This window comes from Lactuca saligna, chromosome 4 (genome assembly GCF_052625555.1).
Source record: "Lactuca saligna cultivar CGN05327 chromosome 4, ASM5262555v1, whole genome shotgun sequence".
NCBI classification, from domain to species: Eukaryota; Viridiplantae; Streptophyta; class Magnoliopsida; order Asterales; family Asteraceae; genus Lactuca; species Lactuca saligna.
The window spans coordinates 243687345-243759433 of record NC_136420.1 but is presented as its reverse complement, the minus strand read 5'-3'; the positions used below and the strand labels follow the sequence as shown (position 1 = coordinate 243759433).

General features: G+C 36.2%; 2 protein-coding genes across 3 annotated transcripts; both read right to left on the bottom strand.

Moving 5' to 3' along the window:
- Nucleotides 1–21966: 21966 nt before the first annotated feature.
- LOC145040562 (uncharacterized) lies at nt 21967–22356 on the bottom strand. Its single transcript, XM_078988476.1, has one exon. It carries the CDS (start codon nt 22354–22356, stop codon nt 21967–21969), a length of 390 nt encoding a protein of 129 aa, XP_078844602.1.
- Nucleotides 22357–25732: 3376 nt separating this feature from the next.
- Nucleotides 25733–40735, bottom strand: AGL12 (AGAMOUS-like 12). 2 transcript variants are annotated; one of them, XM_078987211.1, is made up of 7 exons: nt 40396–40718; nt 37787–37865; nt 36325–36386; nt 36043–36142; nt 29541–29582; nt 26328–26369; nt 25733–25956 (listed from the first exon to the last, which is right to left on the bottom strand). In XM_078987211.1, the coding sequence occupies exons 1-7, from the start codon at nt 40575–40577 to the stop codon at nt 25864–25866; spliced, it is 600 nt and encodes a 199-aa protein (XP_078843337.1). In that variant the 5' UTR covers nt 40578–40718; the 3' UTR covers nt 25733–25863. The 2 variants fall into 2 exon arrangements, with proteins under 2 accessions (XP_078843337.1, XP_078843336.1); XM_078987210.1 differs by having other exon boundaries at nt 25734–25956; nt 37787–37868; nt 40396–40735.
- Between the last annotated feature and the right edge of the window lie 31354 nt (nt 40736–72089).

The following is a 72089-nucleotide window of genomic DNA, read 5'->3' as shown; positions in this document are numbered from 1 at the left end:
GTATAGTTAAGGCCACTACTACTCGTTACTGCTACTATTATACATACTATAATTCATACTATTACAAAACGATACACGAATAAGAGAACACACTATGAACTACATAAAAGACTACTACACTATATTACAAGAGAAAGCACTAATTCGGAAGATAACACACTAACTCTCTACAAGATTCTCTACGCGCTACATAGTGTGACCAGAGCTTTCCGGAAGTGTCACACCCCCAAACCAAGGATGGCGGAAACGTCCGGGGGTGGAGGACTTCATGTAGAGTATCACAACAATGAGTATAATAGTGCTCAAAGTAAATACAACCAACACAAATATAATTGAAAATGTTACATCAAAGCACATGTTTACATGATTCACATCAATTACATTATGATACAAAATGAACTGTTTGACGATTTATCGTCCCATCCTCAAAACGTTGTTGATTTCCTGTTTTCACTGAATTCTTGAGAATACAAGTAGTTTTGAAAAGTGTCAACATAAAGGTTGATGAGTTCATAAGAGATTTCGTTAAAAAAGTAAATCGTTTTCCTTGTAAAAGCGTTAGAATATGTATCCAGAAAATCCGATATTTTCTTTAAAATTTGTGTAATGTAGTCTTATGACTGAAGACCAAAATGTATAAGTAACCTTTCTTATTAATAGAAAATGTTATGTACTTAAATGGACATGGACGCGTTTGAATTAAATGAAATTTCTGTATGTTCTCATGTTTGCTAATACTTTATATATATGTAGTCCTAAATTAGAGGACGGAATAATAACAAGTATTGACCATACTTAAAGGTATAAATGTGGTTTCAAATGATGTGTAGTCGTAACTACCAAAACCAAAACTGTACAGTAATATCTGTACTCATAGAGATAAAAAGTGATTTTAAATCGACATAAAACTCATTTAGGTTTTAAAAATAAAATCCCGTAAACTTATGGATTGTTATATCCCTATCTGAGTCGCTATAATCATACTATGACTATGTGAACCTGCCACGACGTTCTCAGGCGTCGCGAAAACTGAAATGACATTTGTCACCCGTAGACCTGCAGGTCCCACTGTAGCTAGCAGCAAGGTGTGGGGTGTCAAACCCAATATAGATCTATATACAAGTATCACGTTCTCCCTCAAGGAGATTCTGATTATAACTACCAGGAATTATATCCCACACTTGGACGTACGGGGAAAGAGAGAGTCTCACAATATAGGTTAACAAATTTACGTGAAATGTGTGTGAATATAAATCTTTCTTGTATGAATGTACCCTTTTTGTACGAGTGTGTTGAGTGATGTATCATAAACTATACCTATTATAGTTTATCTAAAATGTATGTAATATGTATAAACTCTTTTATGAAAATGTATTAGTGTTATGAATTTATCAAACTATACCTTTATAGTTTAATATACGTGTTCTAAAATGAATGATTAATATTTATTATGAATTACTTAGTTTCAGTTTATGATGACAAACTAACAAGGAAACACATTCAATAATTAGAACTTATGATTATACACTTTGCTCAACATAATACAAAGTGTTATGATATTTACATGTTGTTGGCTAACTTTAGCCATTCTGCACTGTTTTGGAAAAATCATAGAAAAATCATACGAAGTCAAAAACTAGATCCGTAAATTCTGAGAGTTCAAAAAATGTGTCTAGTTTACTCATAATTTTTATCAAGATTTTTAATGACCTCCAACTTGGGTGAAAAAGTCCAAAATCACAGACTGGTCCGGATCGTTGTTTGAAATGATAGGCAGTTTTGTAAAAATCACCATAAATTGTAGAAAAATCGTATGGAGATGTGCAAGTAGTCATTTTAAAGCTAAAAACTTGAGCTATTTGCACCTTGTACATTTTTGAAAACAAAAATGCTTAAGATGCCCAAAACAGTCCGTGAATGGAGTTGAACTTTTCTGATGAAGGCTGTTAGAAAATTTTGGTTATGTTCTTGGTGTTTTAACTTGTATTCCCCCCCTGAAAACTTGAGAAAACATGAAAATGTAGGGGTATGAACTCACCTTGAGTGATTTCAGTAGATAAGTGTTGAAGAAGAGAAGTGTTCAACCCAAGAACACTTGAAGAATCACTTGGAGATTCGAAGCTCTAACACAAATATGATGGAGTTTGTATAAGATATCCATGATTTGAGTGGAAATAAGTGAGATAATCATAAGGAGATTGGATTATGCTTACCAAATGTGGAAGAAAACTTCATAATCAGCCTTGAATCTCGAGTTTGGTGGAGAAAAAGTTTGAGAGAAAAGTGGTGTTTGATACTTAGTGAAATGAGAGCAAATGAGAGAAATGAGGAGAGAGGATGTTTGTTCCAGCTCTAAAAACGTGGGAATGAGTGTAAATTGAGTGTAAGGGAAATTGAAGTGACCTAGGTAAGGTGGGGAGGTATGGCTGGTCATAGAGTGGGTGTGGGGTGGTTGCTTGTGACATTGGATAAGGCAATGTCAACACTCCACCTTTAATAATTCACCCATTTGATTTTTATTATTTAGATAATGATTTTCATCAAAATATGTTTAAATTATGAATATTTAGAGTTTATTATGTTAAAATATAATTTCTGGAGAAAATCCCGCTTTAAAATCACGAAAAACGGGCTTAAAATGTTAAAAATATCAAAAATGGGCTAAAAGTGACAAAATCCCGAAATTTGGCCGAGGTTCGGTCTTCTGATGCTGAACCGAGAGGAGAGAGGGCAGAAACCGAGAGGGGAGAAAGGAGAGAGAGGGAACCGAGAGGGGAGAAGAGAGACCGAGAGAAGAGAAGAGACAGAGATGAGAGAAGAGAGAACAGAGACCGAGAGGGGAAGAGAGGCGGAAGGAATAGAGAGTGAAGAAGCGACAGAGAGGAGAGAAGCGAAGCAGAGAGCGAGAAGCGAAGTAGAGAGCCGAGAGGAGGGAAGGAGAACAGAGAGGCGAGTAGAGAGACAGAGACCGAGAGGCGAGGAGCAGAGACCGAGAGGCTTCTCTCCTTACTTTCGGTCTGAGAGGCTTCTCTTCCTAAGAAGGGTTTCGGTTCCTAAGAAGGGTTTCGGTTCCTAAAGCCTATTTCACTCGTTTTCACTCCGTTTTAAGCCGTTTTTGACCCGGTTAAGGGTCAGAATGACCCGAATGATTCTAAAAAGTTACGGGAAACTTTTGAGAGAGATTTGGGAGAGATTTCTCACACTTGGAGAGATTTGGGAGAGATGTGACATTCTTGGAGAGATTTCTCATACAAAGAGATATTTGCGAGAGTTTTCACATACTTGGAGAGATTTGGGAGAGATTTGACAATCTTGGAGAGATTTCTCATACAGAGAGATACTTGAGAGAGATTTCACATACTTGGAGAGATTTGGGAGAGATTTGACATTCTTGGAGAGATTTCTCATACACAGAGATATTTGAGAGAGATTTCACATACTTGGAGGGATTTGGGAGAGATTTGACATTCTTGGAGAGATTTCTAATACAGAGAGATATTGGAGAGAGATTTCACATACTTGGAGAGATTTGGGAGAGATTTAACATTCTTGGAGAGATTTCTCATACGGAGAGATATTTGAGAGAGATTTCACATACTTGGAGAGATTTGGGAGAGATTTGACATAGAGAGAGATAGAGTGAAAACGATTGAGAGAGGTTCCATGTGTGACAATTGTGAGTGTCCGGCATCGCAATGCATGGTTCGTAAACCCTGTTAAGCCTTGTTTAAGGATCTTACGCACTCCCGATGAGTATGCAACATTGTTTTATCGGTTTGGGCTCGCCACGTACCACAGTTTATGGTTAAGGATATCTAGATGTTCGCACTTTTGATTTATGATCTCTCATTAGAATAGAGAGTTATGTAGAAATTTCATAATGTAATTTCTAGTACCCACGGGCAAATTGAGTCAAACGGTTTGACTTGTTGACTTCGGTTGACTTTGTCTTGACCGGAAGTTGATGGTTGTCACAGGAAGGAAGGCGACGCTACATGTATAGATTTATACGGGGCTGACACTATTATATCCCGACTGTTAACCTCAGTTTGAGCCGAACAGGCCCAGGGATGGCACTACTTCACTACACTATGTATGACCGGGAAGGTCATGGGATCCTCTATTGTTCACACTATTGGTCACATAGAAGGACTACACGGTATCCACACTAAAATACTAAGACTAAAGTCTAAGTTAATATCCCGAAGTAAATAAGTATCTATTATTAGTGGGAGTTTGCACCATTAATACTGACAAAAGGCATAACTTTTCCTCTATCTGCACTACATACTGGAGATTTTAGTACCACACTTTTACAACAAACGGTTTTCAATGATAAAAATTACATACAACTTAGAGTTTTTCTCTTGCAAAGTATTTTCTGGAAAATATAGGATTTTCTAGGGTTCTCTACTACTTATAAATGCAAATTGCAGTTTTTCACATTATAAGTTTTAATGCATTTTATACAAAATTTACAATAAATTCTTATGAACTCACCAGCTTCATGCTGATACTCGTTTTCAAAATAACCATTATCCTCAAGTCAAAGATAGACAGGTACAGGTGCAACATTTTGGAGGAGATGGAGCATACAAGATCCATCTTTTGTTTTTGTATTACTTTTGGTGTCTATTGAAACTTTACAGAACACACTTGTAATTAAATTCATTATGTAATGAAGCGGTTGTATGTTTCTTGTTTTTACTATTATGCAATTGTGATGATACTGTACATGACATCCTCCACCCCGAAACGTATTCCGCCATTATCGGTTTTGGGGTGTGACAGTGTGTTCAAGTCTTCACTTGGTACTTAGCATCCTATACAACACTTTCATCTAAACCACTCACTGCAGGTGAGTTCATACCCCTTAATCAACCTTTGAAATGATTTTAAATGCTTTTATGGTGGGGGATACAAGTTGAAACACTCTAGTTATTATATCAATCACATGTGATTAAGTACTAGAACAAACTGATAGATTCTCTATTACTTTCAAACTGTTATCAAACTTATGGAATTCAAACACTTCAAAATGTTTATCAAACTCTTTTATATACCAAAACTCTTTACCAAACTTGTTATTTTATGCCAAACCTTCATTTCTTAACTCCTTTCAAACTTATATATTGTCAAAACCATGTATGATGCATATATAGTTATATAAGTAAGGTTTAAAGGACTTAGGACTGATAACTCACTTTATTTCATGTTCCTTGTTTGGTTGTGGACTTAGAGTAACATGTTGTTTGTCCAAGCGTCGTTTGATCCGTACTTATATATTATGTATATATGTATAGATATAAAGGCTTTTATCGCAGTTCAATACACACAGATATACAAACAACTCTTCTACTAAACTGTAATATGTATAGTTTAGGAAGTCACTATTCACTATTTCTATTACAATGAAACATATAAAGAGTCAGTTCATACATGAGTCAATGCTTACCATAAGAGAAACAGATAGAGAATACTATAACAAGAAACAATACATACTATACACTATACAATAGAGCATACTATGAAGTGAAACTAAGGGAACTTACATGATACTATACATGAGAATATACTATACAAACATTAGAATACGATAACTAGAATGTGACATACTATTCCGGATACGACAAGGCATTGTTGTATCATATTATAACCAGAGTCTCTTGTAGGGAGAGCAGGCATCATGTGTATAGATCTATACGGGACAGACACCCCACACCCCAACTGCTAGCTACATTCCTTGCCGGTAAGGCCAAGGGGTGACAAAATGTCACCTCACTATTGTATGACACCGAAAGGTCATCACGCATTCATCCGTCAATCAGCATGGTTACAACCAGTTCACATTTAAACCTTTAATTAACCGACTAAGAATTAAAGGCAATAAGACTCCACGAGGGGTATAACACATTTAATACTACCTGGAGTCTTTATTTTATCAACTTATAGTCAGTAGTGTCACTACTGAGATAAAACATTGTTTTCTCTATTGCATTTACTTTGTGATCTTCTCACATAAACGATAATGTAAACTATATTTTGATAATGATATCTATACTTGGGAAAACTCACACATTTACAAAAGAACAAACATATGAATAGTCGGGTCTTGGTAGAAGACTACATTTCAGTAGAAAATATAGGATTTTCTAAGAAGTGCAAACATTTACAAACATTTAAAAAACAATTACAAACACTTACATTACACTATTACAAACATTTTTATACAAATAATGACACTAAAATGCTTATGAACTCACCAGCATTAAAGCTGATAAACTCTTTGAAAATAACTTGTATTATCAGGTCATCAGTAGACAGGTACCGATGCCAGCTTTTGAGAAGATGGAGCATGTCACACCCCCGAACCGGACGGCGGAAACGTCCGAGGGCTATCGTGACTCATTGAATACCATCACAATGCATATACATGAAACATAACATTATACATCTCCAACATTTGGAATGATACAACTGGTAGCGTTTACATTCATTACATTGTTCAAAACATTACATTCTCAAAAAAAAAAAAAATAACTGTTTGATACTACTTAAACCACAGCAAAACGTCATAGAGTACAAATCATCCTTCACCTTATCTGTTACCTGAGAATACAAGTATTTTGAAAAACGTCAACATATGAAATGTTGGTGAGTTCATAAGTAGTGTTTGATATCCAATGTATTGTTTGAAAACCATCAGAAAATCCGATATTTTCTAAAAATAGAATAGTGTAAAAATATGCGAAGATCCATGAGTATGCTTGTTTGAATTCTATAGATGTAAGCGTAAGAGTTGTGAAATTCGACCGGTAATTCATAATTGTACTTGTTGAAAACCCTAGGAAAACCCGACGTTTTCCTATCACTTTGCTTTACTTAGTTTGTATACTGTTGTTTCGTTGCGTTAGAGGTAATCGTTGAGCTCCGGAGGCATTGCGAGTACAGTGGGTGGTGAAGTGTTGTGACGTGCGTTAATGAAAACGTCCCATCGACAACCTTACAAGCGATCCCTTAGGCGTCACTCGTAATTATTCACACAACTCAATCCTCCCGGACTTGTGTAGTCCCACGACCGGAAGGAAGGAGAAAAGGTGCGAAACCCTCGGTATTTCCCCGCGTCGTTCAAAACTATTGCAATTGCGAAGGGCCTGAAGCCCAATCCCGCAATCGTGAGTTCCCGACTTTACTAGCAGCACTGAAGGACCCTTGGGGACCAGCAGCTTGTTTGCCATTGAAAGTCCTTTTATGTTATGTCGGATCGGTAAAACCCAACACTTCGTAAGAGAGAGAGGTCTTCGGGCCTTAAGATCAGGTCATTGGGCTAGCTAGGCTCAACAAACAAGATTTTACACTTTTGGGGCCCAAAGGTGGTGCGTAGACGTCTGTGCACACTCGCATGTATAGTGACTTCCCAATCGTTATTAGTTATGAATCGTAATGTCGTAATGTCATAGTGTCGTCGTGTTAGTAGTTTCGGATTTTTATTGGTTCGAGACCGAACCAATTCGTTTGACAACGACTTTTGGTGTTGTAATGTATTGTATTTCGTCGATAGTCGTGGTACCATCATTTGATCAAATTGCATGTATTGAACTAGTCTTGAGAATTTTTCTGTTTTCAGCCCCGCATTATTTGTAAAAATTTACTTTTTCAATCCTTTATTTAAAACTTTCCGGTTTGGTCCTTAAATCGATTTTCTTGACATTTTAATATCAAAAATTATTGAAATTAATATTTTTTAGCATATTTTTCATTGAAGACAGTTTAAGTCCTTGAAATTTCAGTTTTCTCGGTTATAACCCATCTTTTCGCAAGTTTGACAATTTTGGCCCAAATTGAAATTTTTTTGCAACTTTAGTCCCCTTTAAATTTAAAAAGCATTCTAAACCTTTGAAAAGGACTTGGATCACTTATAGTCCACTGTTTTACAGAAAAATGCAGTTTTGGCCCTCCAAAACAGAAAATTTCGCATATTGGGCCTCATTGGGCCGAAAATGTCATCTTTAGCCCATTAAGCTTTGAATTTATGTTTTTAACCCTCCAAATAGTATATTTTCAGAAAATACATAATGTAAACTGTTTTGACTCATCTCACCCATCAGATTTCGAAATAATTCATTTTAGGCCCTTTAACTTTGTATTTTCAACATTTTATGTCAAAAAAAAATGAGTTTTTAGCCCAAATTAAGTGTTGTCAAGCCATTTGGCTATTTTTCTTAGTATACTTTGCATGTAGTGGTATATTTTATGCTATAATAAAATACATATCTCATTTTTTAGCATTTCATAACTAGATCTAGCATCAAAATCATACAAAACATACATATAAGCATAGAAATCAACCACAACATACACATAATGATGGATCTACACCTTTGCTTGTATTCTCCCCCACAAAAACTTATGAAAACTGAAAATAAGGGGGTATGAAACTCACCTTGGGTGTTGATTCGGTTTTTTGAAGAAAGAATGGAAGAAATGAAGTGATTTTTGGCCTTTGCACTCCTTGATGAAGTTTTCGAGTTTATGGAGTTTTCTAGAGTGCAAGATCACGATTTTTGCATGGATTAGGAAGGGATTTTGATAAAACAAGGAATACAAGTCATAGATCCAAGCAAAACCTTACCTTAGATGATGATTTTTGTGGAAGAACTTCCTTGAATGCTCCCTAAATCTCGAGATTTTGGATGGAGAAGAAGAAAGAAGCCTTGAGTGATCTAGAGAGTGTTTGTGAGAGAGGTGTGTGTGTGTGGGTGTTGCTCGGCCGAGAGTGAGAGAGAGAGGAAGAAGAAATGATGTTTGAGGTGAGGTTTGCATGGAGACATGAGTCTCTTGCATGGAAGTCCAAAAGATAAAAGTGATGTGGCATGAGAAAGTCAAACCCTTCTCTTGGGCTTGCTTTGGGCCGAGAACATGGAAGGAGGAAGGAAAAATTTGGGCTTTTTGCTCCTAAGCCCAATATTAGAGTTAGTCTTAGGTATTTATTGGCCTTATAAAATAAAATTGTGATTTTTATGTTTTAATAAGCTAGATTGGGTTAATCATGGATCAAAGCTTTCAATTTATTTCATTCTAGGCCCAATATGGCCCATAATATTGAAATAAATGAATGTGGGTCCAATTAGAGCCCAATTAGGGTTCTAAACCCATGATAGTCCAATTGGAAGCTTATTGGTCCATTTGGATCCAATAAGGAAGTTCTAGTCCAAAATGGACTTAACAAGAACTTCTAGGGTTTTCCAATTGCTTGATGTAGTGAATTGGGGTTTAGTTTTCCATTGAGTAAGCATCATACATGCTTTTGAGTTTTTGATTTCAACATTTACTTGAGTATAGTGATTACAAGACATTAAAATTTCTAGTTGTGACATCATCCCCCCGTTAGAGGGAATTTCGTCCCGAAATTCTGTTTGAAAGCTAGATTTGAGAAAGCTAGAATAGGTGAGGGTACTTTTGCTTCATTTGGTCTTCGCGTTCCCAAGTGAATTCTGGCCCACGCTTTGCGTTCCACCGTACTTTCACGATCGGGATGCGACTCTGCTTAGTACGCTTCACCTCCCTATCCATGATTTCGATTGGTTCTTCAACGAACAGGAGATTCTCATTGATTTTGATTTCGTCAAGGGGAATGACGAGTGTTTCATCTGAGAGACACTTCTTTAGATTGGAGACGTGAAACACGGGGTGTACACCGTTTAGCTCTACGGGTAGTTGCAGTCTGTATGCTACTGGACCAATCCGAGCGACGATTTCGAAAGGTCCAATGTATCGCGGGTTCAGCTTTCCCCATTTTCCGAAACGTATAACCCCTTTCCAGGGCGAGACTTTTAATAGTACTCGGTCACCGACCTGAAATTCTAAGGGCTTTCGCCGTTTGTCAGCGTAGCTCTTTTGTCGGTCACGCGATGCTTGCAATCGAGCTCTGATTTGAACGATCTTTTCCGTGGTTTCACGGATGATCTCCGGTCCCGTTAGTGTTTTGTCCGACGCATGTGTTCTTGCCAGCTGGGTGTCACCCACTTCAGCCCAACATAATGGTGATCTACATTTACGCCCGTACAGTGCTTCGAAAGGAGCCACCTTAATGCTCGAATGGTAACTATTGTTGTATGCGAACTCGATTAAGGGTAGGTGGGTATCCCAAGACTTTCCAAAGTCTATCACGCATGCGCGGAGCATATCTTCGAGCGTTTGGATGGTTCGCTCGCTTTGACCATCCGTTTGTGGATGATAAGCGGTGCTCATATCGAGGTTTGTTCCCATCGCCTTATGGAGTGATTGCCAAAATCGGGACGTGAACCTACTGTCCCTATCCGAGATGATAGATGTTGGTATTCCGTGGAGTCTCACGATCTCTCGAATGTATAAACGCGTCAATCTCTCCATCTTGTACGATTCTTTAATTGGCAGGAAATGGGCAGATTTCGTTAGTCGGTCGATTATTACCCATATGGTGTCTAATCCATCCGACGTTTTGGGTAGCTTGGTCACGAAATCCATAGAAATCCCCTCCCATTTCCACTCAGGGATTGCCGGTTGCTGTAACAATCCTGAGGGTTTTTGGTATTCCACTTTTACTTTGGCGCACGTAAGGCACTTACTGACGTAGGTCGCGATTTCCGCCTTCATGTTAGGCCACCAATAGTGTTGTTTAATATCCAAATACATCTTATCAGAACCGGGATGAATGGAGTATCGCGTCTTGTGGGCTTCCTTCATGACAACATCTCTAAACCCTCCAAATTTAGGGACCCAAATACGGTTCATGAAATAGTATACTCCATTCTCCTTTGCCTCCAGGTTCTTTTCCATTCTGCGCAATACTTCGCTTGCTCTATTTTCCGTCTTCATGGCCTCTGACTGGGCTACTGCAATTTGAGTGGCCAGGTGTGATTGAATGGTTATCGAGAGGGTTTTCGTACAACGATTAGAGTACTCCTTCCGACTTAATGCATCAGCTACCACGTTGGCCTTGCCTGGGTGGTACTTAATCTCACACTCATAATCGTTTAGCAACTCAACCCATCTTCGTTGCCTCATGTTTAACTCCTTTTGGTTTAAGATGTGTTGGAGACTCTTGTGATCCGTGAAGATGGTGCACTTTGTACCGTAAAGGTAATGCCTCCAAATTTTTAGGGCAAAGACTACAGCTCCCAACTCTAGGTCATGGGTCGTGTAGTTTACTTCGTGCGTCTTTAGCTGGCGGGATGCATAGGCTATCACTCTCCCACGTTGCATGAGAACGCAACCTAAACCCTGATTTGACGCGTCGCAGTAGACTACAAAGTCTTCCGTTCCTTTAGGCAGAGATAGTACATGTGCGCTACAGAGATCTTGTTTCAAGGTTCGAAACGCGATCTCTTGTTTGTCTGTCCATTTGAATGGTACGCCCTTTTGCGTAAGCGAGGTAAGTGGCTTGGCGATCTTAGAGAAGTTTTGAATGAACCTCCTATAGTAGCCTGCTAATCCCAAGAATTGACGGATTTCCGTGGGCGTTGTCGGGATTGCCCATCCTTCTACAGCTTTGACCTTAGAGGGATCCACATGGATTCCATCTTGGCTGACTACATGACCTAGGAAGTTCACGCTCCGCAGCCAGAACTCACACTTGGAGAGTTTGGCGTAAAGTTTTTCTGATCGTAGAGTTTCTAAGACTTGTCGGAGATGTTGGCCATGCTCTTCCTTGCTTCTAGAATAGACGAGGATGTCATTGATAAAAACAATGACAAAGTTGTCGAGGAACGGTCGGCAGATTCGATTCATTAGGTCCATAAATGCGGCAGGGGCATTCGTTAGACCGAAGGGCATTACGACAAATTCATAATGTCTGTAGCGAGTTCGGAAAGCGGTTTTTGGGATATCCTCTTCCAGGACTTTGAGTTGGTGGTATCCGGACCGTAAATCTATTTTAGAAAAACAACTAGCCCCTTGGAGCTGGTCAAATAGGTCATCGATTCGTGGGAGTCGGTAGCGGTTCTTGATTGTGAGTTTGTTTAACTCTCTGTAATCGATACACATTCTAAAAGATCCGTCTTTCTTTTTGACAAAGAGCACCGGAGCTCCCCATGGCGAGTAACTAGGTCGAATAAATCCCTTATCCAAAAGTTCGCTGAGTTGGCTGGATAATTCCTGCATCTCGGCAGGAGCCAACCGGTAGGGTGATTTAGCAAGAGGGGTTGCTCCTGGAATAAGGTCGATTCGAAATTCAACCTGTCTCTCTGGGGGTACTCCCAGGAGATCTTCAGGAAACACGTCCGGAAATTCACATACTACGGGAATGTCTCGAACGTTAATCTCCTCCTTGGTTTTGTCCACCACGTGAGCCAGGAACGCCAGATTGTTCCTTCGTAGATATTTTTGTGCCTTGACACACGAAACGAGGCGAAGGTTCATGCTAGATTTGTCTCCGTAAATTACTAGGGTTTCGTGATTTGGAAGGCGAAAACGGACGGCCTTCTCATGACACATAATTTCGGCATGGTGGGGGCTTAACCAGTCCATGCCGATGATCACATCGAAGCTCCTAATTGACACTGGCATTAGGTCTATTCGAAAAACGTGTTGATTAAGAGTTAGGGTACATCCGGTGTAGATTTCCCCAGTGGATTCGGTTTTCCCATTGGCCATTTCCACCGTATAGGCTTCATTTAGCTTTTGGGGAAGTTGTTTTAATAAGTGCTTAAACTTATTGCTTACGAAACTTCGCTCCGCTCCGGTGTCAAATAAGATGCATGCATATGCGTGGTTTAAGAGAAACGTACCGGTAACAACAGAGGGGTCTTGAATAGCCTCACTCTGACCCATGGTCAACATCCTTCCTGTTCCTCCATTTCTTAAATTGTTGTTGTTGGGACAGTCTCGGCGGATGTGTCCAGTCTTCCCGCATCCGAAGCAGGTGTAGCTAGGCCCTGCGCTATTGTCGCTGGCATGGGCGTTGTTGTTGTTGCGAGGGTTGTTGTTGTTGATTCCCTGATTTTGGTTATGGGGAGGGTAAGCCTTGCAGTACTTTGCGGTGTGACCCCTTCGGTTGCAACTGGTGCACTGAAAATCCTTGCATTCTCCATAGTGATGGAAACCGCACTTGTTGCATTTGGGAAGATTACCGGAATAAGGTTTGGAAGCATTTGAAGTGGCTGAGGTTGGAGCATGTGGTGCGGCTGGAACCGATGTGGTAACAGCATTAACCGTCACTGTCTGCTGCTTCTTGGAGGTGTCGGGGCCCTGGCGCCCCTTCCTCTTATTGTTCTTTCCCCTCTTGCCATCTCATTCCTTCGTCTTCTCAGCCTCCACTGGCTTCTCTCCCTTTTTGTTGTTATGGTCGTACAACCTTTTTGCCAATCTCTTTGCACTGTCAAATGTTTCGGGGTTTGCAGCTATCACATTCCCTTGAATTGGTGATGTGAGTCCCCAGATGAATCGCTCAATCTTCTTTCCTTCCGAGGCGATCATACCCGGGCACAGCAGAGATAGTTCGCTAAATCTCGATATGTAGGCATCGATATTCGCGTTCTGCACAGTGAGGTTCCATAGCTCTTGTTCCATCTTCTGTATTTCGCCTCGTGGGCAGTACTCTGCCATTAACATTTCTTTCATCTCTGTCCACGGCATAGAGTTGGCTACAGGGAGTGTCATGGATTCTACATGTCCGTTCCACCAGGTGAGTGCTTGATCCACAAAAGTGCAGGCTGCGAACTTCACCTTCATGTGCTCAGGGCAGTCGCATATCTCGAATACCGACTCCACCTTTTCGATCCATCGCTTAAGAGTGATCACCCCTCCAGTGCCATTAAAAGTTCGTGGTTTGGCGTTTGTGAAGTCCTTGTAGGTACATGTCTTGGTGGGTCCTTGATTCATTCCATTGTTTGAACTTCCGGCTCCTTGCCCATTGACTCCTCCATTGTTCCCTTGTTGAATTTGTGCAATCGCTGCAGTGACTGCTGCAGATACAGCTGCCTGGAAAGCGGCTGAGTCAACTTCAGGTGGGGTTGGTCCTGGGTTTCCGCGAGCAGGTCGGGGAGGCATCTTTCTGTCACAATACGGAAAGATGTTGAGGGTATGTTGTTTCGGTGAGGTCGTGATCCTACTGACTAGGCGCATGGTACGAACTTAAACACTACTACCATTGACCAATCAATAATAATTTCTCAACACATAGCAATTTGCAATATCGTAATAAAACACGTAAAAATTTATTAATATTATCCACATTTGATACCTGAAAATTTGCTCGTAGGAGCATACATGAGTGATACTAGTTCGACAGCATAACGACTCTATGAGTAGTGTAGTCACTTAAACATAGAGTCGGAGTACATAGCATATTTCCTAACGATCTACTAAGATAAGTCTATCCCTAACCGCGATGAGCTGTGTCCGGAGGTGGTGCTGAGGATGTGGATGCTCCCTGAAGACGAGCCACCAAGCGTTCCGCGTCCCGGAGTCGAGACTCCCACCGAACCTGCCTCATGTGAAACTCTCGAAGGACGTCACGCGTCTCCTGCTCCGCACGCTCGAACCTAGTCCTCAACTGGCGCACCTGATCCACAGTGTCCTGGGCAAGGTCGCCCGTATTCCGTAACCGTTTCACCATGACTGGAAGGGCTCGATCAGCCGGTCCTCCGTCTCTCAGGTCAAAGAACTCTCGTGACATGCCGTACGGGGGTCGTTGTCCCTGCTGTCTGCTCCATCTCCAAAGATCAATACCCCAGGGAGGTGTAGGACCAGTGGGGCCTACTCGATAGGTAGGCACCCTGATCGGGTAAGGGGGTCGATGACTTCGGACTCCGCATCCGAATCACCCCTGTCACTATCATCAGCATCCTCCTCGAGGCTTCCTTCATCTTCCTCTGATTCGGCAGGCTCGCCCTCAACTTCGGCCTCCGGTTCCCCGTCAGATTCCTCTTCGGGGTCTTCCTCAGGCTCTTCCTTGGGCTCTTCCTCGGGCTCCTCCTCTAACCATCCGTTGTTCCCTTGGTTAGGGAAATAGGGGTCTCCAGGGTGATGAAAACCAGCCATGCGGTCTGCGAGAGTGTGTAATTATGCTAACGTTATTCCTAGGATGCTACAATTATCGCATAGATCAAGTAGGCGTTCTCTTTTCGGTGGTAGAGGTATAGTTTTAGGTTCCCTAGAAATCCCGATCTCATCAGAACGTGTGTTAGTTATACTTTGGAGAGAGTGTAGTTGATCATGCTACATCCACTCCTTGGTACCACTAAGAACAGTCCTGAATTAACCGAGACACTAGTATTATTTTTGTTTGGTTCGGCGTTAGGCTCCTATTCCTAGTGCAAACAAGGTTGTTTTATTTACTTGTTTTGTTCAGAGTTATGTTAGTCCCTCTTTTTGGTTTATAGTTGCATATCCATGTGTGGCTAGATATCCTAGTTCACTATAAACAAAGCTCTGATACCAACCTGTCACACCCCCGAACCGGACGGCGGAAACGTCCGAGGGCTATCGTGACTCATTGAATACCATCACAATGCATATACATGAAACATAACATTATACATCACCAACATTTGGAATGATACAACTGGTAGCGTTTACATTCATTACATTGTTCAAAACATTACATTCTCAAAAAAAAAAAATAACTGTTTGATACTACTTAAACCACAGCAAAACGTCATAGAGTACAAATCATCCTTCACCTTATCTGTTACCTGAGAATACAAGTATTTTGAAAAACGTCAACATATGAAATGTTGGTGAGTTCATAAGTAGTGTTTGAAATCCAATGTATTGTTTGAAAACCATCAGAAAATCCAATATTTTCTAAAAATAGAATAGTGTAAAAATATGCGAAGATCCATGAGTATGCTTGTTTGAATTCTATAGATGTAAGCGTAAGAGTTGTGAAATTCGACCAGTAATTCATAATTGTACTTGTTGAAAACCCTAAGAAAACCCGACGTTTTCCTATCACTTTGCTTTACTTAGTTTGTATACTGTTGTTTCGTTGCGTTAGAGGTAATCGTTGAGCTCCGGAGGCATTGCGAGTACAGTGGGTGGTGAAGTGTTGTGACGTGCGTTAATGAAAACGTCCCATCGACAACCTTACAAGCGATCCCTTAGGCGTCACTCATAATTATTCACACAACTCAATCCTCCCGGACTTGTGTAGTCCCACGACCGGAAGGAAGGAGAAAAGGTGCGAAACCCTCGGTATTTCCCCGCGTCGTTCAAAACTATTGCAATTGCGAAGGGCCTGAAGCCCAATCCCGCAATCGTGAGTTCCCGACTTTACTAGCAGCACTGAAGGACCCTTGGGGACCAGCAGCTTGTTTGCCATTGAAAGTCCTTTTATGTTATGTCGGATCGGTAAAACCCAACACTTCGTAAGAGAGAGAGGTCTTCGGGCCTTAAGATCAGGTCATTGGGCTAGCTAGGCTCAACAAACAAGATTTTACACTTTTGGGGCCCAAAGGTGGTGCGTAGACGTCTGTGCACACTCGCATGTATAGTGACTTCCCAATCGTTATTAGTTATGAATCGTAATGTCGTAATGTCATAGTGTCGTCGTGTTAGTAGTTTCGGATTTTTATTGGTTCGAGACCGAACCAATTCGTTTGACAACGACTTTTGGTGTTGTAATGTATTGTATTTCGTCGATAGTTGTGGTACCATCATTTGATCAAATTGCATGTATTGAACTAGTCTTGAGAATTTTTCTGTTTTCAGCCCCGCATTATTTGTAAAAATTTACTTTTTCAATCCTTTATTTAAAACTTTCCGGTTTGGTCCTTAAATCGATTTTCTTGACATTTTAATATCAAAAATTATTGAAATTAATATTTTTTAGCATATTTTTCATTGAAGACAGTTTAAGTCCTTGAAATTTCAGTTTTCTCGGTTATAACCCATCTTTTCGCAAGTTTGACAATTTTGGCCCAAATTGAAATTTTTTTGCAACTTTAGTCCCCTTTAAATTTAAAAAGCATTCTAAACCTTTGAAAAGGACTTGGATCACTTATAGTCCACTGTTTTACAGAAAAATGCAGTTTTGGCCCTCCAAAACAGAAAATTTCGCATATTGGGCCTCATTGGGCCGAAAATGTCATCTTTAGCCCATTAAGCTTGGAATTTATGTTTTTAACCCTCCAAATAGTATATTTTCAGAAAATACATAATGTAAACTGTTTTGACTCATCTCACCCATCAGATTTCGAAATAATTCATTTTAGGCCCTTTAACTTTGTATTTTCAACATTTTATGTCAAAAAAAAATGAGTTTTTAGCCCAAATTAAGTGTTGTCAAGCCATTTGGCTATTTTTCTTAGTATACTTTGCATGTAGTGGTATATTTTATGCTATAATAAAATACATATCTCATTTTTTAGCATTTCATAACTAGATCTAGCATCAAAATCATACAAAACATACATATAAGCATAGAAATCAACCACAACATACACATAATGATGGATCTACACCTTTGCTTGTATTCTCCCCCACAAAAACTTATGAAAACTGAAAATAAGGGGGTATGAAACTCACCTTGGGTGTTGATTCGGTTTTTTGAAGAAAGAATGGAAGAAATGAAGTGATTTTTGGCCTTTGCACTCCTTGATGAAGTTTTCGAGTTTATGGAGTTTTCTAGAGTGCAAGATCACGATTTTTGCATGGATTAGGAAGGGATTTTGATAAAACAAGGAATACAAGTCATAGATCCAAGCAAAACCTTACCTTAGATGATGATTTTTGTGGAAGAACTTCCTTGAATGCTCCCTAAATCTCGAGATTTTGGATGGAGAAGAAGAAAGAAGCCTTGAGTGATCTAGAGAGTGTTTGTGAGAGGGGTGTGTGTGTGTGGGTGTTGCTCGGCCGAGAGTGAGAGAGAGAGGAAGAAGAAATGATGTTTGAGGTGAGGTTTGCATGGAGACATGAGTCTCTTGCATGGAAGTCCAAAAGATAAAAGTGATGTGGCATGAGAAAGTCAAACCCTTCTCTTGGGCTTGCTTTGGGCCGAGAACATGGAAGGAGGAAGGAAAAATTTAGGCTTTTTGCTCCTAAGCCCAATATTAGAGTTAGTCTTAGGTATTTATTGGCCTTATAAAATAAAATTGTGATTTTTATGTTTTAATAAGCTAGATTGGGTTAATCATGGATCAAAGCTTTCAATTTATTTCATTCTAGGCCCAATATGGCCCATAATATTGAAATAAATGAATGTGGGTCCAATTAGAGCCCAATTAGGGTTCTAAACCCATGATAGTCCAATTGGAAGCTTATTGGTCCATTTGGATCCAATAAGGAAGTTCTAGTCCAAAATGGACTTAACAAGAACTTCTAGGGTTTTCCAATTGCTTGATGTAGTGAATTGGGGTTTAGTTTTCCATTGAGTAAGCATCATACATGCTTTTGAGTTTTTGATTTCAACATTTACTTGAGTATAGTGATTACAAGACATTAAAATTTCTAGTTGTGACAGAGCACATTCAAGACTCATCTCTTATTTTGATTCATATTTGTGGTGTCTTATAAACTATACAAAACGCACTTGTATTTAATTATATTACTAATGCAATGGATAATGTTGATGCTTTTTTACTATTATGCTTTGTTGTGATACTGTACATGATGTCCTCTGCCCCAGAACGTTTCCGCCGTTCCGGTTTTCGGGTGTGACACATTCATAAACCATAATATCACTATTACTCTAAGTACTATGAATAAAAATGTCAAAACACTAGCATTACAAATAAACAGGAAACTATCTCAAGAATTTTTTTTTAATCGTTCACAACAAAGAAGATAACTTAAAGAAATATATATATATATATATATATATATATATATATATATATATATATATATATATATATATATATATATATAATCATATGAATGGTTTCAAGTAATGGGTTTCGGTTTCGGGTAATCGGGACGAGTATTTTGTTTACTATCTCCGTAACCAAACCCGTGAAAATTTTCTAAAAGTATACCAAACCCAATCCCGGCTCCGATTAACCGACCCCAAACCTGACCCTAATATTTCGGTTTTCGGTTTTAACTATCAGGTTCGGTTTCTTTTGCCATCCCTAATTTTGACCGCCGCCCCTGCCACCAGGAGAGGATCCACGAATGAAATTATCGGAGGGTGGAGGCTGATTTTCGGTGTTAAGAATCATCAGGGCAGATGAGTTATCAAGGTGCGGAGTCGGTACAATCCTGTTTTGATCTTTGATCATGGCACGTTCTTCCAAAGTGAGCATGGATCATATTTCCAAACATGTTGGAAAAGGTTTTTAATGACGTATGGTCATGATGTGAGCAAACTTTGGAGACAAACCATTTAGGGTATAGATCACAAGGTTTCGTACCTTGCACCGATGTTGCGAAGAAGATCATATATGGACTTAATACGAGTATAGTATTCGATAACAGTGGAGTCCCCAATGGCCAGGTGTGACATCCCCAAAATCACGGCCAGAAAAGACCGATTTTGTTTGTGCTTTGTAAAAATCAGAGTACTTCTTTTCATAAAAATGTTGCGGAATTTGTTCCCAGAAAAACACGATAAATACGTTGTTAAAACATTTTCGAAGGAGCGTATTTTTGTTCATCTTAAAACGTTTGGGATGTCATCGTCAATACAGGAACAAAAGCATAAACATAACTTACATTTATTTACACTAGTGATCTACATCTCTTTGATCTCTCAGTGTAATGTGACTTCATATGAACACCTGTGATATAAATAAACTGAGTGGGTCAGGTTGGGAAACCTGGTGAGCACATAGGGTTTTCAACCCACAATAATATAATTATTATTTTTAAACATCAAACAATCAACCCAATTACCCATTCCCGTTATCCTCACATTACGTCCCTAAAACATCTAACACAAGGGACCTAGTCAAAGGACTATCATTGGGATGGAGTATATCTGGTGAGCACACAGTTCACACAGTTCGAATAAACACACAGTTCGAACAAACACACAGTTCGGTTAAACACACAGTTCGAATAAACACCTACAGGTTGCGAGCCTGCTAGTGTTCCACTAGACTGTCTAGAATAGTCCGTGGTCGTCATCTATACTCCGCTAGATGACTAGATCATCAAGAACATCTATAACGAGGCATCTCATTATTTCATTTTATCACACAACAACTAATACATCTACCCATGTTTTACCCAACACATTTTGTAGATATAAAATACATATACAGTTTAAATCATTGAAAACATGTATAAAACGTTCATCCAGCATAGATAGCAAGTATACAGATAATATACACACACAACACGTAATTTATATAAAATACTTCATATCTATGTGTAAGCTGAAAGTAACTATGCACTCACCTGAGAAGGTGGTGACTCGGTACTCGGACAGCGCTTCGTTTACTTTAAAATAATTTCCTTTGACGAAACCTAGTATTATCACCACTAGATTTTAGTCTAATATTACCGTGACTAATTATTAGTCTTATTATTATTATTATTATTATTATTATTATTATTATTATTATTATTATTATTATTATTATTATTATTATTATTATATAAGCGTTTAAACAATACTTTCCAACTACTATGTACAGACAGGGGCCAGACATAAAACACCGGAGGGCAGGACCATTTTGGCGTATAGCACTTCTGAAATCCAACAAGCCTATGCGGCCCTTTAAACCAGAATCCTCGTACCACGAGTAGTTAAAAGATATTATAACGACACTTATATAAGTCATAATAATAGCTCAAATATTTATTATAAATTTATAATAACAATACTAATTTTAAATATAAACTATATTTAAAATAGGGTAAGCATAACTTACTTTCAAGGAGATTTTAGCTAGGAGTTGGGCTCTGCAGGGGCAGAACTTCGTCGTTGAATCTTTCTAAGAAAGATTCGTGCAGCGCTTCAGCGCTCACCTTACTATACTAAAACTACAGAAAGAGAAGTCGAATCACGAGGGACCGAAATGCTCGGGGGATAAGGAGAGAAAGACTCTTGAATCAAGAGAATGGTGCAAGAAATATGAGAGCCCAAGGCTCTTATTTATACTAATTGAATTTTCAAAAACTACCCTCCATAATTACTTAATGACTTTTTAGTTATATAAACAACTAAACACCCCTCTATAATACTATTTTAAATGGGTTTAATGATCTTTGTACTAAACTAATATCGAAAGAACTCAACATTAGTCTTATAATGACCGCATCGTCGATACCTTTCTAATGATATGTACATATGTATATATATATATATATGTGTACGTATACATGATTTATACTTTATTTTAATACGTAAATATACTACTATAATTTGTAACTCGCTCATACGAACTCCGTTTTTGACGTTATTTATATCCACACGTAGGTGGAGACGTACTCTACAACTTTCGTTTAGACTCCGTTGGCTAATTTTGACTTTATTTTTAAAGTTATATTTTTAACAGGCCAGGACAGGATTGGTCCATTAAAAGCTCATAACTTCTTTATCCGATGTCCATTTTCGTCTGTATTTTTATCGTTACGCTACTAATAACGAGATCTTCGATTCTTGTTTAGGTTGTGTCGGCTAAAAATCAATCGATCTAAAATTCGAATTTCGGGTTGTACACCGCTAATCCGAAACTTCGAAAAATCATAACTTCTTCATACGAAGTCAGATTTGGGCGTTCTTTTTATCGATGTTCTTAGTTTAACATATTCTACGACTTTCGTTTAGATCGCTAAGGCTAAATCTCTCTCTCTCTCTCTCTCTATCATAAATTTACTATTTACGCTTCCCGGTGCCGTACCGGTTCCGACGCGAAACTTCAACGGGTCATAACTTCTTTGTTATAACTCGGATTTCGGCGTTCTTTATATGTACGGAAACCTTGTGACATATTCTACAACTTGGTTAAGATTATTTATTCTAAATAATCTTTTTTTGTAGAAAAATCGTTTTCGACCCCTATTGCCTCTAAATTGACTAGCCCGGATCTGTGGGCGTTACACCAGGTTTCGAAGTTCATCATCTAACTCCAAAGCTTTATTTTCGTGAAAGAGATCCTCAATGGCTTTGCATACTTCAACTGCTGTAGCATCAGGGGTAAGAATAGCTTGTAGAATCGACTGAGATAAAGTTCCAGACAACCATTGTTTGACAATATTGTCAACAATCTTCCATAAAGGGTCATTAGACGATTTGGACGTAGAGGAACCATCAAGATGAGCAAAAACTGAGTATCCGACACAGTGGGTTTTGAAGAGTTCTTTCCAGGAATCGTAGTTCAGACAATCGAGATCAAGGAGAAGACGAACATATGATTTTATGTTGGTGATATCGTAAATCTTGTCAGAAGGGCCACTTGGAGGAGTACATGTATCTGTGTCCGACATGATGAAGAGAATGAAAACAGCAAGAAGCAGAACTGAACAGGGAGCAAGGTAGAGGGTGAAGTTGGGAACAATGTCAGGAGGGATTGATGATATTAGGATTAGCTGAAAAAGCCTGATACCATGTTCATGAGTATTTTTGCCGTCAAAAAATCCTTTCCAATACAATTAATACAATAATACATATATGGGCCTCATATAAATATATGGGTTGAACAATAAATATACGGACTATACATACTAAAATAAATATACGCTAACATATGGTTACTCAAATTTTTTACCATCTCATATGATTTTACAAAATAGTGATTATTTCAATCTACAAACTTTATATACATTAGATTTTATCATTTAAAATTTATAATGGTAATTTATTTTAAATAGGATCTTCATTTTGAACGATCTGGATGTTTGGAACATTTCCACTTGATTGTTTGATTTAAGAAGCTTTAATTTACTTTTATTTTTCTTTTCGATTAGCACATGGGATTAATATCGTCATTTAGACCTAGATTCAATGTTTAGTCCTAAAAACGTAACAACACATATATTATTTTTATTAGGGAAATTAAATAATCTAACCGTTAAGATTGAATTTTGTAAAGAAAATAATTATTATTTTTCAGGTTTTAAAAAATATCTAATTTCTTCGAAAGGTCTCTTTTTAGAGTACTGTTCATAAACTTTTTTTTTCTTTTTTTGTCTTCTAATTTTTCAATGATTTTTTTTTTTGGATTTTAAATGCTAGGTTTCAAAATTTTTGATGCAATCATTTTCAATAAAATGTTTAATTTTATATATTAATATCGTTTACGGTTAATCTAAAAAAAAAAAGACTTTATATTTTTTGTTTTTTTTTCCGTATTAAACTTCAAATTTATTTTTTACTTGAAAAAAATCTTATATTTTTTCATTATTCATGATTTTGCCCTTTTAGTCATTTTTTGCAAAAAAAAAAAAAAAAAAAAAAAAGGTAAAACTTGGGTTTTTTGTCGAGAAAAACTAAAAGAACTGAGGGTTTATGTGGAAGCATTTAGAATATTGAATGTTTTTTCGAAAAAAAAAGTACAAAATTTTTTTCAGACAAAAAATTAATTTGAGGTTTAATCCGGAAAAAACATAAGAGATAAGTTTTTTTAGATTAACCTTATTGCATATTGTTCACATTACTATGATTTTTTTTCTATTAAGTTGAAGTAAAAAAAATGATTTTTTCTCAAAATTACGAAATTTGTCATTGGATTTCGGACTGGTTCTTGAAATTTCGAAGGAGTTGTGCTGTTTTCTGAGTTTTTCCATAACCATTCATGATTCCTCTATAACATTAAATAACTACATCTTTTTAGTTATAGAACTTTCATTTATTATTTTATTTATCGATGTCTTATTTTGTTTAAAACTAAAAAATAATTCGTAATTCTTTTTCATGATAGGTCATGAAAACTTTTCCTATATAAATGTTAAATGAAATTAAATATTTAGATGGTTTCTAGGACCCATCTTGGTATATGCTAGATTCGTCCGTGCATATACCTTTCAAATGTACTAATATATCACCCAAAAACCATTTGTTTGGAAAATATTCACCACCGGCAAATGATTCATCGAAAGAAATTATATGCAGCTGTATCGTGCGAGTATTCTATGTTAAAAGAAATTAAATATTTAGGTGGTTTCTAGGATCCACTTTGGTATATGCTAGATTTGCCCATGCACGTACCTTTCAAATGTACTAATACGTCACCTAAAAACTATTTGTTTGGAAAATATTCACCACCGGCAAACGATTCATCGAAAGAAATTATATGCCGCTATATCGCGCGAGTATTCTACTATATATATATATATATATATATATATATATATATATATATATATATATATATATATATATATATATATATATATATATATATATATATATATATATATATGAAAATATCCAGAAAAGTCCTAAAATTTTAGTCTAATTTATGAAAAAGTCCCAAACTAATTTTTGTTTATAGAAAAGCACAGAATACCAACTAAAATTTCGAAAAACCCTTTTCGTTCAGTTTTGTAGATTTAGCCGGTATTCTGTCATTTTTTGTTAGTTTGCTCAAAATATTAGGATTTTTATGAAAATTACCTGATAACCAAAATATTGAGATTTTTTTGAAAATTACTATGGAATTAATGGATATTATTATTAACTAATCATTTATAAACATAATTTTTTTTAATTATAAACAAAGGAAATACATTTGTTGCTAATTTCTAGTACTAGAATGGTCGACTATCTACTTCTTTATTGTTTGTTGACCACTTCAAAGTTTCTATGTTTTTCCTATGTGTCGTTGTGGATGTCATAGTATGAAGTACTCTGTTAGGCGTGACAAATACAAGAGTTGATAATATTTATTAATACACAATATAAGTCTCTACTTTCTATTAGGCATGATGTTATATGATCATGTGTTATTAAAAAATATCATTACACGAACATATAAATCTCTCGTTATGTTCTTTAACCTAACTACCACCTAACCTACAAACATTACCAGGTAATAACCATAAAATTACACACATCTATCGAGAGTGAAAATTAAACTTTAAATGACAATTTAAATAGATATTAACCCTTCACTTGTTTCCATATAAATTATCATTCACGGTTCACTTTTCACATTTTATAGATGTGTTTTAGCCGATAGTTAACATGTAAGGTATGAATGTTGGTTTTTGTAATTAGGTTAAATAGCATAAGAGGAACACCAACATTAGAGGAATGCTAACTAAGTTCATCCCACCATCATACCCACAACAATGCATATGAAGATTGTAGATAGTTTGAGTGGTTAGGAAATAATAGAGTACTTAAACTACCAATTTATTCTTAAAAATTAGCAACAAATGTATTTTCTTTTTTTATAATAAAAATATTTTTTATATTTATAAATGATTTGTTAATAATAACATCTATTAATTTCATGGTAATTTTCAAGAAAGTCCCAATATTTTAGTTATTATGTAATTTTTGGAAAAGTCCCAAAATTTTGAGCAAACTAACGAAAAAAGACAGAATACCATCAAAATCTGCGAAACCGACCGAAAAAGGTTTTTTTTCAAAGTTTTAACCGGTATTCTGTGCTTTTCTGTAAATAAAATTTAGTTTGGGACTTTTTCCATAAATTAGACCAAAATTTTAGGACTTTTCTCGAAATTTTGTATTTTATTATTTGTTTCTTAAATACACCAGCAAACAAAAAAACGTGTTGTGAAATTACCAATTGGAAATTCTAACGAAATATAAAAAAAAATTGATTCAAATATAAATAGTCAACAAAATTATACATACCATATCATACATATCGAATGAAGAAATATCAAAGCTAAACATTCAACAAAGTTTTACATACCATAAGTCGATAAATTCATTTATTAAGCAACCATTATAAGTTGTTGCGTGGCTAGTCTATGAATTTTACAAGCAAACCTTTGTTAAAGCATCAGGTTTATTGTCTTTTATTAATACTGATATATTTCATTTTGAATTGTTAGTGAATATGGTATGTTAGCCATTGTCTGGTCAGTGTTTACAGCACCATATTGCATCTCCATCTGTATTATGTTAATAGCACATTTTAACAAGGGTTGATGTCATGAATAAGTAGTGAACTACTTGTTTTACTTAAACATCATTATTCTAAAATGCCATAAATAGGTAACAAACTATTTAATTTGTTTACAAAATACAATTCAAATATTGGAATTTGTGAACACATAATTTCAGTTGTTTAATTATTTATAACATTTTAAATATGTCATTTTGTGATACAATATAGTTTATTACCTATTTATGAAATAACCCTTTTAAAAATATAATGAAACAACTTTAATTACAAAAGTTTCAATATATTTATATAAAGTTGTATCTCTAGTAGTCATTGATATAAAACTATAAATCCAAATCCATTTTAACAATTTATTACCTGCTCTTGGAGGCACTTATTTGCTGCTTTTAGTATTCCTTCCTGTAGTACAGTAAACGAATTGAGATTCATATATATATATATATATATATATATATATATATATATATATATATATATATATATATATATATATATATATATATATATATATATATATATATATATACTAGGTGTGATACCCGTATGTTATACGAGTTTGATATAATAAAAATTAAATATAAAAGTTTAAACAAAAATTTATTTAAATTTAAAATCTAAAATTTAAAATTTAAAATTTAAAATTTGAATTTAAAAAGAAACATATTAAATACTATATTAGTACTAATATTATAATTTATTAGTTATTTTTAATTAAGACAATTATTAATTGAGGTGTAAATATGATGTGTTAATTAAAAAAAGATAAAAAAAAAATAAGAAAATGACAAATGGAATAAACATTTAATAAAAAATACCAAAAAATGACATGTGTCCAAGTTAATAAGAGAATGACATGTGGCAAAATGATTTTCATTTATTAGGGAGGATATATCCATGAAGAGTGTCAATAAAAATTATGTTGTCATGGTCCCTAAGTTTTGCATAAAAGGTAGCATGTTAAAGTTCAACTTAAAGTTTATAAGCGTTACGGGTACTTTTTCCAAGTATAAAAAAATATCTGATTGAGTTCATGTATTAGGACCTTGAATAAACATTCTTCGAACTCATCTAGAAAAGTATAATTATAAATTATTAATATGTAGAGATATATGTGTTCCATTTATAAACCTAATTTGGAATTCTTAAACTATAAATTATAAAATTCATCATATATTTCCCATTTCTTCATATTTTACCGTGGAGGTTATAGTTTAATTCTCATTGTTCTCTCTTGTGTTTGGCTTAGCTTTTAAAAGCTCAAAAGTTCTTTTCCAAAAAGTTACAAAAAGTCAGAAAATCCTAACTTTTCCAAAAAGTTGATTTTCCTTGTATTAAAACTCCAAAAATTACTAACTTGCCAAACATCTTTTTGTTTTTTTTCTTTTACAAAAAGAATTTTTGATTTAGAAAAGCTAAGCCAAACACCCCCAAATCATTATGTTTTATTTAGTTTGTGTGTTAGTAGAAACTAAACTTCCTCTAGGCTGAAGCATACTATCATACCAACAAGAATGCTATAACATGTTCACAGAAAATAAATTAAATGTAAGCATTGATTTTGTAGATATAAAGGAGTGGGTCAAGCCCACATATGCGTGCCTAGCCTAGCCTAGAACTAACTGATGTTGCAAGTGCGTGAAATGGCACGATTTAGATTCAAATGGTTGACTAGCATTGACTTCATGGATAAGGTGACTGAATGATGTAGAAGACTCAGAAAAAAGGTCTTAATACATATAAATATAGCTTCCTAGTTTGACAATCGGAGACCAAGTAATAAAGACCATCTAAGGAGGTTTTTTAGCACCACCGTAATTATATACGCAAAAATCGGGAATATGACTTATCAAAGTAATTAACTTTTCGGTATGTTCACATCTGGGTAACTATCTTTTTTTTGTACATATGTAGGTAACAAACTTTTTGGGAGTGTTCACATATGACCATTATGACCTGCTATAGCAGGTTAAATCCTAAATGTGAACGCTTTCAACAAGTTTGTTACCTAGATGTGTACAAAAAAATAGTTACCCAAATATGAACAAAACGAAAAGTAAAAATTAAATTACATGAATGGTCCCTGTAGTTTGGGGGAATTTGTGGTTTTGATCTCTAAGTTATTTTTTTAAACTTAAATGGTTCATATTGTTTATTTTTGTTGCGCGTTTGGTCTCCATATTACCTAAAAATACTATTGTGTCCTTATTAATTTTTTTTTTAATTAATTTTCTTATCTATGTTTATTTTTTACATATTTATAAAAATTAATATACCACACATATTTGTATCTCATCGGATGATCTATACTATCTATTTTTTAATTAATTTAATTTTTTAACTCGGATGGTCCCTACTATTTAATTTTGTTACGAACTTGGTCTCTGTCTTACCTAAAAAGACTATTGTGCCCTTATTAATTTTTTTAATTAATTTTCTTATTTGTGTACTTATGCTTTATATGTTTAAGAAAAATTAGTAGACCTCACATATCTGTATCTCCTCACCATCCCATCTTTCATCATTCTCAACTTCTATTTATTTTTCATCTTTAGTGATATCGACGTCTTCATCATCACTTCTTTTTTCGGTCCTTCAACTCCGTCGAAACAACACTACAACCCACTAAATATGAAGAGACAGTAGGTTATGGTGTTGGTTCTCCAGAGTTGAAGTACCAAAAAAAAAGGACGGTGAAGACGTTGATGTTACTAAAGATGGAAAAGAAATAGAAGATGGGGAGGATCAGAGATGAGATGGTGAATGGTAAGACTCAAATTAAATTTCTCAAATGTGGTTTCAGGTTTACGGTGATAAGATACATATATTTGGGGTATATTAATTTTTTTATAAAAAATAAATACATAAATAAGAAAATTAATTTAAAATTAATAAGGGAAAAATAGTATTTTTAGATAAGACAAAGACCAAACACATAACAAAAATAAACAGTAAGGATCATCCAAGTTAAAAAAAAAAATTAATTCAAAATAAACAGTAGAGATCATCCGATGAGATACAAATATGTGTGGTCTATTAATTTTTTTAAATATGTATAAAATAAACACATAGATAAGAAAATTAATTAAAAAAATAAATTAATAAGGGCACAATAGTATTTTTAGGTAAGACGGGGATCAAATGCGCAACAAAAATAAATAGTAGGGACCATTTAAGTTAAAAAAATAAATTAGGGACAAAAACCATAAATTCCCCCAAACCACAGGGACCATTCATGTAATTTAATTTTTAATTTTCATTTTGTTCATATTTGGTAACTATTTTTTTTGTACACATCTAGGTAACAAACTTGTTGAAAGAGTTCACATCAAGGATTTAACCTGCTATAGCAGGTCATAATGGTCATATGTGAACACTTCCAAAAAGTTTGTTACCTATATATGTACAAAAAAAAAAATAGTTATCCAGATGTGAACATACCGAAAAATTAATTACCTTGATAAGTCATATTCCCCGCAAAAATCCACTCAGAATTAGTGTGTGCTTGTTTGTGAAAGGAATATGATTACGAAAACAAATATAAGACATAAACACGTTGGTAAAAGTTCGTACCTTATTTTTCAACAATTGGATTTCTTGAGCCATGATGTCCATCTGTGTAGATAAATGTTTAAATGACATTAAATTTAAAAAATAGTAAGCTAAAGTAGTTACCTATGGTAGGCACACCTGATTAATTTACATGTTCATACTACATTTAGTATTTCTAGACTACTTTACATGCTTTCTCGATTGTTTTTTATAATTTTTATCGCAAAATTGTACTCGAGTGAAAAAAAAATTGTAAAAATATTTAGATTCTTGGATCTTGGAGATTGTAAGATTCAAAACATGCACAAATATACTGTATCGCTCGAAGCGATTGTAAAGTTGTGAACTTTTCTTAGATAAAAGTGAGCAAATACTTCCTATTACATTAATTTAAGACAAAATTTAAAAAATGATTCGTATATTTCTATGATTATTTCACTCCAATTCTACCTTCTTTTTCTTACTATGAAACCTTGTTGTTCTCTTTTGCTATGGATATCGTCCCATTCCTATGGCTAAATTACCAATGTAAAATGTTCTTAATTAGTCTTTTTATTTATTTATTGTAATAATTTGGTATTTAAGGTAATCTCTATGTTCTTTAAATTACAAATATATAAAAATGAAAAACAAAGGGTAATTTAGAATTTTCATATAGGTGATTTAAATATATTGACCCTCTCCTTTACAAAATAGAACCTCGTGAGAATTTAGTTGGAAAAGGAAAAGTTTTAACTTCAAATAAAATAATCAAACATAAGGACCATTTCTTTAATGTAGTCTTATTTTGACGCTCTACAATTAGTCAGTTGGACATGTTTCTTGTCAATTTAAATTTTCATGACTGTTGGGGTAAATATGTGGTTCTTGTTTTGCCTAAAAAGCATTCCAAAGATAAGCTGATCAAATCTTAAAGAAATGGAAATTGACTTTGGTCCGTTACCTTTTAAGATGTACAATTCGTAGATGCAAAATGTTGATATTTAGATGGTTACAAAGGTTTGAATTGAATTCGCACTAGATCAAAAAGTTTCGGAATTCACTAAGCTTCAAAAGAGTCTTTAAATGTTGAAAGACAAAATAAAAAATTTGGAGAAGGAGAAAAGGAGGATAAAAAAAAAGGCTAAAAGTAAAGCATATATAAAAAAAAAAAAAATAATGACAAATGGAAAAATGGATGAGGATGTGGCTTCAGAAGCTTATATTGATGCAAGGTTCCAAGTTCAGAAACATTTTTTAGAAATGGAGGAAAAAGAGACTGAGCCAAAGAATTGAAGTCTAATTGGAATTTACACGGTGATAGAGAATTCTAAGCTCTTCTATTCAATTTTGAAGCAAAGGAGGGAGAGAAAAGGTATTAATGGAATCCTATCCGAGGGAGAATGGAAGATGGATTCGAGTGTTATTAAAAAAGAATCTTTAGAGTATTTTAAAAAAATGTTCCAAAAACAACATGGAGACAAGTCGTACCAATCTGGTGAAGGTTTCAAGAGTCTCTTTGATAAAGATATAGGGTATGTTTGAAGCTACGTTTTACAAAGTATGAAATAGAGGTTAATGTTTGGGAATGCAAGTTAAACAAGTAGTTGGGTCCTGATGGTTACATAATTGAATTTTTCAAAAAAATCTCGGAAATTCATGGAGAGGAAGTTCTCGAAGTTGTTAAGGAGTTTCAAGTCTCTAAATACATCCCAACAGGATGTAATGCGTTGTTTATTTCATAAATCCCCAAGGTGACAAATGTAACACCCGTTTCCGAAAGATGGTTGGCCAAGACTTAAGATATCAAAATAATGTTTTTGGAGAAAACCCTCTGCCACGACGTGGGGCATGGATCCCAATGATGTGGCGTGATATTTAATGAAATGTGTGTTTTAGAGATGTCATGACGTGGCATAAATTGGCAACGTCGTGGCAGCCGCTGCAGCTCAAATCCGAGATTTTTAAGGTTTCCCTCATATATAAATATCTTAACTCTCTTTCTAGGTTATCTTCTTCAGCCTCCACCTCTCCATCTCGAAACCATAGCCTCCATGCATGCTTGAGAGTCCATTTCCTTGATTTTGAGCCTTGTTATTGTGTTTTTTTGCAGTGCTTTGGAAGAAGGAAGCTCACAAGGGAGCAAGGGAACAAGAAGCAAGTTTGAATCCATCATTCTCTTCAATTTTCTGAGTTGTTGAAGGTAAAATTTTTATACCTTGACATCTTTTCTTATAGATTCAAGTTCTATGTCATATTTGGGTGGGTTTTGTTCCTTTCATTGATGTTCATGGAGTTTGAAGAACTCTAGAACTTGTGGTGGCTTTCCTAGGTCCTTGGACTTTTGTTGATTGAGAAAAAGTACCATACTTTGTTTATTTTGTGTCCATGTTCAAGTTATACCCTCATTAAGGACTTAATGGACTTTGAATGCTAGATCTAGCCTTGGAATGGAGCCCTTATGGATAAAGTTGGAAACTTTATCCATTAAGTCAGTATGGAAGAGTAGATCTAGAGGTATCAACTTTTATCTGAAAGGATTAAGCTCTTAATGAGAGAAATAACATTTTACCAGTGGCCACAGCGTGACAAAATCTAAAGACACGATTGTCTTGTTCTAGCATTACCAAAACGTGGCCAAGGAGAGCCACGACATGACAATGTCCTGCATGTTGACTGTTTGACCTTGTGTCCCAACAGCGTGACCAAGGAAGGCCATGCCGTAGCGTTGACTTTGATCAAATTGACTGTTGACTTATGACCATGTTGACTAAGGGTTAAAGTTAAGGATTTGGGCCGTTGATTAACATTCTACCAAGTTTTGGTGCAAGTAGGTTCGTGGGAGTAATCAATGCTGAAAGGGAGCATGACACATTGTTTTTGGGTTCTTCGATTTAGGTGAGTTTTCCTCACTATAACCGTGGGTCGAAGTTACCAATGTCGACCCGCTAATTTTGGTTATCATTTAGTAGAGGGATGCCCTAGGGAGTGTATTTAGTTACGTATGATAGACTAGGGACACTTGATCTAGGCTTTCTTTCTTGTTCCTTGTTTAATTGTGGCTCTATAGTAGGATCATCTGTTCGGGTGTCTATCTTACCTCTGGGTACGTATGGTTATGCATTGCTTAGAGAGTTGGTTATGTATCCTTGTGTATAGGATGTTGTTGTACTGTAGTGATCCGTAATATATATATATATATATATATATATATATATATATATATATATATATATATATATATATATATATATATATATATCCTTGTGTGTTAGGATGCAACAATCATGGTATGTTGGATAGAGTACCTGTAGGTTGGTTATCGTCTAGTGGAGTGCCTTAGGGTTGTATGTAGTTATGTAAGATAGTCTGAGAACTCTTGATCAAGGCTTTCTTGCGTGTTCCTGGTTTGGTTGTGGCTCTAGAGTAGGATCATCTGTTCGGTGGCTATCTCATCTCTAGTTACTTATGGCTATGCATTAATTCCCTTGAGATTAGCTAGTAGTAGAGCAGTGTGTTGTGAGGGGTCTAGTAGGCGATAATAAGTTGTATGGTTGATAATTTCCTATATTATGTGCCTACTTGATCCTTGATTGTTTATATGTCGACATATTGTGGCGGTTGAGGTTGAGGTGGTCCTGTGTGCTATAGGCCAAGAGAGCAGGTACAGACCGGCGGTAAGTCGTAGTTATGGAAGCTTAGGAATAGAGGTTGGGTTTAGGCGGGATGCCAACATACCCCGAGGTAATCGAGTGTGATGATTGTGGACCCAATTTGAATGCTTGTTTATGTTATGATGTGTGTGGTATTTTGGGGAAAACTCATTAAGATTTGTGCTTACCCAACCATTATTATTTTTCAAGTATCACCGGTTATTGTAGGAAGGCAAAGGTATGACTGTACACACTCATCAGCAACATTGATGATTCTGTGTCTACCCTATTACTCTGATTTCTAGTAATTGTATGGCTTTCTTAATAGTGATCTTATTATTTTTGGATTTTAGTTTAACAAAAATGAAAACTTTTGGTTGTGAAATGGGACGTTACAACAAATCCAACTAGAGTTGATGAATTTTAGAATATAAGCCTAGTTGGAGTAGTGTACAAATTTATTTCAATATCTTTAGCCAATAAGCTAAAGTTGGTGGTGGGTAAGGTGATAAGTGAAGAGTAAAATGCATTCATTAGGGGTGGGTGGATTCTTGATGGCCCGTTAATCATTAATGAACTTTTGCTTAGACTAAAAAGAAGAAGAATGAGATGATTACGTTTAAAGTGAACATTAAAAAGAATTATGACTCACTAGACTAGGAATACTAAGAACCATATATAGGAAAATATCCGTGAGGTTAATACATATTGATGGAAGGAAAATGGGCAACAAGCTGCGCCACTATCCATTTTTGGATCGCAAAACTAATTTTTATGAAAACAATATCACTGGATCTAGGAGATATAACATTAGTATGCATGACCCGTTGGGCATTGTTGAGGAGCTCCACCGCCTCTAATGCGAGAAGACCAAAGGTATCAAATACGAAAGGTATGAACACATGTTGATTTTCAATGCATGCATCCTCTTGCTTTGCCACTTTGCACGCGACGACTTTCAAAGCAACATGCCCCGCTGTGAAGCTCCCGTTCCTCAAACTAACAAGAAGGGAGACTCCAGTAAGATCCACATAAGTGTGCTTCCCTCTTACCAAAATGTCAGTCGATCTGAGTGTGGATCTTCCATCCATGAGGTTCATCAAAAAGTTCACAGGCGCTTTTAAATTTGATGGGGTTTGGGAGAAGATGTAGAATTTGGATTAAAGTAGGCCACAAATCCTCTACTACTTTGGTTTTCATCAATAGATCACCTACGGAAGAGTTTATGCCTAAACGAGGCCTTAGACATGGAAACCCACTCTCACCCTTTATATTTGTTATTGCAATGTAAGGTTTAAATTTCGCTCTTATGATCGCTAAAAGGAATGGGAGTTGGAAGGTATAAATGTTGGTGAGGACGGGTGTTATACTTCTCACGTATTTTATGTCGACGATGATATCTTCTTTTAGCCTTGGGGTCATAAAAACATGTCTTAAATAATCTATGTTCTTAGAATGTTTAACTTGACCTCCGATTTAAGGATTAACTTTGTTAAAAGCAAACTCTATGGAGTCGAAAGTAACGCCCTAGAAGTAGATCTAGCAAATGGAGATGTGTTTTAATCGTAGAGTCATTTTCTTCCGTAATATGTTTTTTGGCATATCGGTTGTAGATAATATCGTGAGAAAAAGCTCTGGTACCTATGGTGGAGAAGTTTCAAAATGGACTTTCCTCATGGAAGGTAAAATCATACGAGTTCAATGGGAAAAAGTAATGGTGGATAAGGATAATGGTGGGCTCGGTGTAGGTAGTCTCTATGCGTTAAATAGAGCATTGGTGGCAAATTCGATTTGGAGATTTAAATTAGATAAAGAGGCACTTTGGTGTAAATTCATTATGTACATTCATGGTGAATATGGCTTCTTGCTGAAAATAAAATCCATACAACACATGGATGCACATGGAAATTTATCGTTCAATCAGGTTTTAATTTATGAGATAAAAAAATTGATTTTTTCAGGTTCTTTAATATCAAGCTCGGAAATAGGTAGGAGACTGAGTTCTTGGATGATAGTTGGTGTGGGGAAAAAGTATAAATGATTATTTTCCTAGATTGTTCAATCTTGAAAGGAGTATAAAATGCAAGGTTGTTGAACGTTTTGTGAATCGACTGTAGAGATGGAACTGGAAGAAACAAATCGGAAACTTGACCCAAATAGAGGAGCTTCATAATCTTATGGACCATGTTAATGCTGTCGAATTAGATCTGTCAAAGAAAGATATTTGGAGATAGAGCCTAGAAGGGGAAGGATTCGAAGGAAACTTTACGTTGGTTTCGTTAATGTCTTCTAATGATATGTAAATTCTACATAACAACAATGCAAGTGCTAAGTGGAATAATTGGATGGTGTGTAAGGCTAATATTCTTAGGTGGAGAATAAGTCTTAATCATATTCCTACAAAAGATAACCTTGATAAAATAGGTATATACATGGATAACATTTTCTGTAATTTATGCTTGAGATCATTTACTATTTGATTGTGGGTCTATAAAAAATGGTGGGATTTAACTGTTTCAAGAATTCAAAACTATGGCGATTTATCATGATATTGGATAGGTGGAAGAATTGGACCCACTTCCAAATGGCTTTTGACAGCACTATATTTACCATTTTCTGGTGCACGTGGAGGTTAAGAAATGACATGCTGTTCAGGAAAAAAAGGATGCATCAAGTTGCTCTTTATTGATGTTACGTTTCTGTCTTCTTATGTGGATTAGCTCTAAATGTAAAAGTTCAATATTATATTGTTAGATTTATCGAAGTGCCCTAGTAAAGCCCGTCCAAAAACTATAATTCTTGTTTTCTCTAGTTAGGAGCTAGCTCTTCTTTATTATATATGGTGTTTTCAAAATAAAATAATTCAACGGAATAAACACATCAAACCTTACCTTTGCTGAGCGTATGTGATACATCCAAACTTCTAGGTTGTTTTCAAGTATTCGAAGTTCATCCAAACTCATTTTTCCAGCACCGCCTTCAAACATATACCTATCGAAACAAATAATTAAAAATGAAAATAGTAGTAATAACAGTTAACCTTTTATATATTATATATTATGTCTATCACATAATATAATAAACCCTTAATTGTATTAAAACAATGAAATTAGATGACATCAACGATGGTGAAGCATGAGTTTAAATATGTCATCATTTAAAATGGAAGATACCTGAGGCCTTTCTGAAGTACGTCAATCTCATTTTTCAGCATGTTGACCTCCATTTTCGATTCCTAAATTCCAAAATTCATAACATCAATTACAAAAATGTAACATAATGTGATATACAGTAGTAATTAGTTTAGCGATGAACTATATAATGCAGAAAATCTAACAAGAAAAAATTATTTTTGTGATCTATATAATATACTTTCATATCATTTAGCAAACCTGTCAATACCACAATATTGTAACAAAAATAAAATAAAACATGATTAATAGTTTTGTCATATGTTGACATAATTAACATGAAATAAAAAAAATATGTGAACTGTGGATAAAATATTTGATATATGATTTCTTTCTTTGTAGTTAGAGTTTGCATATTTTCCTTTTTCTTTTCAGCTCATTAATTAATTTCACGCCTCCTTTATTTTTCCGTCTATTTTGTTTAGGATGGTGAGTGTCATATCACACTCACCAAAATTTGAAATGCTACTTTATTTTTTACCACACCCCATAAAACGGGTGAGTATTATACCACACCTTACCATATCCATCATAGTGCATATGTTTATGCATAAAGTACATCTGATGGAATAATTGTTTTTACCCGTGTAGCAAATCCATATCACAGACCATCTTTACTGCATTTCTTTTTTGCCTCGCGGTACAGTGTTTGCCACATACCGTAGTATACCGTAGTATGCGGTAAGAGGCGCACCGCATAGCCTAATGGAAATTTGGAATTTTGTAGCACACCAATTCTTTCTATATAAGCTTAATTATTTCTCCAAAGCGAAAACTATCTTAATTATATACGTTCAATTAGATTTTGTCAAGAATAATTTTAACAATGTTTGGAAAAACATTATGTCTATAACATGTGGGATCTAATACTTAAGTGAAAACTATCTAGATTATATACGTTCATTTGAATTTTGTCAAGAATAATTTTAACAATGTTGGGAAAAACATTATGTCTATAACATGTAATACTAAGTAAACATTATTTATGTGTCTGAACAACCTATTTTGTGAAAAACAAACTCTTTTACTTCTTAAGAATAATCCAATCAAGTAAAACTTTTAAAGCAATCATAATATACAATGTGTAATTAGCTAGTGCATACGTATGTGTTGCGTCTAAAGAATGAGAGTTACTTTATCTTGATTAGACATATTTTTCTAGATATTCTCCTTGACTAATGAAGCATCTGATTCTTAAAACAAGCTATATATATATATATATATATATATATATATATATATATATATATATATATATATATATATATATAGAGAGAGAGAGAGAGAGAGAGAGAATTTTCTAGATATTCTCATTGACTAATGAAGCATCTGATTTTTAAAACAAGCTGTATATATACATACACATACACACACACACACAGAGAGAGAGAGAGAGAGAGAGAGAGAGAGAGAGAGAGAGAGAGAGAGAGAGAGAGAGAGAGACCAGAACATGATTTTCATCAGCATGTTTCTCCACTGAGCAACGGGCAGATTTCATATACTTCTCTAAAAGTCCCTGCATGCTTCTTTAATCACAAATACACAAAATATGATAAGCAGAAGGCTGCATAACTAATCACATACTATTTCTCAACTTATTGATTTTTTATTTAACATTTCAAATTTTAAAATTTTCATTCTAGTTATATTAAGTTAATACATTAGAATAAAAATTAAAATAAATTAATACAGATTATAAGGTCACATATATATATTTATTTAAACCAAGGATTAGAATTTTATACAGTTAAAAAATATATCTTAACTAATAATTTATTTAAAATAATTGATTAACAATTTTGAATTTTTATTATGAAATTTCAATTAAATTTATAACCATAGTTCTCATGGTATATAAACTAGTAGCGGTCGATAAATTGAAAAACAAAAGTAAGCGAACAATCGAATAAATTAATCTTAGTTGACTAAAATTAATTTTTGTATACTAATAAATAAAAACCTAAATAAAATAAATCTTGAGTTATAAAATATATCTTAGTTAACTAAAATTAATTTTTGTATACTAATAAGCAATGTGTAAAAGTCGCTAAGCGGTGGAGATGATCGACTGGGTTAAGAGACTAATCGGTCTATCGGGGATTAACTAAAACCTTGGCAGAGACCCTCAATTATACTATATATTTTTTTTTAAATTAAATATTACCTATATCCTAACAAACTAAGTATAAAATCATAAAACTTTATCATATTCGATCGTCCATATAATTAAATTATATTATATATTAGTTTTTAGACTAATTGGAAATCTCTGTAATAGTTTTAATTATCAATCATTGTAATTTAGTCACTTAATATCATAGCCACCCAGGACCGATTCCATCTAACTCGACCGACTAGAATTTATCGTAGATAGTAAGGGATTCTCTAACGCATGGGCATCCACCTACGCCAATTTTTATAACACTGCTAATAAGTAACTTTTTATAACAATCAAAAGAATAATAACAACAATTTATTTTAATTTAATATTCTAGCTAGTTTTATTGGTTTATTAGATACAAACATAAAAATATAATTTTTTAGAATCGTAATATATATATATATATATATATATATATATATATATATATATATATATATATATATATATATATATATATATATATATATATGGTGAGGTTCAATAGAGAACCATAATTAATCAAGGAACGGAAAAACAAATCTTTTTTTCAACTTTTAAAAATTATTTTTTATCAAAAAAAAACTAAAAATACAGAAATTCATAAGTTTTTACCATTTTTCAAATGATATCAAATTTGATAAATTTTATTTATTTATTTTTATCAAATTCATAATGTGAATTTTTGAAAATTCACAATGTGAATCGAAATTCACGTGGTGAATCCGAAAACATATTTAACATTAATACAGTTAAGTTATGAATTTAAATATTTTTAGGTTTTTTTTTTTTTTTTTTTTTCGATAAAGAATAAAGTCTAAAACTTGAAAAAAATATTTGGTTTTTTGAAAAATCAATAATTATGGTTCTCTATTTAATTTTTTTCATATATATATATATATATATATATATATATATATATATATATATATATATATATATATATATATATATATATATATATATATATATATATGGGTAAAGTGAATATACCTAACAACCTTATATAAGTTTAGGTACCTAACTCCATAATACTACATCGGTTTGTATCATATTTACAATGTAATTGCCTAAGATTCTTAAACTTCAACCCCATAACTTGATTACTTCCAAAATCTTTGAACTTTCACCAATATCTTTCTTTTACATCACGTCTTTCTATCAAATACCACCTGATGGGCTTCATATCCTACCGCTACAAATGAAAGGATGTAGGAGAAATATAATGATGAATTTCCATATTTTTTTTTGAAGTAAATCAAGTTTAGGGATGAAGTTTAAGAACCTTGGATAATTGCAATGAAAATTTAATGCAAAATGACTTAGTTTGATGAGGTTAGGTACCTAAGCCTATATAAGGTTGTTAGGTATATTCACTTTACCCTATATATATATATATATATATATATATATATATATATATATATATATATATATATATATATATATATATATATATATATATATATAAAAAGGTGTTTACAGGTCTAGGTGCATGAAAAAAATAAAACGGGACATGAAAAAAATAAAACGAATTATTTACAGGTGTAGAACCTACATCACTAAGCACAAAATGTGTAAACTATAGCAATAATTAATCTACAGTGAAAGTGTTATGTCCATAATTTACGTGCATTATCTTAACTTTTTATAAATCGTCTAGTTAGTGCTTCATTTATTTATTTTCCACTAACATGATCTTGTATATATAATAGAATATTTCTTATATAGAATTGATGGAACTCTTTTATTATGCCATCATAATTAACTTCTTTTAATGTTTTTACTATATAGTAGTGTTACTTAACATGACACAACTTTACATCTATCTATGACCGGTATGCATTTATATGTTGTACAGTTTTTTGTAGTTACGAAAATGAAAGAAATTAGTTTATATATATTGTGCATACCCGTTGGTGGCAAGCTCATAGAGTTTGCCATGGGCCGAGAAAATGATGAGACCGATTTCAGCATCACATAAAACAGAAAGCTCTTTTGCCTTCTTGAGAAGCCCAGAACGGCGCTTGCAGAAGGTCACCTGCCTATGAACTGGGTTCTCGATCCTCCTCATCTGTACCTTACCTCTTGCCATATCAATTGTTTGGAATTAATCTGATTTTTATCTAAAAAAATTGAAGAAATTTTTTGAAGTCTGCAAAGTTTATGCAGACAACCTCCCACTAGTTTGAACTAGCTTCGAGGTTGTTGCAATTCTTCTCTTGTCGTCTCTAGCTTAGCTTAACACACATTAATCCATTGGGTCTTAAGAAACTCCCTTATATACCACACTGACTAAAAAAATTGGATTCTCTTGCGGTGGTGAAATAAACAAAAATAAAACAAACAAAAGGAATATTCCTTTTCTGCGACTACTTTTACAGTTCACTATTTTTTTTTTCAAAAAGGAACCATTGAAGGTAAAGGGTTTCTTTTCATAATTTTTAAATACAATCAGTCTTTTTTGTTCTAAAAAAAGAATCAAATTTTAAAATAAAGTTTTTATTTTTAGAATAAGATTCAACATTCAAGTCATCCTTTAAATATAAAAAACATAACATTCATTTGTTTCAAAATTATAAATCACAATGTATACGGTTGTAAATAAACAAATATTCGACGAACTGTTCATGAACCGTTCGGAGAGAAGTTCGTTTATTAATAAAAAACCAAAAATAAAATAAATTAAACATTTAAATCCACAACTAAAAGTCAATGCTTAACGAGTTCCCAAAAATACTCCACACAACAGAATATACGGTATTGTTCGTTTTGTTAAATGAACAGACATGAAAAATGATATTGTTCGTTCAATTATGTTCATGAACGTTCGTTTGTGTTCATTTATTTTAAGTTCAGTTTATGTTCATATATGTTCACTTAACCAAAATCACATTTAGGTATCCTTCATAGACTGAACTTCGCTATTCTTTATTTTATGCTTTATGGTAGCTCAAAGCCCACCATTGCTTCTGTTCCTGCTAGTAGCTCACCAATATTTGTCAGTGTACCTTCATTAACCAACGCACTTTGCTTTTGCAGTTAAATGAAAAACATATAACTCATAAGCATTGCCGACTTAACCGAAAGTGCACAGAAATAAGAATGTGTCAATAAGCACAACATCTTTTCAACCTTGGGTTGCAAGCTCATGATAACTAAAAAGATCATTGTCAGTTGACTCTTGAAACTCTCAAGATCAATACGAACTTCTTGGCATAGAAGTTATCTCTCAAGTAACATTCATTAACGAGCTACAACAAATATGAAAAAGTTCCTGCAAATTCCCGACATGATAACACTCTTCAGAATTGGATTCGGTTCATCTTTTGCATCTCGACTACTGAAAAATATCATAACTCTAATTCTTAATGTGCTTGAGCGAGAAAGCATTCTTACTCCACATATAATGAGGAGTTATCAACCTTCTTACTTTGAAATGAATATATGATTTAGAGTTACTAGAGCATAGCTCTAAAATTTGATTGAGAATGAAGTATGAGTCGTCGCTTGATCAAATCATTTCTAACAATATCTGATTCCTCTTCTTAGTCATACAATTGTTCTAAGATGTTATTCGAGAATCAGTTGTGATATAATTCCATAATTATCAAGATGATTATAAAACATGATACTAAAGTACTCTCATTTCCTTTCAGATTGGAGAATATTTTATATTTCTACATTATCGATTATTTTATTCATTTCACTACTCTTTGAATCAAAGTATTAGAATTATGCTTTATAAACATAACCATATTTACTAAAGCATCAGTAAATCATGACAAATATAGTCATCGTCCCTTGTGATGGATCTAAAGAGTCCGTATCAACATGTACTAGATCTATTAGTCATTTGCTTCATCACATAAACATATGAACAATGAGTTAGTTATAAAAATCCAATGAACAAGATTTCTATGCATTACACAATTTGAATTGCATGACTCCAATTTTTTGTCCAATTAGAACTTGGTCAGGAGATTTCTTTTCACTTTTTCAAAAATGAGAATGCCACAAGCACGTTCTACAAGAATTAATATCAACTATTAACATTGCTATTATTAGAAGCATAATCAAAACTTTCAAAAATGTCATTGCAAGGAAATATATAAATAAGGCAACTTCATAAACCAAAACATCATTTTATTGCTAAAAAGAAAAATGGAACTTGTCCTTACAAGGCATAAAATCAAAAACTATATTTCTTAACGTCTCTGAAGGGTAATAGTAATATATTAAAATATCCTAACTCCTTAGTCGTAGCTCCAAGTTCTGACCATCGAACCATGTAACAAAAGTCCATTTCCCACGATTAAATTTAGTTTTCTATACTCAGACTTCCTTCTTTCTCTTAGATCATGAAAGACCATCAAAATGTGATCATCACATCATGTATTAAGAGCCTATGAATAGGAATTTATAAAACAATGGAGTTAGATAATTGATGTACCTGAAGTAGAGTCGCACGATAGTCTGGAGATTTAAAATTCGGAACTACCTAAAGGTCATCGTGCACGCCCCCATCATGCTCCCTCCCCCTCCCCCGACATCGAATAAGTCCAGTATCGGGCCCCGCCTGGTATCGGACCGAAATCCGGCATCGGGCTCAGCCGGCATCGAGCAAAGCTCTGTATACATATAAGCATATAAACAAAGACATAAATAATCACATAACATAAACATATAAACATTCCTCGGGCCCCGCCCGACATCAAACCGAAATCCGGAAGCATACAAACATTCCTCGGGCTTTCCCCGGCATAGGACCGAAGTCCGGAAACATATAAAACCAGCACATGTAAGAATTACAAAGACATCAAGCATACAAACATTCCTTGGGCTTTCCCTCGACATCAGACCGAAGTTTGGAAACATATAAACCTACACTAGGCACTACTCGACATCGGACCTTGATCTGGAACTAGCATACATATATGGGCGGACATGGTGCCTTCGCCCCGTTCATACAGGAGGAAAACTCACCTCACAAAGTTGAATGCAAAATCTCACTTTCACACCCCGAAAACCGAAGGCGGAAACATTTCCGGGGCGGACTCCACGTTGAGTATCAAATCCAATGCACATAGTAAGTAAAGTAAACATCCATTACATTACATATAGAAATTTACATTTGTTCCAAAAGTAAAGTTGTACAGTGTGATACATATGTATATATAAACAAAAGTATGACGTGTCTTCTACGCACTCCGTCTTCGCCAAAATGGATCATCGGATACCTGTCTAATGCGGACCTGAGAATACAAGCAGTTTGAAAATCAGCATAAAGCTGGTGAGTTCATAAGCGGTTTTGTTTTGTGAAAATGTGTGAGTTTCCTTTTGGTTTCTAAAAATGTTACGACCCAAGAAAATCCCATATTTTCTTAAAAGCAATGTTTGGTTAACTGTTAGGTTACACGGTTCTGGTTATGTTCAACTGAGATCCCAGGAAAATCCCATATTTTCCTAATGTGAAAGATGTATACTGAAAACATGGTTACCCTTGTAAATTGTGTGTTAGTTTACCGACCCGAAATGTAATGTAAAAGATGTACACTGAAAATGTATTAGTTTTAACACGTTTATAAAACTAATAAACACCAATTAAATTGGTTATTAAACCCATTATTATTAAAATGTGAATCTCTGTTATCCAAATTGCGAGTTCCATAACCATACAATAGACTAATTAGGGAAATAAATAGTCCATCACCCTATATGACTTTCGTCACCCTTGACCCTTTCGGTTCAGCTGTAGCTAGCAGCCAAGTGCGGGGTAGTCAGCCCCGTATAGAACTATACACTCAAGTCACGCTCCCTATCTAAGAGATTCTGGTTACGGGGGCCTTCCTACACTCGCGTATCTCTGTGGAGTGTTCACCGAGGACGTGTCTCCAATTATAGGATTCACAAATTTACTAGTAATAATACTGAAATATCAAATGACTATCCTCCACTCACGTATCTCTGTGGAGTGTTACCGAGGACAAAACCATGTTCAAATGTTATGCTTTTAACTGTTATAATGTGGGAAAACATTTGTGAAAATATAAATACAACAATTTATAATGTATTTCACAAATAATATGATAATGTGTTCTGTATGTTGAAATGGTTGTTTGTTACGACTGTCACTGTTAAAAGCATATGTATTATGAAACACAACATATATAAAACAAGTTTTGAGTACAAGTATTACTTGTACTTTGCTTGTATTCCCCCCGAAAACAGTTAAAACATTGAAAATGGGTAGGGGTATGAACTCACCAGACGAGAAAACGCGACAGTTTGGATGCTATGTTACGGTTCGGGGCTTGAAAACACGCGAGGTTCCTATGTAATATGAAATGGTATATAAATGTATCTAATTGGATTTTAACCCACTAATTAGATATGATAATACACTCCCATGAGCGCAAACACTTAAAATCAAGTGTTTGGAGTGACCCGGGTGACATCTACTAACGTGTATGGCTTAATAATGAGTTGGGACTTCAAGAGTAAACTCCTTAGGGAATTTACGGGCCTATGACTAGGCCCATATGAGTTCACGGCCGTGAACTCATGAATTTGGGATTTTATAGTGCCAAATGGTCAATTAACACATGGGAAGGGTTGCTATGAATTAATCTAAGGCATATGAATAAGTTTTACCACCAAATGGAGCATCAAAGGGATTTTATGGCCCTAAACAAGGAGTTTATGGCTGTAAGCTCCTATACCCCCTTGAATTGTTGATTTAATGGCCTTAGACTAATCACATGTGATTCTAACAATTTATCCAAGCCCTATAATGAGATTTAAGCACCATATAACTTGTGTAAGTGATTTCACGGCCCATGAACTCATTCTTGGGGAGTTTACGGCTGTGAACTCTCCATGGGGTTGTTTCCATCTAGTTTAAGGCCCCTAAATCAATTGTGGTTGGTTCTAGAATTTATTCCAAGGTCATTGGTGTGTTTAAGTGGCTTTTAAACACTCAAATGTGAGTTTACTCCCCGTGAATATGAGTTTAAGGCCCAAGCATGTTCTTGGGCATTAAACTCATTTTTACTCCTCAAAGATGATGTTCCATGTGTTCTAAGTCTGAATTGGTAAACCATAAAGTCATATCTAAGTCCCAAAGTTGGTTTAGAAGGGTTTAAAGGCTCAAAACCCCCTTAAATGTGTGTTTACGGCCCAAGCATGTTCCAGGGCCGTAAACACATGAAAATGGTCCTAATTGATTGTTTGAACTTAGATTTGAAGGCTAAAGGTGCTATACAATGAGTTAGGGAAGTTACCTTGATGAATTTGAGCCTTAAATTGGTGTTTTTGAACCTTGAATTTGGATTGAGGAGAGAGGTTAGAGAGAGAGAGACAGAGTAGTGAGAGAGAGAAAAAGCTTCAAATGGAAGCTTAAACTTCTTTAAATAGGTTCTAAGTTTTGGACACGGTGGAATTCTACCCGATACCGGCGTTATACGGTGCTTTTGGTTGCACCCGATTGAGTTACCGTAACCCGATATGGTCGATTCTAAAATGTTTCCGATTAGTAATATGAAGTGTTAATGTGAGTTCTAAACATGTTTAGACACTCAATAAGTCATAATAGAAGTCCTAAAATTATGACTTAATCTAATGACGTAACGGAAACGAAATCGAAAACGACGAATATATTAACGAAAAGGGTTACAAATAATGGAACGAACTTCGGGTTGTCACATTGTCCCCCCGTTAGAGGGAATTTCGTCCCAAAATTCAGAATTAAGATGCAAATCATGGATCTGGGAAGAGATGCGGATACTTCTTTTTCATCGAGCCTTCACGCTCCTAAGTGAATTCCGGTCCCCACTTAGCATTCCAGCAAACCTTCACTATCGGGATGCGACTTTGCTTTGTACGTTTGACCTCTCGATCCATGATTTCGATCGGTTCCTCCACGAAGTTCAAGTTTTCTTTGATCTCGATCTCGTTTAAAGGAATCACTAGGGTTTCATCGGATAAGCACTTCTTGAGGTTTGAGACATGGAAGACGGGATGGATGTTACGGAGCTCATGAGGTAATCAAAGTTTATAGGCTACCGGACCGATCCTAGCAAAGATCTCGAAGGGTCCAATGTACCTCGGGTTAAGTTTCCCACACTTTCCAACTCGTACCATGCCTTTACAGGGCGAGACCTTCAACAGGACACGGTCTCCAACCTGGAACTCCAGAGGTTTCTGTTGGTTATCAGCGTAACTCTTCTGTCGGTTTCGTGAAGCTTTCAGTCATTCTCGGATCTGGATGATTTTTTCGGTGGTTTCACGGATAATTTTAGGACCAATGAGAGCATTGTCGGGGAATCGACTCTTGGCTAGTTGCGTGTCCCCTACCTTAGCCCAGCATAGAAGGGATCTGCACTTGCGACCGTAGAGGGCTTCAAACGGGGCAACCTTGATGTTGGTATGGTAACTGTTGTTGTACGAGAACTCGATCAATGGTAAATGTGTGTCCCACGACTTGCCGAAATCGATGAGACATGCCCTAAGCATGTATTCCAGGGTTTGGATAGTTCTCTCGCTTTGTCCGTCAGTCTGAGGGTGATAAGCCGTGCTCATGTATAGTTTAGTTCCAAGAGCCTTCTAAAGAGACTACCAAAATCTGGAGGTAAACCTGCTATCTCGATCAGAGATAATGGACACAGGTACACCGTGTAGTCGCACTACCTCTTGGATGTAGATCCTTGCGAGTCTTTCCATCTTGAACGATTCTCTAATCGGGATGAAGTGAGCGGATTTGGTCAAACGATCGACAATTACCCAAATCTTATCGTACCCACTCGGACACTTGGGTAACTTGGTGATGAAATCCATGGTAATCATCTCCCATTTCCACTCAGGTATCTCGGGTTGTTGGAGCAGACCTGAGGGTTTCTGGTACTCGACTTTCACCTCGGTGCAAGTCATACACTTGCCCACGAATGTAGCAATCTCAGCTTTCATGTTCGGCCACCAGTATTGTTTCTTGAGATCTAGGTACATCTTGTCCGAACCTGGGTTAACGGAGTATTTGGTCTTGTGTGCTTCCTCCAGGATAATCTCCCTGAATCCTGCAGACTTTGGAATCCAGATTCGGTCCATGAAACAGTAGACTCCGTCACCTCTGATCTCAAGTTTCTTATCCATTCCCCTTAGGGCTTCACTTAATTTGTTCTCGGGTTTGAGGGCTTCTATCTGGGCGTCTCGGATTTGCATGGATAAATGGGAATGGATAGTCATCGTCAGGGTCTTCACTTTTCAGCTTGAAGTTTCCTTTCGGCTAAGGGCATCTGCTACCACATTGGCCTTGCCGGGATGGTAGCGAATTTCACACTCATAATCGCTGAGTAACTCTACCCATCGCCGTTTCCTCATGTTTAAGTCTTTCGGATTGAGGATATGCTGCAGGCTCTTATGGTCAGTGAAGATCGTACACTTGGTTCCATAGAGATAATATCTCCAAATCTTCAGTGCAAAGACTACAGCTCCTAACTCCAAGTCATGTGTGGTGTAGTTGACCTCGTGTGCTTTTAGCTGTCTCGAGGCATAAGCAATTACTTTTCCTCTTTGCATAAACACACAGCCTAAGCCCTGATTAGACGCATCACAATAGAAAATGAAGTCTTCTGTCCCTTCGGGTAGGGACAGAATAGGTGCGCTACACAAGGCTTGCTTTAACGTCTGGAACATGGATTCTTGCTTTTCACTCCAACAAAAGGGTACACCTTTCTGTGTTAGAGTGGTTAGAGGTTTGGCGATTTTGGAAAAGTTCTGGATGAATCTCCGATAATAGCCGGCGAGACCCAAGAATTGACGGATTTCTGTGGGTGTCTTTGGTGCCAACCAATTCTCTATCACTTTAATCTTGGAAGGATCCACGTGAATGCCCTCCTCGCTTACCACGTGACCGAGGAAAGTTACCTTCCGAATCCAGAAATCACACTTTGAAAATTTCACGTACAGCTTCTCGGATCTAAGGGTTTCCAACACTAACCTCAAGTATTGCTTATGGTCTTCTTCACTTCTGGAGTAGACAAGTATGTCGTCTATGAACACGATGATGAACTTGTCTAAGAAGGGACGACACACCCGGTTCATCAGGTCCATGAACACAGCCGGTGCATTGGTTAGACCAAAGGGCGTCACTACGAACTCGTAGTGTCCAAACCGAGTCCTGAAAGCTGTTTTGGAAACATCACTCTCGAGAACTCGTAACTGATGGTACCCTGACCGAAGGTCTATCTCTGAGAAGTAGCTGGCTCCCTGAAGTTGATCAAAGAGGTCATCTATTCACAGAAGGGGATATCGGTTCTTGATGGTCAACTTGTTCAGCTCACGGTAGTCGATACACATCCGGAAGGATCCATCTTTCTTCTTTACAAATAAAGCTGGAGCTCCCCAGGGCGAGGAACTCGGTCTGATGAACCCTTTACTGAGTAACTCATTAGGCGAAGGGCCCTTTTGTAGTCGTTAAATCGGGAAAACGAGGGCTATATCAATCAAAATTGGGTAATGACAACAATATCTTTTTAGATAATATGAGATAAGTTGTATTCGAAGGAAGAGATCACTAGAGTGATAGAGTGTCCTGTATTTCTTTTCTGTGTGTTCCGTTTTGTTAAATGTTATGATTATTGCAGATGATTCATACCACAGTGTCTAGCACTAGTAGTGGGTGTGTTTTCGATAGCCAGTAATGATACTTGATATCATGATTCCTGACAGGTCTCCTCATGATCGAGCGGTATATGATCGTCGTATGTAAATTGATATCGTGCAATCGTCGAGTGGGTGACCCCACTTAACCCCTAATACTAGACATGGAATCGGAGTCAGGATGGAATTATCTGTTTCAAGACTTTAGTATTTTAATTTTAAATTAACCCCGATGTATGGACAAGGTCATCACAACTTACAGGTAATGCTCCTAAGGTCACATATGAATGTCTTTGGTTTGATTTGTATGAGAGAGAAAATATTTTAGCTACTTTTTAGAAGGAAGGTTACTTTAGTAAGCGTACCAAATTCATTACAAACATATAGTACTTAAACGTATTGTCGTTGGGAACATTACAAAAGTCCTAACATGGTTCCCTTGCTGCTCCTGTTGGTGTGTTCAACACATTCCTTCTGTTCCTTCGTCATTCTTCTCAGTTGGACATTCTCTCTTGAAGTGTCCCGTTTCACCGCATAGGTAGCATACTGGGCCTACCTTGGTGCAGGTGATTGAAGGGAAGTGCTGGGTCAGGATCTTACAGAAACGGACGGTATGCCCTTTCCTGTTGCAGTTTTTACAGTGCATCTCCCGGCAAGCCCCATGGTGATGAAAGCCACATTTGTTGCACTTTGGGAGTGATCCCTCATATGGTCTGGTAGGCATTTGGGTGGCAGACCCCGAGGCTAGTGTCGAGGCATGTGTCATGACTGCTGTTGTAATGGTAGGGGCGGCCCTAGGTTGTTGTCTTTTAGTGTATCCTTTAGATTGGTGGCACTCTTTCATGTCCCAAAACTTTCTCTTCTTGTTCGTAGGTTCGTGGCATGAGGTATTTTTGTTGGTAGGTACCCATTGGTGTCCTTGATTGTTACCACAATTTGTATTGTTAGTACCGCTTCCACCCCTGCTGACGTTGTTAGTATTGAATTGCGCCATGACGGCTGCCACGGCTACCGTGACTGCAACGTGAAAAGTAGCAGCGTCTATCTGCAGTGTTGGCGCCTTGCTAGTGGGTTTTTTGCCTCTTGGTGAAGACATAGCTCTGTTTCATGACGAAAAAACGACTTCGTTAGTGGAAATGATTGTCTTAAGTGCATCCTTACAATTTATATTTACGCATATAAATTTTTGCACATTACTGTACTATTCTTAGTGTTTCTGCTAACGCTCCCGAGATGGAGTTATTGTAGTAGGCAGGAGTAGGTTTCATACGGACGTTAAGCTTTACTCCTCTTAGAATAATGTTTGTCCGAACACACTTGGCTGAGGAATTTTGATGGGATCCGGAGCATTAGTGCTGGTGTGATCGCACCCCATAGGTCTATGAAGAAGAAACTTCTCAACAAATGTTTAAAGGTGAGATGATAAGAAGTTTTTAGAATGGCTATACGTCGCGAGTTTTCTAACTAAGTTTATCTCATATCGATTTGTATCAAGGTTCGGTTGCTTAGGGTGTTCTGAAAACAATTTATAACGAGATTCTTTGTATAATAAACTCATGTATTTTAGTAGCTTAGTATCCAAGTGAAACCTTATACTTGACCCAAGCTAGGTTCTTATCACGACCTATTGATGTATGCTTAGTTATATAATTAAGGCTAGATAGACATTCAAGTCGGATAGGTACATCCTAAGCCCATCTTGTTAATATGACTCTAGAAATCATGGTTTCAGTGAAAATTTTGACCTCGATGCAGGTCTACTTCACATTTGTGCATGGGTGGGCTTTGATAGTAGATAGCTTTCTCGATTAGTATGACCATTTAGTTTGTAGTGTCGTGATTTTACTTACAATAGAGTAGCACCAACGCATACTTATGAAGCTAATTTACCAGGTCCGGTGAGCGGCATGAAGTCTAGTTACGATGATCCATCCCTTGTGATGCCTGAGGCAAGGTCGATGCAATTTTTTAGTTTTGCCAATCAACGCTTGGCCACAATCATCCTTTCTTTGAATGATGTGTGTCCTACCCTGTTACTCTCTTTCCTCTTCACGAGTGGCGATAAGGTCCTAAAAAGAGAGTTGGTCTCGGGAATAGTAGTAAAATTATGAGTCACCGGTACATGAGATGGTGGGGTCTATAGTAGTGCGCAGTTTTCTGAACTCAGATTGTAGTCTTCCTGTTTTAATCCCCGATGATTGCGATTCGCCGGGTCCTTGCCGGGAGGGCTCTGTCCATCCGTCCCCCGTGGTTGAGGTCATAGCACCCTCGTTGGTCTCCAAATGGTGGTTGTTGTCATTGTTGTTGACGTTCAACCCTCGATCACGATTGTCCAAAGGGGTACAGGTTTAATATAGTCGAAACGGTTCGCGGAACCCTTGATATGCATGGAGGATTGATTACCTCTGGTCCCGCTTATGATTCTTCTCATAACCATTCACCATTCCTCGAGTTCGGATTGGGAAAGTAAGGGTCGTCCGGTAAGTAGGATTTTGCTATGCCGTATTTGCGAGAATAGAAGTGGAGGAGATAAGTACTATGCGTCTAACCCTATTCTCAATTACTTATAGGGGTAATACTTATTAGTTACTTCTATAATGACATAGTGCATACTAATTACATATAACAAGTTACGATAGACCTTTGAATAAGTGATCCCACTCTAGGTCCACATCCAAACAAGGAAAAGGAAGTAAAGTAGTGACCACAAATTCTAAGTCTATAATTTCTAAGTTATATATAACCTTAAAGTATCCACTTAGGGACTATAGACCTATTAATAAGGATCTATTTAGTTTTCATATAAGTTATGATATTACAAAATACTCCTATAGTATTTTAAACTCATGTTCTGTTCTAATGTTCTCATTGTGGTAGTGTTGGTAAGTTTTAGACTTGTTGCCATATCACAACTATTCTTGGGCATGTGCTAATCACTCCTCGGACCAGCATAGTTGATCAGGCTATGCCATTCCCAAGACTGACCATACATCCCCGAGCTTACCTGTGATATTCAACAATCATAACTTTTGTTTTGTTCTAAAGTGGTGCTGACCTTAATATGCATGTATGCATGTATACCTTTAATAAGAAACTATTTATTTCTAAAAGTATAGTTGTTTTGAAACTTTAAATCAGTGACATAGTCCCAATATATTTATAGTTTGTATATCTTATGTGGTTTGATATACTGAGTTCACTATAAACAATTCTCTGATACCAATCTGTCACACCCCCAAACCAAGGATGGCGGAAACGTCCGGGGGTGGAGGACTTCATGTAGAGTATCACAACAATGAGTATAATAGTGCTCAAAGTAAATACGACCAACACAAATATAATTGAAAACGTTACATCAAAGCACATGTTTACATGATTCACATCAATTACATTATGATACAAAATGAACTGTTTGATGATTTATCGTCCCATCCTCAAAAAGTTGTTGATTTCTTGTTTTCACTGAATTCCTGAGAATACAAGTAGTTTTGAAAAGTGTCAACACAAAGGTTGGTGAGTTCATAAGAGATTTCGTTAGAAAAGTTATTTGTTTTCCTTGTAAAAGCGTTAGAATATGTATCCAGAAAATCCGATATTTTCTTTAAAGTTTGTGTAATGTAGTCTTATGACTGAAGACCAAAATGTATAAGTAACCTTTCTTATTAATAGAAAATGTTATGTACTTAAATGGACATGGACGCGTTTGAATTAAATGAAATTTCTGTATGTTCTCATGTTTGTTAATACTTTATATATATATATATATATATATATATATATATATATATATATATATATATATATATATATATATATATATATATATGTAGTCCGAAATTAGAGGACCGAATAATAACAAGTATTGACCATACTTAAAGGTATAAATGTGGTTTCAAATGATGTGTAGTCGTAACTACCAAAACCAAAAGTGTACAGTAATATCTGTACTCATAGAGATAAAAAGTGATTTTAAATCGACATAAAACTCATTTAGGTTTGAAAAATAAAATCCCATAAACTTATGGATTGTTATATCCCTATGTGAGTCGCTATAATCATACTATGACTATGTGAACCTGCCACGACGTTCTCAGGCGTCGCGAAAACTGAAATGACATTTGTCACCCGTAGACCTGCAGGTCCCGCTGTAGCTAGCAACAAGGTGTGGGGTGTCAAACCCAATATAGATATATATACAAGTGTCACGTTCTCCCTCAAGGAGATTCTGATTATAACTACCAGGAATTATATCCCGCACTCGGACGTACGGGGGGAGAGAGAGAGAGTCTCACAATATAGGTTAACAAGTTTACGTGAAATGTGTGTGAATATAAATCTTTCTTGTATGAATGTACCCTTTTTGTACGAGTGTGTTGAGTGATGTATCATAAACTATACCTATTATATTTTATCTAAAATGTATGTAATATGTATGAACTCTTTTATGGAAATGTATTAGTGTTATGAATTTATCAAACTATACTTTTTATAGTTTAATATACATGTTCTAAAATGAATGAATAATATTTATTATGAATGACTTAGTTTCAGTTCATGATGATAAACTAACAAGGAAACACATTCAATAATTAGAACTTATGATTATACACTTTGCTCAACATAATACAAAGTGTTATGATATTTACATGATGTTGGCTAACTTTAGCCATTCTGCCCTGTTTTGGAAAAATCATAGAAAAATCATACGAAGTCGAAAACTAGATCCGTAAATTCTGAGAGTTCAAAAAATGTGTCTAGTTTATTCATAATTTTTATCACGGTTTTTAATGACCTCCAACTTGGGTGAATAAGTCCAAAATCATAGACTGGTCCGGATTGTTGTTTGAAATGATAGACAGTTTTGTAAAAATCACCATAAATTGTAGAAAATTTGTATGGTGATGTGCAAGTATCCATTTTAAAGCTAAGAACTTGAACTATTTGCACCTTGTACAGTTTTGAAAACAAAATGTTTAAGATGCCCAAAAGAGTCCGTGAATGGAGTTGAACTTTTCTGATGAAGGCTGTTAGAAAAATTTAGTTATGTTCTTAGTGTTTTAACTTGTATCCCCCCCCTGAAAACTTGAGAAAACATGAAAATGTAGGGGTATGAACTCACCTTGAGTGATTTCAGTAGATAAGTGTTGAAGAAGAGAAGTGTTCAACCCAAGAACACTTGAAGAATCACTTGAAGATTCGAAACTCTAACACAAATATAATGGAGTTTGTGTAAGATATCCATGATTTGAGTGGAAATAAGTGAGATAATCATAAAGAGAATGGATTATGCTTACCAAATGTGGAAGAACACTTGATAATCAGCCTTGGGTCTCGAGTTTGGTGGAGAAAAAGTTTGAGAGAAAAGTGGTGTTTGATACTTAGTGAAATGAGGGCAAATAAGAGAAATGAGGAGAGAGGATGTTTGTTCCAGCTCTAAAAACGTGGGAATGAGTGTAAATTGAGTGTAAGGGACATTGAAGTGACCTAGTTAAGGTGGGGAGGTATGGCTGGTCATAGAGTGGGTGTGGGGTGGTTGCTTGTTACATTGGATAAGGCAAAGTCAACACTCCACCTTTAATAATTCACCCATTTGATTTTTATTATTTAGATAATGATTTTCATCAAAATATGTTTAAATTATGAATATTTAGAGTTTATTATGTTAAAATATAATTTCTGGAGAAAATCCCGCTTTAAAATCACGAAAAACGGGCTTAAAATGTTAAAAATATCAAAAAGGGGCTAAAAGTGACAAATTTCCGAAATATGGCCGAGGTTCGGCCTTCTAATGCTGAAACCGAGAGGAGGGAGGGTAGAGACCGAGAGGGAAGAAGAGGGAGAGTACGAACCGAGAGTGGAGAAGAGAGAGGACAGGAACCGAGAGGGGAGAAGAGAACAGAGAGGCGCGAAGAGACAGAGAGGAGAGAAGGAGAAGAGACCGAGAGGAGGGAAGGAGAACAGAGAGGCGGAAGGCGAACAGAGAGTGCGAGAAGCGACAAAGAGTACGAGAAGCGAACAGAGGAGGCGATAGAGACCGAGACTCGGTCTCAGCTATAGGGGCTTGGTCCTCCGGGTTCAGCCAACAGAGACTCGGTCCGGTCTGTGCTCTCGGTCCTAGGTCTCGTCCTTAAGGTGCTTCGGCTCCTTGAGAAGGGTTTCGGTTCCTAAGGTCCATTTTTCTCGTTTTTACCCCGTTTTAAGCCGTTTTTGACCCGGTTAAGGACCGAAATGACCCGAATGATTATAAAAAGTTACGGGAACTATTTGAGGGAGATTTGGGAGAGATTTCTCATACTTGGAGAGATTTGGGAGAGATTTGACATTCTTGGAGAGATTTCTCATACAAAGAGATATTTAAGAGAGGTTTCACATACTTGGAGAGATTTGACATTCTTGGAGAGATTTCTCATACAAAGAGATATTTGAGAGAGGTTTCACATACTTGGAGAGATTTGGGAGAGATTTGACATTCTTGGAGAGATTTCTCATACAGAGAGATATTTGAGAGAGATTTCACATACTTGGAGAGATTTGGGAGAGATTTGACATTCTTGGAGAGATTTCTCATACAGAGAGATATTTGAGAGAGATTTCACATACTTGGAGGGATTTGGGAGAGATTTGACATTCTTGGAGAGATTTCTCATACAGAGAGATATTTGAGAGAGATTTCACATACTTGGAGAGATTTGGGAGAGATTTGACATAGAGAGAGATAGAGTGAAAACGATTGAGAGAGGTTCCATGTGTGACAATTGTTAGTGTCCGACATCCCAATGCATGGTTCGTAAACCCTATTAAGCCTTGTTTAAGGATCTTACACACTCCTGATGATTATGCAACATTGTTTTATCGGTTTGGGCTCGCCACATACCACAGTTTATGGTTAAGGATATCTAGATGTTCGCACTTTTGATTTATGATCTCTCATTAGAATAGAGAGTTATGTAGAAATTTCATAATGTAATTTTTAGTACTCACGGGCAAATTGAGTCAAACGGTTTGACTTGCTAACTTTAGTTGACTTTGACTTGACCGAAATTTGACGGTTGTCACACCAGTATAGTGGAGAACGGCATTTGCATCCGTACAGGGCCTCGGATGGAGCGGCTTAATGCTAGTGTGACAACTATTGTTATACGAGATCTTAATAAGTACCAATTTAGTATCCCATGCACCACGGAAGTATATCATACATGATCAAACCATATTTTACTTAGTTCATATCATCCTTTCGCTTTAACATTCCTTAACGAGCTACTGCAAATATTAAAAAGTTCCTGCAAATTCCCGACATGATAACACTCTTCAAAATTGGATTCAGTTCATCTTTTGCTTCTCGACTACTGAAAAACATCATAACTCTAATTCTTAATGTGCTTGAGCGAGAAAGCATTCTTACTCCACATATTATGAGGAGTTATCAACCTTCTTAGTTTGAAATGAATATACGATTTAGAGTTACTAGAGCATAACTCTAAAATTTGATTGAGAATGAAGTATGAGTCATCACTTGATCAAATCATTTCTATCAATATCTGATTCCTCTTGTTAGTCATACAATTGTTCTAAGATGTTATTCGAGAATCAGTTGTGATATAATTCCACAATTACCAAGATGATTATAAAACATGATACCAAAGTAGTCTCATTTCCTTTCAGATTGGAGAATCTTTTGTATTTCGGCATGTCATAAAAGATTTATTCACAAATAAATATCTAAAACTTCTTTTTATTAAAAAACTTTCAAACATGTCATAAAAGATTTATTCAAAGTATGCTGTTAAAAAGCTTTCAAACATGTCATAAAAGATTTAGTCACAAATAAATATCTAAAACTTCTTTTTTGCTCAAATATGATTTTTCCCAGAATCCAAACAAAAAAAATAAGATGATTTGGAAATTTTTAGAAAATATCTCATTTTTCTCTAATTATTGTAATTTTTGCAAGAAAATAAAGAAATAATTCACATAAAATACTTTTTAGCTCAATAAATTCTGGGAAACTTCTAATATTACTCATATATTGATTAAAGACGTCTCATGAAGTTTCATACATTTCTATGATTGAATTCTATTCATTTCAAATTTATCTTTTTTGAACAAAAATAAATAGTAAAATTCAATTGTGAATGTCCAAAGCCATATTTAATAAATATCACATCTTTTGGACATTATAAAGAGTCTAAGAAACAGTTTACAGATTTTTTCATGAGTATGTCTTATTTTTCCGGATTTAATGAAGGTTTAAGGGGTTAAATAGATAAGAAATAGCTACACTTGTCCAAAACTTATAAAACTTTACTAAAATATTTCATAATAATATATTAATTATGAATAAAAGCTTTAACGAATTTTATTACTGTTTAGTAATTTTCATGAATAATTTTTATTTTTGAGAATAAATCAAGGAAAAATAGTTAAACTATTCTAAAAATCACAGAAAATTACTATAGACATCATGTATCACAGTTGAACCGAAAACATAAAGTTTGGATGGTTTTCTAAAATTTTAGTATTTATTTTTATTTTTAATTAAATAAATACACAAAAATTATAAAAATAGGTTAAGTTATTCAAAACCCAATTTTGATATTTTCTAAGTTTTTATACATCAAATAAAAATTGTATAAAAGTTTTGAAGAATTATCAAATCATTTTGCAATTTATGTTATGTTTCTTACATTTAATACACATAAATCCTAAAAACCAGGTTATACTATATGAAAACTAATTTTAACATTTGTCCCATATTATATACAATGCATATCAGTGTGATGACACGTTTGAGGATTTATTTAAAATATTTTCTATTTAGTTCTAATTTTATAAGATTAAACATCCATAAATCTAAAAAACGGACTCCAGTATTTGAAAATCACTTTTGATGTTTTTGCTAGTTTATATACATTTTATAAGTGTTTTATAACAAGATCGATAATTTTCATAACCACTTACTATTTTTTGATGAATTTGTGATGATTTAAGTGGTTAAATATGGGAAAAATAGTTATACATATCTAAAATTTATGAAACATTTTCTGGAAATCATTAACTCGAATTGGAACATAAATAAAAGGTTGTGTGATTTTTAATTACTATTTGCTATTGAATAAGAATTCCTTGATGTAAAAAACAATTAAATTACAAAAACCAGGTTTTATTAATCAAAAGTAATATTTAATAATTTTTCTTAATTTAGGGATGATGTGCAACAGGTATACAAAAGTCTAAGATTTTTTCAGGATTATTTACTATATTTCCATGATTATGTGATTATTTAAGAAATAAAATGGTGAAAAAATAGTTAGAAAAATCAAAGGTTCAATAAAATTTATCTTAAGGTCTTTGATTTCAGTTAAAAGTGAAACACAAAGTTTGGGAAATTTTATAACCGATTTGATTTAGTTTTGAATATTTAATCAGTTAAAACACCTTCCAAAATATTATAGTTACACTTCAATTGACATTGCCAAAAAATAGGAATTTTCACTTAAATTGTTATTCAACAAATTGATCCATGGAAGTCTGAATTTACATAAATATGTTTGTAACTTATACAAAACCTAATTTTTACACAATATTAGCATAATTCTGTTGTAGAAATGAAGTATAATAGTGTTAGATGTTCGACTAAAGACTTACTAGTATGTGACATTATCGTAGGGAATCGGTAGCAGGACATGGGTAAAGTTATCTGAAGGCATCACAAATACATTCACACATCCTTATGAGTATTCATGCCTCCCCCTATTTTCGGTTTTTAGATGTTTTAGGGGTGGAAAAACATGTCCTAACTAATTATATTTCATGTATCTATATTGAATTGTATCAAACTTGATTGCTATATTTTGTGATATTTTGTTATATATTTATATGCAACTTGAAACATGAGGCCTTATCGTATTAAGTTCCTTACACTTTACTTCAACCATTAACTCATTAAGCCAATGGTCATTATGAATAATGCTATTAGGAATTGACAACTACTCAGCTGTTCCGAGATGAGTATGTTCCCTCGGTGGAGAAGGAACGGTTAGCCCAGGAGTTTCTGTCTCTCAAGCAGAAGATAGAAACTGTGATTGAGATCATGTGGTTGTTCCATGAGAGGGTGATGTTTTTCCCTGAGCATGTGTCCAGTGAGCAGGCACGTGTGAGCTGATATCTTAGCATATGAAGGAGGGATATACGAGAGTTCGTGGCGAACACGTCATACCGGACATTGACTGAGCTTCAGACCAATGTCAAGCGGAGGGAGATTGAGGTAGAGTTCCAAACCAAAGAGGAGGGGGGGTCTCGGGGTAGAGATAGGAGACTGATACAGTCGCAGCCGGCAAAGAAGCGGGTAAAGCCCGCTAATACGAGAGCTAGGGGCCATAAGGGCTGCACTTATGGAAAGTGCGAAAAGAGTCACGAGGGATCATGTCGGGCAGGGATATGCTACAAATATGGAAAAAAGGGGCACATGGAGAAGGATTGGCCTAACAGGTTTTCATTTTTCTTTCACTGCAACCAAACCGGCCATCGGAAGGCCGATTGCCCACAACTCATTCAAGGATTAGCCTAGGGTTCTACTTATGCTGCTTTACGTTCTACTGATAGTCGGGAAATGAAGGTTGAGACACCGAGAGCTCGTAGGAGAGCTTTTCAGCTAACAACGAAGGAGGTCCAAGGAGCACCTGATGTCGTGGCTAGTACGTATTTTCTTATTTCTATTCTTTTTAGATTTGTCTATACTTATACTTTTTGTATATAGGTACTTTTCTTGTGAGTTTTGTGCCTGATTTGGTGTTATTTGACTCGGGTGCGAGTCAATCCTTCGTGTCTTTAGCTTTCATTCGTCACATCAGTATTAGAAGTGAGGCGTTGACTCGACCTTTGAGGGTTTCTATAGCCGACGAGCATGCGGTTATTGCCACTGATGTATCTTGGAGATGTGTACTAGAGATTTTTGGTGTTGAGTTCCCTATTTATCTGTGGCCGATAGTGATGGGTGATGTATGTGTCATAGTGGGCATGAATTGGTTAAGTTGGTTTGGAGTTGTGATCAACTGTGAGCTTCAGATAGTGACCATATGAGACCCTAGTAGGGGAGTACTTACGGTGTATGAGAGGGTACCAGATCTAGATCAGCTTTCTACTCTGCTGCCACGGTGAGATAGTGTCTGCAGGAGGGTTGTATGGGCTTTTTGGCGTACGTGATGGATACACGGGTTGCTACAAAAGGCCAAGTTCTATTTCCAAGGTTCCGATAGTGTGCGAGTTCCCGGACGTTTTACCTGAGGAATTGCCGAGTGTGCCTCCCGAGAGGCAGGTGGAGTTCCGGATTGATTTGGTTCCGGGTGCGGTGCCTATTGCTAAGGCACCTTATCGCCTTGTGCTGCCTAAGATGCAGGAGTTATCCTCTCAGCTCCAGGAGCTATTGGGGAAGGGTTTTATCAGAACGAGTAGCTCACTGTGGGGAGCATCGATCCTTTTTGTTAAGAAAAAAGATGGTTCATACTGGATGTGCATCGATTACCGGGAGTTGAACAAGCTGACGGTCAAGAACTCTTATCCACTACCGAGGATCGACGATTTATTAGATCAAGTGGAGGGGCATCTTGGTTTTCTAAGATTGATTTGAGATCTGGGTATCATCATATGAGATTTTGTGAGGAGGATATCCGAAAGACGACCTTTATGACTCGTTATGGGAACTACGAGTTTGTGGTTATACCTTTTGTACTCACCAACGCACCGCCAACGTTCATGGATCTTAAGAACCGGGTGTGTAGGCCCATGTTAGATAGGTGGGTGATCGTGTTCATTGATGTAATTTTGGTGTACTCGAGGTTCAGAGAGTAGCATGAGGAGCATCTTCAAGAGATTCTTAGGGTAATGAGGACGGAGAGGCTTTATGCCAAATTCTGCAAGTGTGATTTCTGGTTATGAGAGGTCTAGTTCCTGGGACACCACATTAATCAGAATAGGATATTGGTCGACCCGGCCAAGATTGAGGCATTTATTGTTGGGTTTTGAGCGTTCTAACACTTCCTAAGTGTACATGCAACCCTAATAACCTTGGATATATGTTTGTCTAATTATCATGCAAAGTTTAACTTGAATAATAGATAGAACTACATACCTTGTTGTTGTAAGTGTTCCTTGAAACCTTGTGAGCCTAGCACCTCAAGTGTGATGCCTCAAATGCTTCACACAACACCAAATGCAAAGTATAAACTTGAGAGAATACTCTAACACACTCAAAATCGGCCAAGCCCTCTTCTTTATCTAGTGTCGCCGATTTTGGGGAGAGACATGGTCCTTATATAGTGTGTTGCATTAGGTAAAACCCTAATGTAACATGACTCTTCATTTCTCAATCTATGGGTTAACTCCATGGAGCATCCATGGAGCATCCTATGGGTGCAACCCAAATTGATAATCCATGGAGCCTTTTAGCCCACTATATAAGATATGGAAGATTTACATAATCTACCCATATATTTAATTAGTTATTCTTTTGATCACTTAATTAATTCTAAATTAATTCTTGATCAAACTAATTAAATAATATTATTAATATATTAATAAACTATATCTGTTATTTCTCTCAATTGGTTTATCCAATTGCATGGTGCCATGCAACCCAAATGGACCATGCCGGATCGGATCAAGTATTAACCAGAAATAGTTATGGACTTAGACACCTTATCCAATAGTCTCCCACTTGGATAAGTCTAATAACTATAACTGCAATACTTAAGGAACCGATCGGCAATCATAGCTCTTTCAAGGTCTCTCGGGACTGAGAAGATGTTGATACGCCATTTAAGATAAGTGATCATATAATCATCTCTTCTAGATATCAGCCGGAAAAATACATGGAACAATGTTTTACTTATTGTCCAACAGTTTGTTTCCCGAATTCCGATTTGTTTGACAAAGAACTTAATTGAACACACCAACTTAGTTCTGAACGGGCCCGGTACATAGGTCAAAACAAAATCATCGAGGGGCCCAGATATCAACTTCTAATACAAGAAGGAACAGATAAACTTTGACTCATATGTTTGTTCTACCACTCATTGAATTACACACAAAAGCACGTTTTCTAACACCAAGCTACCAATGTGTTTTCGTACAATCAATGCATAACCAACTCGTAAGTAACAAATCATATCTCTAGGTTTGAAGACTTATATGATATTACCATCTCACGATCACTCGAGATAAAATTCCATGAAATGATTCCAGTGAGCGTGGGTTGATTCCAATACTCAGAACTTATGAGCACTCATGAAGTGTTTTCTTATATCCTGACACATACAAGCAACTTCATGACAATCTTACATCATATCTACTTCCAACATATGACTGACTCTGGAAATTTTGAATAATATGTGAAACCACAACATACTATTCTGGAAGTCAAAACATGCAAAAGAAATTATAGTAAATGATTGACAAAAGATAGTAACACTTTACTTATAAATAAACACAACTTTTATTCATCATCAATTGTCAATTACACTTTACAAATTTCATAATTTATCTAACTACTAAAACTCATATCATCCTTCAGCTCTATGCTCCGAGCATGCTGGAGATGCTTAACCCTACTCAGTCCCTTCGTGAGGGTATCTGCTGGGTTTTCATCTGATGATATCCTCTTTGCCACGAGGATTCCTTCTTCTATGCAATGTCTAATAAAATGATATTTTCTGTTGATGTGTCTGGATCTCCCGTGATCCCTTGGTTCCTTGGCTAAGCCAATAACACTTTCACTATTACAGAAAATTTCCATGGGCTCCTTTATAGATGGTACAACTCCAATGTATCCAATGAAGTTCTTTAGCCATATTGCCTCATTTGTTGCCTCGCTCGCTGCTATATACACTGATTCACAAGTGGAATCAGCCACTGTCTCCTGCTTGGAACTCTTCCAAGTGATTTCTCTTCCGTTTAAGGTAAAGACCCAGCCCGACTGAGAGCGGAAATTATCCCTATGAGTTTGGAAGCTAGCATCACTATACCCTACAACTCTCAAGTCATCACTCCACCGAGGGTAAGGAACCAATCGTTAGTCCTCTGTAGGTACTTGAGGATATTCTTTACCGCAGACCACTGTGCCTTGCGCGGATTCCCCTGATACCTGCTGACCTTGCTCAAGGCAAAAGCTACATCAGGTCGAGTACACGTCATAGCATACATGATTGAGCCTACTACTGAAGCATAAGGTACTTGACTCATTTCTACTATCTTAGCCTCGTTACTTGGGCTTTGTGTCTTACTCAATCTGGCGTTACTCTGGATGGGTAACTCTCCTTTCTTGGAGTTCTGCATGCTAAATCTCTTCAACACCTTGTCCAAGTATGTACTTTGACTAAATCTAATTAGTCTTTTACTCCGGTTTCTCAAAATCCTTATCCCTAGAATATAGGCAGCTTCTCCTAGGTCCTTCATAGAGAAACACTTCCCAAGCCAGGGCTTAACTTCCTGCAGAGCTGGGATGCCATTTCCTATGAGTAGTATGTCATCCACATACAATACCAAAAAGCTAACTATACTCCCACTAGCCTTGACATAAACATAAGATTCATCTTCACTCCTAGAAAAGCTAAATTCCTTGACCTTTTCATCAAAGGGAAGATTCCACCTGCGAGGTTCTTGCTTTAATCCATAAATGGATTTCTCAAGCTTACACACTCTATTAGGGTACTCGTTGCTAACAAAACCTTCTGGCTGACTCATGTAAACATCTTCAGTCAACTTTCCATTAAGGAAAGCGGTTTTGACATCCATTTGCCAAATTTCATAGTCATGAAATGCAGCTATGGCTAACATAACCCTAATAGACTTAATCCACTCCAGGAATTTGAGAGAAGCCATTTGCGACTAGTCGAGCCTTATAAGTGTGTACATTACCATCCATGTCGGTCTTCTTCTTGAAGATCCATTTGCACCCTACAGTCTTACAACCTGGTACATTCTCAACCAAGTTCCAAACTTGATTGTCATACATGGATTGTATCTCGCTATCCATAGCCTCTTTCCATTTAGCAGACTCAGGGCCTGCCATGGCCTCCGTGTAGCTTTTAGGTTCATCCAGAGCTACTAGTGTCTCATCACTAATAAGTGTCTCACCTTCTGCAGTAATATGGAAACCATAGTAATGCTCAGGTGCATTCCTAACTCTCGTGCATTCCTAACTCGTCAATTGGCTCAACAAGAGTTTCCTCCTCAAGTTGAGGGCTAGAGTTTGAAGTTCCTTCACCACTTGACTCTTGAAGTTCTTCAAGATCAATTTGCCTCCCACTTTCTCCTTGGCTTATAAATTCTTTCTCTCGAAAGACTCATCTTCTTGCTACAAAGACCACATTATCACTAGGTCTGTAGAAGAGGTAACCAAAGGATCTTTGTGGTTAGCCGATGAAACTACACCTCTCGCTTTGGGGTTCTAGCTTATCATGAGACTCGCGCCTCACAAAAGCCTCGCAACCCCAAGTCTATATGTGGTATAGTTTAGGTACTTTACCAGTCCACATCTCGTGAGGATTTTTGGCAACTTTCTTTGTGGGGACTAGATTAAGAATATGGGCGGCAATCTCTAAGGCATACCCCGAGAATGAGATTGGTAGCGAAGCTCGAATCATCATGGAACGAACCATATCCAACAAGGTTCGATTACGCCTCTCAACCACACCATTCAACTGCGGTGTCCTGGGAGGTGTCAATTGTGAGACAATCCTACACTCGCTAAGATAGTCGAGGAACTCTAAACTAAGATACTCACCACCTCGATCGGATCGAAGCATCTTAATGTTCCTGCCCAATTGATTCTTGACTTCCTGTTTAAATTCCTTAAACCTTTCGAAAGTCTCTGACTTATGCTTTATTAACTAGACATATCCATATCTACTGTAATCATCAGTAAAAGTCAAATAATAACGATTAGCATCCCTTGTGGCATTTTTGAATGGTCCACACACATCCTTGTGCACAAGATCCAACAAACCTACACCCCTCTCACAAGAACCTGTGAAGGGTGACTTTGTCATTTTTCCAAGTAAGCATGATTCGCAACTATCATCAGACTTTAGGTCAAATGACTCCAAGACTCCATCCTTTTGGAGTTGGCCTATGCGTTTCTTACTTATATGTCCAAGAAGACAATGCCATAATGATGCTTTATCCAAGTTATTATTATTAACAGAATCAACACAAAATACATTATTTCCTAAGTTATCAACCACAGATACAGTTTCATACATGCCATCACAAGGTAATGCTTTAAAATAAAGAACACTATTAAAGAAAGCATTAATTGAACCAACTTCATTATCAAATGAAAAGGTGAAACCTTGTTTATACAATACATGAAAGGAAATAATATTTCTTGCGATTTCTGGTGAATAACAACATTTATTCAAATCTAAACTGAATCCACTACTTAACGATAAAGTATAAACTCTAATCTTGGTGACAGGTGAAGCTTTCCTGTTTCCCATGATCAAGTTTATTCTTCCTTGCTCCACATTCTCACTTCTTCTTAGTCCCTGCAAATCAGAACATATATGAATACCACACATAGTATCAAGGACCCATGAGTTAGAATGGGGTGGGTTATTAGATAAGATAGTGTAAATACCTGCATGGTTAGGATTAACTTTCCCATCCTTCACATCTTGCTGGTACTTTGGGTAGTTCCACTTCCAATGTGCCTTTTCATGGTAATAGAAGTATTCAGCCTCTTTTGGGTCAGAAGAAGGAGTGATGAAACCTTTCTTGGTTCCACTTGAAGAAGAGCCATCAAGGGTCCTAACCTTGGTACCCTTCGAAGAACTCTTTCTCTTCTTCCCTCGTCCTTTCCCGATTGCCAAGATAGGGGCGGAGTTGGTAGGAGTAGGAGTAGTAACAGCCGCCTTACCCTTAAGACCACTTTCCGCGGTCTTTAAGAGTCCTTGAAGTTTGCTGAGAGTGACCTCTTCCTTGTTCATGTGGTATGTCATGCGGAATTGATCATAACATGAAGGTAAGGAGTGCAAAATAATATCTATTGCTAGCTTGAAAAGTCCATTTATGGACTTAAGCAAGCATCTCGCAGATGGAATCTTTGCTTCGATGAGAAAGTCAAAAAGTTTGGATTTGTACAAAGTGAAGATGAATCATGTGTGTATGTCAAGGCCAGTGGAAGTATAGTTAGCTTCCTCATTTTGTATGTCGATGACATAGTGCTCATAGGAAACGACATCCTGACTCTGCAGGAGGTTAAGTCCTGGCTCGGGAAGTGCTTCGCTATGAAGGACCTCGGAGAGGCTTCCTATATTTTGGGAATAAGGATAGTGAGAGAACAATGTAAGAGACTAATAGGACTTAGTCAGAATACTTACTTGGATAAAGTACTAAACGTTTTAGTATGGAAAACTCGAAGAAGGGAGAACTACCGATACAGAGTAATGTCGAATTGAGTAAGACTCAAAGTCCGAGTACAGAAGCCGAGATAGCTGAGATGAGCCGAGTACCCTACACTTCCATAGTTGGCTCAATCATGTATGCTATGACTTGTACTCGCCCTGATGTGGCCTTTGCTTTGAGCATGGTCAGTAGATATCAAGGGAACCCTGGCAGAGCTCATTTGATTGCGGTCAAGAATATACTTAAGTACCTTCGAAGGACCAAAGAATGGGTTTTAGTCCTTGGAGGGAGTGATGACTTAAAAGTGCGAGGGTATAGTGACACAAGCTTCCAGATCGACAGGGATAGCTACCGTTCGCATTCGGGCTGGGTCTTTACCGTTAATGGAGGAGTAGTAACTTGGAAAAGTTCCAAGCAAGAGACCGTAGCTGATTCAACATGCGAATCAGAGTACATTGCAGCGAGCGAAGCGTCAAAGGAGGCGATGTGGTTGAAGAACTTCATTGGTGACCTTGGAGTTTTGCCTGCCATAAAGGAGCCTATGGAAATTTTCTGTGATAATGAATGAGCGGTTGCCTTGACAAAGGAACCGAGGGATCATGGTAGATCTCGGCATATCGACAGAAAATATCACTTTATTAGACATCGAGTAGAAGAAGGACACCTCGTAGTAAAGAGGGTATCATTAGAGGATAACCCAGCAGATTCGCTTACGAAGGGACTGAGTAAGGTTAAGCATTTGCAGCACGCTAAGAGCATTGGGCTGAAAGATGATATTAGTTTAGATTAGATAGTTTGAAACATGTAATAGATAAATGTAATTGACATTTGATGATTAAATAAAGGAGTATTATTTATAAGTAAAGCTACTGTCTTATGTTAATTGTTTAACTATTGTTTCACTTTGCATGTTTTGACTTCCTGAATAATTGAGTTATTAAGAATAATCGAATTATTTGAATTATCCACAATCGTTCATATGTCGGAAGTAGGTATGAATGAAGATTGTCATGAATTGGTGTGTAGATTATCTAAAAGGTATTAATAATAGCAAAGGTTGCTGCAACGCTAATGAGTGGTTATGAACAAGTTTTGAGCATTGGAATAAATTCGTGCTTGCTGGAATCACTTTATTGAACGTAACGTAAGTGATCGCAAGTCGATAATATCATATGGTCTTAAAACCAAGATATATGGTTTATTGTTTATTAGTTGGTTGTGCAATGACAAAACGAAACCGCATCAGTAAATTGATGTCATAAAATGCATTGTTGTGTATAGTTGATTACTAAATAGTAACTGCATATAAGTCGAAGTTTATCTGTTACTTTTATCCTAAGAGGGTAAAAGCGATATTAGGGCCCCTCGATGATTTGATTTGACTTATATGCCGGGCCCGGTCAGGACTGCATTGATGTGTTCAATTAAGTTCTATGTCAAATGAATCTGAGATCGAGAAACCAATTGTTGGACAATAAGTTCCATGAGATTGTCCACACAATATCTAAACAGAGGACTATACGATCGCTTATCTAAAGGACAGTATACTGATAAGATCAGAGTGTGATAGTGTCTTTGAGAACTACGATTGCTAATCGGATTGTGTTTGCATATATAGTTACTAGACTTATCCAAGTGGGAGACTGTTGGATTAGTGTCTAAGGCTGTAACTATATTTGGTAAGTACTTGTCCCGATTGTGCATGGTCCTTTTGGTTTGCCTTCACCATAGCAACTTGACAGGATGATTTGTAAAGAGAGAAGAGATATCATTGTTAATATATAATGAGAGTAATATATTAAAGGAATAATAATGTTATTTTATTCATATAAGTCATATATTAATTGAGACTTAATTTGGTGATTTAAAGAGGTTAATTGAATAAAGGGGCATAAACTGCCAAATGTGTGATAGTTGTATTTTGGGCTATGTATCCTTATGGATATTAGGGTGGATGGATTTTAGGGTTAGGATACCTTAAAATCGTCCAAGCCTCATATCTAGGACGATCTTTGGATTGCTTACGGCCTAAGTTATTCACTTAGGGTTAAGGGTGTAACCCTAGTATCTCATAGTATAAATAGACCCCTTGGGTGAGGGAAATCGAATATATACTCTTGCAAGGAAGAACCCTAGAGCCGATTTCTCACCTCCTCTATCTCTTAAGATCATCCTATTGGTAGTTGGTGTTTGTAAGCCATTAGAGGAGTGACAATTGTGACTGTAAGCTCCAAGAACAAGAAGTTTCAAGCAAGCAACTCAAGGTATTCTTTTAGATCTGATTTCATATGATATGATTCAATTGTTTACAATAGATCTAGAAGTGTATGCCTTGGATACATTGCATGTTCAATTAGAGAAACCTAGATCCAAGCATTAGGGTTTGCATGTGCACATAGGAAAGTTCTTATTGCTCAAACCCATCACTTGCACCCTCTTTCACCTGGAATCCAACCCCAAGTTCAACTAAAAGGCTGGTGACTGCTACTTTGTGGGATTTACCGCACGCACCGCTAACCCAGTATATAACAAAACCACTAAGAAGATTGTCGAATCTTTTGATGTGCGCTTCTTGGAGGAGAATGAGACAGATGCGAGAGTTAGACTTGATTGGTTATTTGATTATGCATCATTGTTTAAATCCTTTAATGTGTATTCAAAAAATGTTTCAGGTTCCTACTCACATACAAGTGCAGTTGTTGAAGATGATGAAGAAGAAGATGTTTATAGACCTCCTCTGGTGACTCCTGAGTCTCCTCGAGTGACTATTGCTATTCTAAATACTCATCTTCTTCACCTAATCAAAGAACCTGTTCTGATGCTGATGCTGATCCCCTTTCGCTTGAAGAAATAGAAATCATGAGAAGGGATACTTCCGCTGCTACTTAATCGTTCCTGGAGCTTCTCTTTCCTGAACCTATTTCAAACAGATATGTGGCAAGTACCTCTCAAGGTCCTAGATCATCTGAGGCGAGTGAATCAACAGATGGAAGTTTTATTAACATCAACAACCTGCCTGTCACAATCAATGACATTACCCATGAAATCCCAACTCGAATTCAACGTGATCATCCTATCGATAATGTCATTGGCCCACTAGGAGAAGGCATTAAAACAAAAAGTCAGAGTGGAGATGTCAACTCATGTCTCCTCTCTTTCTTTGTATCTCAGATTGAACCTAATAGTGTGACAATGGAATTAAATGAGCCAAGTAGGGTTGATGCAGTACATGAAGAGCTAAATCAGTTTGAAAAAATGGGGGTGTGGAAATTGACTGAGTTACCAAAGGGAAAGAAGTCTCTGGATATGCGTTGGGTTTTTACGAACAAGCAAGATGATAGTGGGGTGATTTTGCGAAACCAGGCACGTCTGGTAGTTCATGGCTTTCGAAAGATTGGGGGTCTTGACTACACTGAGGTGTATGCTCCAGAGGATCGCCTTGAAGCTATTTGTATCTTCTTGACTTATGCATCTTACATGGGGTTTACCGTTTATCAGATGGACGTCAAGACTTCCTTTCTATATGGTGTCGTGAAGGAGGAGATTAATTTTGATCAAGCCCACTGCGTTGTCGATCCAAAATTTCCAAATCATGTCTACAAATTCGACAAGGCTTTGTATAGGTTGCACCAGGATCCTCGAGCTTCGTATGCTACCTTGATAAATGATTTGCTCGAGCATGGTTACACCAGGGGCATGATCTATTAGACGTTCTTTAGTAAGCAAGTGGATAATGACCTAATTCTTGTCCACATCTATGAGGACGACATCATTTTTGGGTTGAGAGATCAGAGCTGTGCAAAGAGTTTAAAGAAGTTATGAAGAAAAGATTTGAAATGAGCTCCCTCGGTAAAATAACAATGTTTCTAGGATTACAAATTCGTCAAGATTCCTCTGGAATCTTGTTGTGTGAGGGAAAATATGTGGAGGATATGCTTGAGAAGTTCAGGTTCAAAGACTCCAAACCTGCCTCTACTCCTATGGCTGAAAGACCTCTGCTGGGACCAGATCCAAAAGGAGACTCTGTAAGTCAAACCGAACATCGATCGATGATCGGATCTCTTATGTATTTGACTGCCAGTAGAACTGACATTATGTTCGCTTTCTGTTAATACGCTAGATATCAGTCTAATACTAAACTCTCTCATATGATTGTTGTTAAAAGGATCTTTTGATACCTTAAAGGTAGCCCTAAATTGGGACTATGGTATCTTAAGACTCCTGAATTTGACTTATATTATTTCGCTGATAGAAACTATGGAGGGTACGATTTTGACAAGAAATCAACTTTAGGCGGATGTCAGTTTCTGGGGGAGAGGTTGGTGTCTTGGCAATGCAAGAAACAACAAACGATGTCAACTTCGACTGCTAAAGGTAAGTATGTCACTGTATCTGCTTGCTGCTCACAGATGGTTTGGATTTAACACCAATTACTGTACTACAGTTGGAAATTTCTTGACATCCCCATATTTTGTGATAATGATGATGCGATTCAAATTGCTAAAAATACCGTTCAACATTCCAAAACCAAGCACATCGATATTTTATCAGAGATTGCTATGAGCGTCAACTTATTCATTTGGAGCAGATCCACACTGATAATAATATGGCAGATTTGTTTACCAAACCTTTTTAGCAAAGCTCGATTCGATGTGGTCGTGGGTTTTCTTAAAATGATTCGTTTTGAAGATTAGTTTTTTTTTGTTTAGTTTAAATATGCACATTTTGTTTTCATTTCTTCTCTCCTATGCACAAATTTAGGGGATAAATCAAAATACAAAAAAAATTATAAAACACAAATCCAAAAATATGTTCTTATGTTTGTCTTTTGTAGGTAATCAATTGGGAAGTGATATCAAGATTGAGTGATAAAAGGCAGTCTAAACAAGTGTAACATAATGAATCCGAATTGTCTAGACTCTATGTTCAATGTGCTGGTAGGCATGAAGGGTTTAAAAAGGACTAGACTTTCATTGGCATTGAAATGACTAGACAATATGAACTTAGATTGTCTCATTTGGTCTAACTATACGACGCTTAGGTAGATTGAGCAGTGAAATAAACATAAGAATCTACAGGATACATTAAAACCATATATCTAGAGTTGTGGTTTAACATTTCCTTGATGTATGGTCTCTTGACCTTAATTCTCGTATTGATAGGGTAACTGGGGGTTCTGATAAAGTAGATCTGTAGAAAATTGTTTTCTTACTTTCTATCTGGTAGTCATATGTTACTTCCTTTCCGTGATTGGAACATATCCGACCTGGAATGCAACATATGCAACTCTAATTCTATGTACCTTCTTATCTATGCATTTCTTTCTGACTATTAGTCATATCATGTCTCGTTTGTGTGATAGTAACAATCCGATCTAGAACACAAAATATGCATTATTCTATATCTCAAATCCTCTATCTATGTTAGTCACATATTGTCCCTTCCACGTGATTTGAACAGATCCGACCAGGGGCACAACATATGCTATTCTGAGTTTATATTCTCCTCTAATAATTGTCTACTCATCTAAAGTAAGTAATTCTTTGGAAGC

Coding starts and splice junctions, on each gene's coding strand:
- LOC145040562 (XM_078988476.1), bottom strand. CDS start 22,356: ATGTCGGACACAGATACATGTACTCCTCCAAGTGGCCCTTCTGACAAG.
- AGL12 (XM_078987210.1), bottom strand. CDS start 40,577: ATGGCAAGAGGTAAGGTACAGATGAGGAGGATCGAGAACCCAGTTCAT. Junction 37,869..40,395: donor TATGAGCTTGCCACCAACGG/GTATGCACAATA, acceptor TTGTGATTAAAG/AAGCATGCAGGGACTTTTAG. Junction 26,370..29,540: donor TCCAATTGTTGAAAAATAAG/GTACGAACTTTT, acceptor ACTGTACTACAG/GAAGGAATACTAAAAGCAGC.